The 71851-nt window shown below is 40.7% G+C and overlaps 2 protein-coding genes across 4 annotated transcripts in view; one reads left to right on the plus strand and one right to left on the minus strand.

Annotated features, from left to right (window-relative positions):
- Window positions 1-6341: 6341 nt before the first annotated feature.
- On the minus strand, window positions 6342-48559 carry FARSB (phenylalanyl-tRNA synthetase subunit beta). Of its 3 annotated transcripts, none has more exons than XM_052802818.1 (17): window positions 48442-48559; window positions 47135-47190; window positions 45795-45949; window positions 45182-45254; window positions 44580-44695; window positions 43983-44133; window positions 42633-42741; window positions 40182-40252; window positions 38779-38840; window positions 38641-38692; window positions 37060-37121; window positions 36438-36645; window positions 35929-36009; window positions 32855-32947; window positions 30574-30691; window positions 23106-23258; window positions 6342-7023 (listed from the first exon to the last, which is right to left on the minus strand). In XM_052802818.1, the coding sequence occupies exons 1-17, from the start codon at window positions 48497-48499 to the stop codon at window positions 6872-6874; spliced, it is 1770 nt and encodes a 589-aa protein (XP_052658778.1). In that variant the 5' UTR covers window positions 48500-48559; the 3' UTR covers window positions 6342-6871. The 3 variants fall into 3 exon arrangements, with proteins under 3 accessions (XP_052658778.1, XP_052658781.1, XP_052658780.1); XM_052802820.1 differs by lacking the exon at window positions 6342-7023 and adding an exon at window positions 16199-22511; XM_052802821.1 differs by lacking the exon at window positions 23106-23258.
- A 1119-nt stretch (window positions 48560-49678) lies between these two features.
- MOGAT1 (monoacylglycerol O-acyltransferase 1) overlaps window positions 49679-71851 on the plus strand; it is a 24670-nt gene continuing 2497 nt past the window's right edge. The window contains exons 1-6 of the mRNA XM_052802822.1: window positions 49679-49844; window positions 60188-60366; window positions 60788-60989; window positions 63642-63816; window positions 67373-67572; window positions 70678-71851. The exon at window positions 70678-71851 is cut by the window's right edge and continues 2497 nt beyond it. Of these exons, the coding sequence (XP_052658782.1) occupies window positions 49751-49844; window positions 60188-60366; window positions 60788-60989; window positions 63642-63816; window positions 67373-67572; window positions 70678-70832 (1005 nt within the window). The 5' untranslated portion in view covers window positions 49679-49750 and the 3' untranslated portion in view covers window positions 70833-71851. The remainder of the gene's footprint in view (window positions 49845-60187; window positions 60367-60787; window positions 60990-63641; window positions 63817-67372; window positions 67573-70677) is intronic.

Below are 71851 nucleotides of genomic sequence, written 5' to 3' on the forward strand. Positions count from 1 at the left end.
CTGCTGAAGCAGGACAGCAAGCCAAAGAAGGCCTTGCGTTTGGGGCATGGGGGACCGAGCAGCTGGTGGGGTGGGGGAAGAGACAACCAGCCAAGAACAAAGCACCATCCTTGGGGCATGCAGAGCTCTGTCTGTGCCCCGCTGTCCCCTGGGGACTGGGGGCGAAGGAAGAGTGGCTGAAGATGGGAAGGTGATGTGGAGGCAGAGGCTCTTCAAGTGCTGGCACCTTTGCGCTGTTGGGCTTTGGTGGAGCATCCTGCTGGTCAAGACGGCAGGTTTCTTCAGCAACAAGCATTGGCAGAGATCAGAGATGGTCATGCTTGGATACAGCTGAGTATTTCCCTAAAGAAATCTGATAATCGTTGTACTTGTCGCTTGTCATAGTGTCTTCTGATGGCACTGCCAGACCTGGTGAGTTCTGTGTGTATGGTCTTATGCACTGCAATTCCTCAAAAAAACCCAACAAACCAAACAAAAAAGTAAAACAGAAGAAAGAAAAAATCCAACACAAAACATTTTAAGTGATATGTAACAAATTTATCTTGGATATTGATAAGAAAGCCTCCACTAAAGAACCTTTGCCTACGTACAACCGAGCAGAATTGTTACCACAATCTTGAGGCTTGTGTTCAAACTGTTTAACTCTGATTTAGCTTCCCTGTCTAGGGGCTGGGACAAAGTCCTTCCTATCATGCAGGAGTGACAAGTAGTGTCCTTAAACTGCATTGTGGAAGGAGCTGAGTGGGGACTCCAGTGACTACAACGTGTGGCGATGATAAGATGCCATCATTTTCTGGTGCTGCACAGCATTACAGTTGGTCTTCCATGCATCTCGCAATACCGTGTGTACACTCGTGGAGTAGCAGTTGAGGAGTGTTCATAGGAGGGTCACTATAACTCAGGCTGCTTATTTTAAAAATATATATATCAGCTGTTGGACAACGAGCTGTTGAGAAATACAGTGGTGAATGTGGTCTGCTTGGCTAGAAAAATGTAACACGCTATGACCACGGAGCTTCAGGCATGGCCCCTGTGCCTTTCCTGGCAGAATATGCAGTGAAAGCCAGCTTTTTAACCATGTACGCTTGTCTTCTTGGCTTCAAGAAAAATTAACTTGAAGAATGTAGAGGTTCTTTGCCATCAATTGACTGCTTGGATAAATATAACCAAGTTCCAAAAACATAGCTGGGAGTTTTGGCTGAGACACGGGAGGCGTGCACGTGAAAGAGCCATGCAATTTTAAAACCACGTCGGTAGTCTCCAGAAGAAATGCAAGCAGAAACTTTAACCATTTTTAGATTTTCCCAGGCTGTGGATAAACTGTTCTAAATCAGGCTGTGTGGACTTTACATGTGCATGCAAATGGCTTCAATGAGTCAGCAGGGCACGTGCCCACTCACACATGCCCTTTGGTGAGCGCTGGATTCAGGCCACCAAAGCCATGGGGTCCAGTCCTTAGTGTCCCTCCCTCCCTCCCTCCCTCCCACCCACCCACCACAGAAGCGCTGCCATCGGGCTTTAAAACATCTTTAAAATACCTTCTGTTAAGAGTGCTTTATGATGTACAGCTGCATGGCAGAGCTGAAGCCCTGGGGAGGTGCCACATCACAGTGGATGGGACCAAAATTGGGGAAAAAACTTGGCAGCAAGCTGAGGGTTTAAGCTGTGGGGTTGAATCAGTCCCAAGAAAGGCACGGTTTGACAGGGACATTCATGCAGTTTTACATGTAAAATTTCTGTTCTGAATCACAGCTATTTTATGCTATGAAGATTTTATGAATTATATATAAATGCTTGGATTTATAAAGTATGTGCACAGGTATTTTTATCTTTTATAGTATTCACCTGCATGTAATTCATGCAATACATTCAAACTGTATTTGGTTCAAATTTTAAAATATACCTATTTTGCAAAATTTGGTGTTTCTCCATTCATTTTGTGTCCTCTATTGCTACTTGTAAATGATTGATGTAAGGGGAATGAGTTGCAGTTTAAAAAGCTTCTCAAATGCAACCACCCACCTCTCTTCCCAAGCTGGCCCGCTTGTGGCCCCTTGTCCCCTGTTCAGTCTAGCTGCGAGCTTTGGCTCCTCTGGGCTCAGCAGCAACATCCTGCTGCTTTTAAAACATAAAAGACGACTACTGATCTACTTACAACTATTTGTTATGTCCTTTGCAAATGGAAATGTGAGAGTTGCTGTGTCATTACTGATGGTGGACACGTGGGCACCTGGAATCTCCTTCACCTGCAATATCTACCTCTAATAGACTAAACAGTTAATTGGAAGCCAAATTTTATTTTAAATTAATATACACAATTATAGCACGATATCCCATAAACTGCAGATTATTTGTGTTCACTGAGGAGCCTAATGAGGTTTTGTTGTCAAGGATGTGTATTTGAAACCAGGTAGAGCCGTGTCCTCCTGTCAGCATCACATCCTGCCTGGAAGCGGTGTGCCTATGGCCCCCTGAGTGCCCACAGCTGATTGGGGTGAGCCCTGATTGCTGCAGCATCTCTGGGCTGCTGGGACCAGGCAAGGCTTTCAGCTGGGCTTCGTGTTGTGGCTGTGCTTGTGGGATGCTCACAGGACCGCAGCTGTTCCCACAGGCCCAGGCTTGAAGAGGCAAGTCCTCTGACAAGGTAAGACGCGTCACCCGTTCTGCTTCATTAACCTGCAGGTCCTCACTGCAAACCCATGTGTGTCTTTGTTGTCTTTGGAAATGCTCCCCACCTCTTCATCCCTGCTGTTCGGGTGTCTCTGCCTCTCCAGTGTGATGGTAGAAAATGAGGTTTTGTGGCCAGTTTGCCGGTTATGTTCGGTAGTCAGTAACACAAAGGCATCAGCTGGATCCTCTTGAATAGGCATGCTCGGTTTTTAGAGTGAAACGCTGCCTTTGATTTGGACAGGGTAGGAGATAACTTCCAGATATGGAGCATCAGCCATGGAGCCTGGGCTGTTGACTTCTCCTCAGTACTGTCCCATACATCCTGGTCCAGCGCTACAGCTCTCCATCCCGCGGCCTTCTTCAGCTGGAGGGGTGGTGCCAAGACAATCGTTTTCTAAATTTCCTTTGTTGTGCTGTGGAGAGGGATGTAGCAGGCATCTCACCCTCAGCTTAGTCTGCTCTGTCCTGCCTTGAGGCTGCCTCCTCCTGAGGTGCTCACTCTGCAAACCGCTTTCCGGGCGTGCGGTGCCGATCCAGGCTTCCTCCTGTTGCGGGGCATCTCTGTGTGCCGGTCCCCCAGCGCAGATCCAGCTACTCTGGCAGCAGCCGAATGTTACTGCACCCCTTGGCAGGGATTAAAAACCAAACCAGCAAACACTGAATTTGTCTGGTTTAATTTTCCAACAGGAACTTTGTCATGACCCCAGTCACCTAATCCATCCAGATTTCTATGTAAAACTGCAAGTAAGCTTGCGCCTTGCTTTTCTGGATACAGGTGATTTAACTTAGGGGATGGAAGAAAAGAAAATGGTCTCAGTTTCAGTTTTAACCCTTTGAATGTGTGCTGCAAGTGGAAGTTCGGAAACATGGGTACAACTCTGAACAGGGTGGAAGTGTGGCTCAGCAGTGGGTGGGATCTTGCGCATCCGCGTAAAGCGTGACCCTCGTTGGCTGCCGCTGAGCTCCTGCTCCTGTCGAGTGCGTTGCTTCCCCGCTGCCTGCACAGGACCACGCTGGCAGTCTGGCCGGCAGCGACGGCCGGCCTGCCGTCCCCACTGCCGCCCTCCCTCGCGCCGGGCTCAGTTTCGAGGTTGCCGGGCGGTCAGAGGTGTCGTGTGTGCCCGAGGCCGCGATCCTCGCGGCAGCCTCCTGGCAGCACCCATTGCTTTTGCTCGGCCTATTCCATACTCGCCTGCCAAACCCAGAATGATTTAAATTGCAAGCAAGCCCGCTACCAGCCCGGAGGTGGAAACGGTCCCAAGCGTTACCTTGACATAAATGCTCTTGCGCAACAGCAACAGTGACCTGCAAGCGCAGAGGCCTGCGGCTGGGAGCTGGAGCCAGGCTGCCTCAGGGGTACTGCTGTTTGGAAAAGCACCTTTGTGGGACCGAAGCAGAGCAAGAACAAACCCAGAAGTCAGTACTCGTGTCCGGCTGAATGGAACCGAGCAGTCACACAGACAGCACGTTAAAATGGCCTTTGACCTCTCTGTCACTGGCTCTCCAGCTTTTTGTGCTCCTGTTCAGATCCTGAGTGAGTGATGACCCAGTACCCACAGCCAGTAGGAGCAGGCCAAAAGTAACTCATGATTGGGGACCACTAGCAAAAAATCCAACTTCCAACTCTTCCTTAAAAAAAATCAAAGTTCAAAAGATGTTAAAAAATTGCCCAAAAGCCACCGCCGTCAGCAGGCAATGTTTCTTTTGCCAGAGATCACAGCTACAGCAAAGGATAAAAGCAAAATTCTAATGCTCGCGGCGGCTTTCTCTAGCATGAAGCTGTGTTAGACACCTTGATTATTGAATACAGCTATGAGCAAGCTGTAAATATCAGGTAACTGGGTTTGGGCTATGAAAGACAACGCCCTGCAATAAATACGCTAGACTTGTATGAAGTGTCCCACTCGTCAGGATTCACAGCTAATCCTGACCACAGCACTACAGCAAAGCTTGAATTTCAGAGCTACAGCAGCCTTTGCAAGGCTGCTGGCACCGCATCTAGCTGTGAGAGGGGTCGGTGGCTCTGAAGAGGCTTTTTAACCTTTCTCTCGATTCTCCTTCTCTACGTTTAGCAAGTAATGCTACTTCCCGGGACAGAGCTGATGTCCCGCTTGTGGAGCACTTAGCTACCAACACACGGGCAAATGGTATGAAAAAAGAAGTGATCCCTAAAAGCCTCACAACACATACCACTGCAGCTCAAGCCCTTAGTCCCAGCCTAATCTGGTCTTTACACTCAAAGGACAGTAAATTCACAGGAGAATTGGGACACCCAAAGAGTCAGAAAATCTTGTGTAGAGAGATATATTTAGTGCATGCAAATATGCCTGTACTCTGCTGAAATGCAAATCTGCCTTATTGTCGTCCTAAGCCCCATGCATGACACACTAATAAACAGGGGGGTTTAATACTTACCATCTGTGTTACAGATTGCTTCCCACACTGTGAGCTTGCTTGGTTACAGTTGTGTAGGCATCGTGGAGAGATATATCCCGTGAACGACAAGCTGGCTAATCCCTTGGGAGACTGTAAAATGTGAGCTGCAGTTTTCTCACTCTCCGTGGGCACTGGAGTCAGTCGTGCAACGTATGGCAATAGCTATATTCTCATTTCACGTCTGTCATGCAGAGATAATTAAAATCTACACTTCCCTCTGAGGGGAACTGTAGGGTTTCCAGATGGGTAACTGTAGTGCATTCTTCATACTGGATTAACACTTACACCAAAAAGCCTCGCCTGTTGCCCTCCCACCTGTTAAGATTACAGACAGGGCTACCATTGAAAAGCCATCGTGGGCCCAGTGATAGGGGTCTGCGCAGACACGTGGCTCAAAACTGTGAGCTTCAAAACCTCACCTTCACCATTGCATATCTCTCTTCTTGATGAGATAGTAATTGTAACACCCTTCTCCAGCATCACCCAGATGTCCACTCTTGGACAGGCCCCTTCTGGGATCAGGGGCTATCTGGCCCTAGCAACGGAAAACAAGCCACAGCGTATTGGCCTAATGCAAAATACTCGCTATTGTTAGCCTGTAACATTAGCAATGGTTATAATATTGCAAATAAGGGATAGCAAGCTTCATTAGTAAGCCAGTAAAGAGCCTGCTTCAGTGTATTGAGCTGGCCACCCACTCAGTGGCATTACACGAGAAAGGATGTATCTGGCATCGCCGTGCTGGATGGAGCTTCTCAGTTTCCCAGACAGCAGAGGCACAATGTGCCTGGCTGTAGCATAACTGCTGCCAGAAAGCCACCTAGAAGGAAAAACCTGACCTGTGAGAGGTTCTCATATATTGTCAGGAACAAAACTGCAAGGAAAGTAAAACCGAATACTGCGTGGTCCCTGCTGTGCAGCTGGGGTCCAGAAAGCCACTGGTGGGGCTATGTGAATGCGGTGGGACCATGCTAACTTCTGCAGACAAATATGCCAGCCTCAGTCGGACAAAGGCTTTGATATTTTTCAGCTCCTCATGCAAAAGACCACTGGCATATGTTCTAAAATGCATTTCCCCAATTTGGTTTGGAGCTTCAAAAACCACTAGGCTTACATCAACCATGAAAAAATTTAATTCCACCCCCTCCCCTTTCTGAATTTAGAATGATAAAGGATCAACAGTTATGTCTGGAGTAGGGAAGCAGATATGACACACATCTTGCTTACAAAATAGCTCTGGTTTTCATGAAACAAGTTTATTTTCCTCCCCCAGCCATTGATGAGCACATGACAACCGTACAGAATAAAAGCTCAACTCCTTAGTTCTGCTCACATTCACTCAACATTTGCTCTAATCAATTATCTTATTTCATGCAATAAGAAAAGAATGAGATTCCTGTTATGCAGCCATAATCAGTTACAGGATGAAGCTGTGTCTGTGGAACATTTCTGATTTTGAAAACTAATCATGTGCTCTGCCATTACATTTCTCTTGTAAAACACTGGGCTTTTACCCAACTGGTTTCTCCACCCCCCCTCTTAAAAATATTGAGTGCACGGTCTAGTCCGAGATGCCACATTCTTACCCCGCAGAAGCTAGCCAAATTGCACTGTAAGGAACATATCTACCCAGGGAGCCAGGCTCTGTTTTTCTAGTTTATTGGAACATAAAAGCATAAGCGGATGTCCCCCACAGAGGAAGACAAAAGAGCAGAGGGTGCTGCATGTCACAGTGGACGGCTGTAGGAGGATAAAAGTCCCATCTTCACACGAAGGGCTCAATATTGATCTCTAGGGCAGAGCATGGCATGGTGAGCTCAAACTTGGTGATAACATCGGGGTGTAGGACTCCAAGTTTCCCAATGCTTTGACCTTTGGCAAAGATCTCAGCGCAGCGACCAGGAAAGAAAGCAGAGCCTGTAAAGAATGTGAGAGAAAAATCAATATTTCTCTGGGCCAAAGAAGTCAATAGGCATTTCATATGGGGAACAAAGCTCTCAGTATTAAACCGTTCTCTGTGCTGAGATGCTAAGAAGGGGCTGTCACTTTCTTGCGTTAACAGTTGTCATGATTGATAATAGAATGAGGAAATGCTTTTAGTTAAAAATAAAATGTGTAGCTCAAAGCGTGGGCATTTTTCACACTCCAGTTGTTTTGACTAAGTTACTCCCGTAATAGAAGTTAGCACAGATAAGTCGACCCAGAGGGCTACCGAAATGAACTTTTGCAGGCTTTAGGCTATTTAACACCTGAATGTTTCCCACCTTACTCTGTTTAAGGAAATAAAGCTTGCTGTCATCCATGGGGTAAGTAGGCATGTCATGCTTGATTACATGTCACATAATTAGAAACAACCTACATTCCTCATCTGGAGAAGGGCTTTTAAGCAGTTTCATATACACTGTAAAACTGTGGAACAATGAACAACTTGAAGATTATCTTCCTCTTACCTCAAGCCAAGCCCCAAGTTTTAAATGTTATTTGGGTGTTTAAAGTAAAAACCAAGAAAAAAACCAAAGTAGTTGAATTGGCAATGACGAACTTGGAGGAGCTGTGCAGACTTTTTCATGGAAAGCCTTTCCTACCTGGGAACTTATCTATGCATGGTGGCTATACCAGCAATATCTTCAAGCTCGTCTGTAGCAGCTACGCTTGCATTTTTTTGTCTCTGTCCTGAGGTGAGTGGCATTTTGACCAGATAGCCCTTCAAAAGACAAAACCAAATGAAACCAGCAAGCTGCTCCTTCTGAAGCCACCTCTAGCAAGTGTGTGGAAGCAAGGCACAGTGCGCAGGACCTCCAGTGAGTAGTGCTGCAGATGACGCTGTGAACTCAAAGGAGGAAAGGGGAGAGGATGAAACAAGGCCACTGAATCCTACAGATCCTCCTATAGAAGGCTGCCTCTGCCATGTTTTTAATGTTACTGCCCTTGCAGAGAAGGGCCCTTTACTAGATTTCCACTCAGAAGCTAAACAAGTCAGCAGGGACAGCATCAGGGACCAGTCAGCTTCCTTGCCCTCACTCCTTGTTCTGCATCTTTATCTCAATAGGCTAAAATCCAAGAAAGCATCTTCTACAAGAAGAGCTGGTTATTGGGTATGCGTGGGGTTGCATCAGTGCAGATGAGAAACATCCCTGCTCTACTTGCTTCTGTGCCAGTTTGAATACAACAGCTGAGGAGCTGCTTCCAGTCCTGCTCCCTGCCTGCTCCTGACCGTGGCACTCAGCCCTTCAGCATCCTCTTCATCCTGCAAAAGGATTGCAAGAATTTCCTAATGCCAACTTACTCTCTGGGTGCTCCAAATGCTATTTAAGTTTCAGGATCAGCTCAGGACATTTTACTGCGTTTACAAAGAGCTATTTAAAAAAGGCAATAAGCAGCCAAATTAACCTCAAACCTCAGGAATATTTTCATGACACTGATCACTAGTGGTCAGGCCCAGAGATATATTCTTTGTTAGCTCCCCAATGGAAATAGTTCATTGAAGAAGTGTCTCCTATGAGGTTTGTAGTCATAATTTGCAGATACAAGAATAAGAACAGCAATTAGGTCTTTTTCTTGTCTAACATGCTGCAAGTGCAAATTAACTTAAATGTGTACTTCAATTTTGGCTGCCTTGTGAAATCTGATGGCAGTAGTAAATGATCACAGTAACATTACCTAAAGGCTGTTTTAAAAAAATATTCAGAACCACTATCTTTTAAATCATCCGGTTCCAGTCTTAGCTACTAGCACAAACCAACAACTTACACTGGATGTACAAAAGTGAAATTATCTAGCCCCTGGATGTTACTGGCACGTGACTCTAGCTAAACAGACACTTGCCACTGCCAAGCTGCACTATTCAAAACAAGTGTTAAAATAAAACTTGACAAAACAAATTTAGAAAAGAAACAAATGCCACACATACAGATCACTCTGCAGATTGTGGGTGAAAACCATAACCTAAAAATAAAGTACCCTTGTAGTTAGTGGCAAAGGCTTTCCTCTTTGTGAATAAAGCTGGTATTGTACCAAAGATGTGAGCAGCACACAGTGATGTTCTTTTAGAAACTTGACTGTAAGCTTCAACCGGCACAAGAGCAAGAACCAAGCAGAAGTTAATAACGTTGGCATAGTACCCTACTATAAAACTATAGGAAAAAAGAGCTTTGACAATATGGTTAGTTAAAAAACTGTGAGTCTGACCTGTCTGTTCTTCTGAGCTGCCCTGTGTGTAGCCTTGGGAAAGTTACTTTATCTTCTTGCACATCTAGACCCAATTATATGATGAGACTTAACTGTTTCTAAACTTCTTGTAGACATCCGGATGGGGGTCTAAAACAATACTGCACTCAGTCAGTCTATCAAAGGCAGTTTCAAAGATTTGTGCCATTTCCCATTGTGTGAAACAATTTTATGTTTTCAGGCGCAAGAAATGCTCTGCTATCCGGGCATCACCAATTGTCAGTCTCCCAGTCACAAGTTAGGCAGAAGATGGACAGGCAGTGGGGGTGACTTGAAGCCCTACCCGACCCTCACATCCACCACTAGTGACTTTCCCTAGAAGGTTAACTTCAGTACAAGTTCTCTTGCATTTAACTAAATCAAATGCATTTGTGATAAGCTTTGAAAACTGATGGCAATTCATGACTTTATATTAGAAACTATGAAATGGCTTAATGATTATGGCATAAAGTGAAGAGTTATGTTAGCTAGAATCTTAACACCAATAAAATTCACCCCTTCTTACCATGAGCTTACAGCACAGCTTCATAACACAAGTGAACTGAATCAGTGAATCACCACCACCAAAAGGGAGGTGGTGGCTCTCCACCTGGAGAGGGGAGGAGAGCGGGACAAGCTGTTATTTGGCTGAAACCTGTACAATGAAACTATACGCTCAGTGTGGCTCTGAATATGCTGTTCTAGGCTATGGGTTAGGCATTCAGCCATATATACCATCTCATATGCAGCAACTGATGCTGGACCATGATGTTATGTTTCTTTGTGCTTCCTTGCAGTGAAGAGGTAAATATATAATTAATATTAAGGGGGAACATTTAGCTCCCCAAAGTGCAGGAAGCAGGACCTTCAAATCACCCCTCCATTTCTAGTTTAGCCAACCCTGCAATGTTGGTTACTTCACAGTGCAGTGACTAGTGTGCCCGGTGCTTTGCAGACATGGCACTTGCAGGGTATAATTCTGTGACTGGAAGAGATCAGACAATAAGCAAATAAAAATGAAAGAACCTGTTAAAAGCTTTAGGGTCCCCATCTGTCCAGCTAATACTTGGCTCTTGCACCAAAGAAACACGAGCTGAGGAATAGGTTTACAGAGAGTTTATGAACTCCAGTTAATAATGAAACTATTATTATGATAACTGGCTGCACTACAGAATGCTTCAAAGTATATTCCTGCCTGCCAAAAGGGCCTCCAGACTGCATCCCACAGATGGGGAATCTAAGGCTTCCTCATCTTAGTGACTCTTCCTTTGACCATACACATGGTAAGGGAACAAGATTGGCTCACGCCTGAGATGGGGTGTTGTTGGTCCATGTATGTCTGCAAGGGCACCAGAATTTGGAGCAAGTGTAAATTTCAGATCAAAAAATTCAGACATTGAAAGGGAAGTACATAAAGAAAGAAAAAAATCAAAAGAAACATGAAAAATCTGAGCAGAAAGGGGGGAAAAGAGAAACAAGCATTTTGCAGTGGCGGGGAGTGCTTTGCCTGAGGGACCAGCCACGACTAGGAAAGGAGATCTGAGCTAGCAGAACCTCACTGTGCTGCAGACAAGTCATGGGTTGTGGGAGGACCAAAGCAACCCACAGAGCAGGACAGCAAACCAGAGGATTCATCCAAATAACCAGGAAACAAAGGTAAGGATTTCCCCCCCCCCCAATTTGTGTTTCTTGTATTATCAAGTAAATAGCAATGGTGGTTTAGATTTCTAGCAAAGCTTCTGTTATGGACTGGACTATCATGTCAACTCTTGAAGTATAAAACTTCAGAGTGAGAGTCAAGGCTGTATGAAAGACATGTGCTTATGCTACTTGCACATACGGGGAATCAGCAAAAAATGCACGCACTGTTATCTCGTTTGAATAAATCACACCGTAAGCTGAAGCCCAGTGCTCTTAAGCTTCAATAAAGTTTTAATGCCAAAAGGAGTCCAAAGGGTGCCTTCCCAGAAAAATTAGCAGCTGTGACCTGCAGCTTTTGAGCAGGAGTTCAAAGTTGACAATCGAGTTTGTCTTATCTGTGTATGTAATATCATCAAGAATGGTATGGGTGTGAAGAGCATGGTCTTCCTGAAGAAAGCCTTCACTAGTCAAGCAGTTACCAAGGCACACCTGGAGGCACCATTATCAGTAGGTGTGCTAGGAAGGGACTGCATTTGCTGCTGGTGCAATTATATTGGAAGGCTGCACTTGTAGGTCTGGTTGGTTGTACCATCAAGTATATCGAGAGCCAAAATTAATTTAAAAATTTTAGTTTACTATACTATCCATTTTAAGGATAACAGATTTATCACTCCTGATATAGTTAATCCTTTCTGCTCTGCGCACAAATAGTATTTCATAAACTTCACCTTGAAATCTAGTCAGAGATTGTATTGTCCTTGCTGATAGAGACATACAATGCCAGAGGAAGCCAGAAGGTCTAGCAATGGAAATCCACCTCTTAATATGTCAACATTATAATTGGTAGTTACGAGAAGGGGTGGGGTGAAATACAATATGCGTTCCTAAAGAAGAGATGCCAAAGCCAGCCATGTCTTATGTTGACATACTACACGCAAGAGAAAGACAAAAGCTGCTTCTCATGGCTGCAAGTAAGAATTTAATTTCCAATGTTCAGTGATGTAGAAATAATACCTTTAATTAAAGCTTCTGTAGCACGTCCTCAAAATCTGTAATTGCCTCTCTGTATTCAGGCAACAGGGCCACTTTGATTGCTTTGGGGTAATTCTTTGGCCAATAATCCAATAGAGCATGTAGTCTTTAGCACATTTTCTGGCTAATTGACCCTCAAAGAGCTGTGAGTTCCCTGCTCTCTTTGTTGTCAAACACCTTGCACAGTTTCTTTTCTCTACCTTACTCTCCCTCCTTTTCAAAAAGAAACAGATTAAAGTAGTATTATAGGCCTACAGTTGCATTAAGCCTTCAAACCTGCTCGTTTGTTCCTATAATTTGAAGAAACATCGGAAGCTGAAGCTTAAGAAGGTAATAGAGCAGAGCTTATCTGGCCTCCGAAGTCTTTCATCTTAATTCTCCATCCCCTTAGTCACTCCAGCTGCCCTTTCACTACCTCATCCTGACTCACCTGGTGAAGTATTTTACCTGTGCTACATGGGACAGAATTTAGTTTTGTGAAGCTATATGTTGCTTTCCTTTTAAGGATCAGGTTCTTCAAATTTTTGACTAATTCCTTGTTTTGGCAGATAATGCTTAAATGCAAAGTCACAGGACACTATCAGACCAGTCAGTATTTTAAAAGGCAGCTACGTTTTCTTGCCCATGTACACAGTGCAGTCAGGCTCCCAGAACTTTATGCAAAGCAACAGCGGCCTCAAAATCATATCCTGTCATGGGATGATTTACCTTCAGCTAATTTTTAAAATCACAGACATTCCAAATCTTGGGTGATTTCTGGAACATACTGAGAGACCAATTTCTCTTAAGTTGCACATTGTCAGCAGTTCTTCCCCCATATACTCTCATGCCCAGAAAAAACATACTTTGGGATTAGTGGGATATTTATTAACTTTAGTTTCCTGGTTTGTAAGTAAGTCCTGACTAAAGCTGTGCCAGAACAATCTCCACTCCCCAGATCACACCTAACTGTAACGACATGTCAGGAACTTCAAATGAATACAATCAAGTTTAAGGCAAGCACCTCAGATTTATTCCCCCCCCAAGAAAATAATTAATGCTTGAAAAGATGACAGAAGAAATATCTGTATGATATGAATGAATATGTCCTCCATCTAAAGGACTTCTTTCATTCTGATTTTTTCCTATGTTTTTTCAAAAGCCTCCACGTAGAGGGCATAGCAGAAGAGGGTAAAGGGACAATCAATTATTTACCTGGACTGGTACACTGGATATCCAAAAATAGAGTTGAATATTAGAGTCCTTGTGCAGACAGGGAGGCTAGGGAATATGGAGAATCATCCACAAATTTGCAGTGGTCAGTCAGTCATCTTCTCATGTTACAACTAAGTCAATGGATGCATTTTTATTAATTTGTATCTTAGGGAGGCTGTGAGAAAAACTAGTTCTATCTCATAAGAGCCCTTATATAAAACTCTACAACTGAATATATTCTATTCTGTATTTGATTATATTTAAGACTATTTAGGGATCAATGATATTGTTTACAAATACAAACCTACAATACACTGTAAGCAGTGTGGAAATAATCATAATACTGCTTGGGTCCAGAGTCAACTGTTGTTAGTCATGTTAAAGTGTGTTGCAGTGATGAACTGGGGACTGGTGTAGCTAGCAATCTTTCCTTCATTTGCCTTGAGAACAGAGACTGACACAGACTTTTAGGCTAGATTTATTTTTCATTCTTGCTGTAGAGCATCCCAGGAGCTTTAACAGAGGTGTTTGGTGTTGCTGGATGTCAGGAAGTGGTTCAGGAATGTAATAGGTTTGGTGCTCCTCTTTATTCACCTGTGTTATTCTCAGGATTACAGCAGTGTCAGACACTTAGGATTATTTGGGTAAAATCACTGTGTTCCTGCCTTTCCTAATGGAAGGTAATATTTGGGTGGCTGCTGAGGCTAGGGGAAGCAGACATTTTGGGTCACCAATCTGGATAACAGGATTTCAGGTATTTCAGTGCTGGAGTACCAGGGTAGCTGCTTAAATAATGTGTACAGAAAAACACAGGAAAGTAGGAAACCTAGAAATAAATTCTATCAAATTCTGTGGTTTTTTCTAGAAATCAGTATTTGTGTATAAAGCTCAATAAATTTGCATTTGTGTGGCAGTTGTGAGAAACAGCAATTCTACACTGGAGTTTAGCTCTGCTGTAGAGTTACCATTACATAGCTAATCTTTGCTTTTTAGGCCAGTTTTATCTGATTTATCCAGATTTATCTGAAATGTTATACTTTGACCTGTCTAAAAGTCACAAACCTAAGCTGATATTGTGTCACAGCTATTTATAAAACTAGAGAATTCCTAATCCCAAATAAAGAGCTTTTTTTTTTATGATGTCTTGCTATTTCACTTGAGTTAGAGAACACAAAGCTTTGAATATTAAAAAACTTAATTTCTTCCTGTTCCATGACTGTTTTTATCCATCTTTAAATATCTAAAGGAATAATTCATCCTTGCAAACATCAGAATCTGTCAGAAACTAGGAAACAATAAACCATATTCTTTATGGTAGGGGGTATAACATATTCTATGTGTGCACAGTAAGGCAGCAGATTTTAGCTTTTAGGCTCTGCTTTCATACAAGCATTAGAGAATAACAAGAACCAGCACTAAGTCAGTCTGCAAGTCTACTTTAATATGTCATATTTAGTTTGCATGTTGTTTATTCACTTCATGTCCTAGACCAAGCCATCCTCCCCTCCCAATGAGCTGACATTACTTGCTGAGATAAATAACAGCCACCTGATGTTATGCTTTCACAGCTACCACATTTCATGCCTTTCAGAAAATGACTTGACAAACTAGCATGGAGTAATATATAATTAAATGATGAATCTTAGGAGTCACTGGAACTGTTAATCACTTAGTTCTAGCAACTAAGATTTCTCTTGCAAACCAACGCCTTGTGCCTAAAGCACATGGCTGCACCATGAGGAACAGAAATGCTTGAACTGGCTGAGTGTGAGCCAGCCCAGGACCAGAAGCAATACTGGGTCTCCAACAAATGTGGCTATTCTGTTCCTGGACCTAAACAAGGAAGGTCTGTGCCCAGCACATGTACTGGATTGAGTCTGCACTAGCTCAGCATTTCTTTGCTTATCTACTGTTTTCTAATAATACATATACCACAAGCAAAGGTAAAGTCAATTCCTCCACCATGGGCAACAGAAATATTAATCTTGGGATCCTCCTGCATTCACGTTAATCTAAAAGTTTGAGCCAAAATCTTGCAAATTCCCATTTAAAATTTTATTGCATAAATAAATGTTAGAAAATGTTTGCAAGATTAAATTTGAAGCACTGCCCCTCAGCCTCCGTATCACAGTTCAAAAGTCAAACCAGATCAGAGAACTGCTTAACTACAAGCTATAAATTTGACATGATCACAATTGCTAGCATTAATATTGTAGTGAAAATGAAGGCATGCAGACACTTAGTTGGCCTCTAGCCATAGCAGGCTGTGCAGGAGGTGAAAACAGAATCGAAGGATGAAGCTGTGGCACTGGTCAAGTGTAGCACTTCACCAGAGAAGCTGGTGCAACCAGACCTGCACCCTGACCTTCACCACTTACTTAGATCACTGCCCCTGTTCACCGAGAAAGGAGATGTGCAATTTGCTGCTATTTGTGCTACTGGCTTGGATTAATCATTTCTTTTCTAGAGAAGGCTTTGCAAAATTGAAAATATAGTTTATGATTAAGAAATAATTTTCCATTTCAAAATGTAAGGAGACAGAAAAAATAGAAATTAGCTAGTTCTATATTATATAATGTAAACTGTGCCAGATGTTTAAAACTTGATGCAAGGAAGACTTTTATCTGTTAGACTTGTTATGATGTATGATTAAAAAAGATAGTTGTCTTTGTGGGGGTGGGGGGCAGAGTGGGGGGGAAGTATTAAACTCTGAAGAGGCCTCCCCAGTCAAGGAGCAGCAGAAGAGCAAAGACTTAATGTCAGGAAGAAACTAACACCTTGAGCTCAGGAACACAAATGCCAGTGATTTAGATGGTTCTGGGAGTTGACAAAAACTGGTAAAAAATGAAAAGTCTAACTGTCGGGAGAAATGCTACTACTTCTGGGAGCATCCCTAATCTGTCAGAATAAAATGCAATGGGAAGAAAAACATTGTAATCTTTGTTAGTTAGTGCTTGTAAAAAGAGGAAGGTAAGAGAAGATAGCTTGTGTCTCTTTACAAGTTGACTTGACAGCCCTCCCCAGAATATTTTTGCAGTTACCATAGATTTTTTTCTTCCCATTATTACGCTACAGGAAACATACTTCTAAATGAGTCAATTCAAAGGAGTTTCTCTTCTGAAATAATCTTCTGAATTTGAGAAACAAATATTTTCTTTGTTCTCTTATTGAACTCATTTCATATGTGGGGGAAAAGTGTGTCAAACGTCATCTGGTGATGAAAGTTTAAAAGACAAAGAAGTCTAAACCCATCAAACCTTTTATTAACCCATGCTGTGCTAAAATAATGTACTTTTCCTCTAACTGATACACCTTTTTTGAGGATAAGGGTTGTGCAAGCAGATTATACTTGAAGGGTATCGGAAATGAACATTCAAAAACTTTCAGAAGAGAGCTGAAATGACCATAGGAGTGGAAAAAGCCCTCCTCAAACTCACTTCTGATAGCCTCTTTTTTTCATAATAAAAATCAATTGTCTAACACAAAGCTAATAAAATGAGACTTATTTCCTGAACCAAACTATGGGTTTTGCCACAGACTCTTTGTGTGCCTGCCCTAACTGCATCACTTGCAACAGCAAGAGACCTCTGAGATGTCTAGTGCACGCATGATGTCAAATTTTGATAAACCAGGTTTACCTGGAGAAACCCCAAACACTGTAGACTCCCACTTTGGCTAATTAAATAACATAAGCAACTGTCCAGGTTCATATCTTTGCCAGGTACCTCCGTGGGTCTTAATCCAGTTACAACCAAATTTGAGGCATCAGCACTACTGTGGGAAGATACTTTATAAGACAGAAATAAACTTGGCCTAAGTTTGTAGGGATTCAGTTCCCATAAATCTGAAGGCCTGTATTTACAGGAAGGAAATAAAGAGCAGAGATAATAGACAATTAAAGGGACATTAAGTGAGCAGCCACACCCACTTTATTAGATAATTTAATTTTGAGTTGTTAGAACTGTAGTTCTTCACGTAACTAAGCTCCCTTGATGCTGCAGGAAAAATTGCTCAAGAGAAAAGGATGAGAAATTAATTTGAAATTCATTAGATCTCAAAGTAGTGGCCAACACTGGAAAAGCCACAAGAACTAGTGACAAACATCCAATTGCGCAAGATGCCTTATAATTAAGCTATTGTAATGATCAGTGCTGGAACTCCTGAAACCCCTTGGAGAATTTGGGTAATACATGTAAAAGGACTAAAATCAGTCAGATCTAAAAAACCTGTCCTTGCCTCTTAGTGTTGTTAATTCATGAAGCTGAATGGGAGGGGGTAGGGTAGAGTACTAAACAGAAAAATAGGAGTGGAAGATTGGGTGATCTTCAAGAACATTTATTTGATCAATGAGTAGTACTAGTTTCACAACAAAAACTGGGAACATTTTTGGCTAAAACACTATCCATATTTAGTGCTGAAGTGAAAGTGATCAAAAATCAGAAAAGCTACTTACAGACAAAAATGAGAGAAATGAATTGCACTACATAAAATGTGATTAATAACAGTGGCTGAAAATTCACCACAGAAACTGAATAAATTAGGAAAGATTAATGACTGGCAGCAACACAGACAGCATTAGAAAGATTTTTAAGGCTATTGGAAACAAATTGTAGGTAGAGTACTTTCATCTGCTAACAAGACTGGTTGAACTTTTTATGTGAGACACAAATATATAAGTTTTTAATAAATATTTCTTTTCATCTGGGGAAAAAAAAAGGTATTCTTGACTATAATAAGGTGTCTTCCAGTCCAATGAAAAGGTGAAGAATATGTTTGGTTGCGTCTGCCAGGACTAGGATGTTTCTGAGATGCTAGGAGTCTCAGGCACCAGAATTATGGTGCAATTCTCAAAGCAAATATCCTGCCTGCTGCTGTTAACTTACAGTAAGACACTGGGGATTCTGTAATACTAGAAAAAATGTTAATGTGGTGTCAGTATTCCAAGGTAGATGATCCAGATTGATCCTTGGTGAGAAAAAAATTATTTGGGAATTGGCAAATGTGAAATTCAGAGGACTTGAATACAGTCAGTTACCAGCTGATACGTTTTTATTGAAAATGGATGTTGTCAAACAAATCTGATTATCTACCAAACTGGTAATTTGAAACTATAAATGCAATTACAGGGATGAAATAGCACCTATAAAATATCTATTCTTGAATGCCACTTAAATGGATTAAGAATTGACTGGTATCTTCTAGTATGCCACAAATGATATTTGGAGGCTTCATAGTAAAATTGGCACATTTCCTTTAGTTATCTATGAGTAAATATACAATTATTGACATTCATGAACAATGCAATGGCTGCCAAGACAGGCAACTGAAAGGCCAAGATTGCCATTAAGAGAAATCAAGCTACAGTTCCTTAAAATAAAACAGGTATTAACAATGCCAAGTTCAACACGGGTTCTAAACATCTGTGTATATTACAGTCTCCCAATTTAAACTGATCACCAGAGATAGATGCCGGGGTTCAATTCTATACATGTAACTCAGAGTTAGTCCCAGACTTCCCTCCTCTTGTCTTGTGAATTGAGGTTCACAGTCTAAATCTTCTTTTAAAGTTGTTTGTTGCATAATTATTATTATCAAAGCAAATGTTTATTGATGTTCTTAGTTATGGAGGTAACTATTACATCTCTAATTTCACAGCTAAACCTTACCAAATGAGAAGCTATTACTATGATTTACTGTGGAATTAAAATTTTCTACACTTTACCACACCTTTCATTTAATTAAATAAGGGCAGTAAAAAGAAAGGAGTGCAATTTCTCCTTTTTTTTTTTTTTTGAAAGACAACTGTCAGTTACTGAAGGAAGCAAGACTTAGTATGCATTTATTAAGTACACATGTTGAACAAACAGGCTGACTTTCCAGCTTTACTAAGCTGTTGATTACCCTAAAAGAATGAATGGCATGAACATTTACTTAAAAACAAAGTTAAAAAAAAAAATCCCAGAGTTAGCTGAAATTCACAAGAATCAATAATGTACAAAAAAGTGGCTCATGTCACAAGCTCACACTATTCAGGGACTGTTTGTTTTCACATGAATGAATGCTACTTCATCAAATACCAATTTTGTCATGGAAGTTAGTGGGGCAAACAGTGAAGCAGTATCAATGCACGGATTTACCATTAACATTTTCTGTGAAACTGTCAAATTGCTTCATTTTCATAAAATCTGGATATTATCTTCCCTTTTCAAACAGCTTGTGTCCAATTAACTTCCATTTGCAAAGTACAGAGACTCTCAGAAGGTACTGCAAAACTAGGGTTTCTTTCCTGAAATAAGGGACAGGCATTCTAAATGTTACAATGTGAGTGAGGATAATTATACCTTACACTTCATACCACTCCTTTGAAGACTGTGATATAGGATCCACTGTCAGTACTTACTAAGCCTTTTTTTATTCTTTTTAGCTTAAGTAAGACTTTACTGTGGACCCAAATCCCATGATTAACATTACCTCCTGTGATGATGGTCTGGATTTCTGGAAGAAAATAGTTATCTCAGATGGTCATCCAGAAGTACGAAATGACCAAAATGTTGCAGAAAACATACCCATTCCTGCAGAGATTAAAACTTGAAACAAAGAATACCTTCCAATTTAATTTTCAGAATGCCTCTAGTTTTCAATTCAAGGGAACTGAAACCAATGAAAGTGAATTTAAAAATAAAAAAATTTATTAAATTACCTGACAATATATGACCAAATTTGTTGCTTCTTTCTACCCACACTTTTATAATTTTAAAAGTTTGATTTTATTTTGTTTACCTCCTAATCATACATATCCATACTGATCTTTAAATTTTATTAATGGTATGGAACTGGCTAAAATCTGAAGAGTTTTATGTGATAATCATACTCCTTTCTATCTATGTTTGATTATGGATGCCTATGCTATAAAACAAACGATGAAAAAACCAAAGTGCTTTTCTAGGCCAGTAATTATAGGATTCACTATGTATCAAAAAGTCCTTTCTGTGCATTTTAAGACAATGGAGAGCATTTCAGAGTTCTGTCTTTCAAACTTTATAATTTTGTATATTTAGTGGTAATACAAAAAAAAATGGTTCCATTAGTAACTTCAAGAAACTGAAAAGCATTGAGTGCCAAATGTATGTTGAAATCTTTGAATTCAGTCACTCAAACCCCTCTCCTTAAGGCTGCTCTAAACAGCTCTTCTCCATTTATTACTTAGCTCAGATTACACCAAAGCGTAGTGCAAAGGCCAGGGGAACATCACGATTTCACCCATATTTTCTAGCATCTGTAATTTTTTCACAGGTGTTGCTACAAAGGCAAACAGGCTCTGACCTTAAGGTCAAATCACAGGGCACTTAGGTGTTGGTAGAACAGAAGGAGCTTAAATAACCGTGATTTGCACATATGGACCAAACAGGACTTATAGTACAGGCATTTCATTTTTCAAAGTGAATTTGGAAAAGAGGCAAATATGTGCCAAATACATCTCTATTTATTCTTTATTGCTCATTTAAAACAACACTTTTTCACTGTATTGTTTTCCAGTAATCACTGGAACTATTTTAATCAGTTACACAAGGAATAAAAACAACTGGACTAAAACCCTACCTTTACACTATGTTGTTTACTAGTCTCAAGTTTTGCTTAAGATCACATACAGAAAAAGTACCTAGGATCTTTCTAAATCAGCGTTGTAGGATAAACCCATTTCTCGCTGTACAAATTTTAATTTGGCACAGGCAATAAAAAAAAGCATGCTCCATAAACATACATGTAAAAATCCATGCCATGGGTAATGTCCTGATTTAAAACCTCTGAAGTAACTTGCACTGTTCGTCTGAATTATTTCAGTATCCTGCAGTCTCTTAAGATGTTACAGGATATTTTTTTTTTCACTCAGCAATTGACCTTACTCCATCATCTGCTGACACTTTCTCTCTCACACAAGCTTAACTGACAGATTACAAAGCAAGTTTAAAAAAACCCAACAGAACAACAAAAAACCAAAACCAAACAAAATCCCCCAAACTACTTTGAATTCCAACCATCTCTGTCTGAAGTGAAGGTCTTTTAAGTAAGTTGGTGCAGTGACACTGCATTCACTATGGCACTAGAGTATCAGCCATTTGCATTGTTACCAAGGTTAAATTCCAATGTCAAGGGAACTGCAAGCAGTCTACATGCCATCCCAGGAGAGTTTCTGAATCACTGGTGAAACAGAAAGTAGTAGGTACTTTTTTCTTTGTCTATAGCCAAAAGCCACAAACTGCTTGTAATATATTGCATATGACAAGGCATAATCCGTCCTTTACACTAAATGCATTGTGGAGTAACGTCATGGGAATGTAGGGATTTTGAATGGGCATTACAAATCCCACAGCATCAGGAATACTAAACACTACTAGTATCTAGAAATAACTTCTTCACTGTGTTTGGATTATTTTTTGAGGTCTTTTTTCCAGTTTCTTGAAGCCAGCCATACATCATTGAAATGCTACCATACAAGATAGAAAAGACTTCCAAATACTGTCAGTAGTAAAGCAAACTCTTGATATGTCTATTCAAAAATGAGCTACAGAAGAATTTTGAAAAGGAATTTAATGGTTTGGTTTGACTTCAATGACAGCTAAGTACCCAACTGCCAGAGGCTCTTCCAACCCCCCCACTGCACCCCCCTTCCAAATAAGAAGCTTTGCTATTACTTGTTCTGTGCTTGGCAGAATTCCTCTGGTCAACCTGGGCATCCTATTAACAGTATTCTAATAAACCCTTTGAAAGTCTGCCTAAATAATACTGAGCAAAATAGTACTTTGTCAAAAAACAGGAGGAAAAAAAAAGCATCAATATATATGACACAAATGTGCATTAAAGTGCTAGGAGACCACTTAGTTGAAGTGTTGTGTTTGCCATCTTGGCAGGGCACTGCAAAACAGGGAGACATCTAACAATTTTTCATTAAAGTTCTGTGAATAGGCAAGCTCGGTCAGGCTGTCAGGGACTCTCTGTCAGTGCCACTTGTTCCAGTAAGTGCAGAATAGAGGCACTTCTTCAAGCTGAGTCAATTTGAGTCAGTGTCTCATATCTCTGAACACCAATGCATGACATAAGTAAATCATAGCTGCTATCCCTGCAGTCTTTCTTTTCTATACTGTATTTACTACACTGTTACTTTAGGTAGCATAATAGATTAGATGCTGATGCTTGCTCTCTTGCATCAACCTATGCTCTCTCAATGAAGTAATGGGGTCAACTTGCTTGCTTTCTCTCTTACATACATATGCACATACTCAGAGGAGATTTTGCACTTAAGGATGTTATTTTTAATTCATGTGCAGCTCACCCTGTAAGGAGAAGGAAGAGGGCTGTTATACAACTACTTGTCTAAGCAGCAGGTTCAGTATCAAAGACAGCAGGTCTTTGAATAAAAGATATATAAGGCATATATATCTTCCTATGAATATATAAATAAAAGGTACCTATGAATAAAAGCTGTAGATAAAGCTATAAACTAAAAGATCAGGTTGTCTTTTCCAGGCACTGTTGGCCAAAGAGAATACAGTGGATATCTGGCATACTCATCAATTCAGTGAATTCCTACTTACCCTTGCAATCAGCAGATTAATTCATTATGAACAGTCCATGAAGCTCATGGCATATGCTTTACTGTAAGTCTCCTTAAAAAGCTGTCAACTCACAATTTATGTAAAACTACTCAGAATAGCTCACAGAAAGACAGCAATCCCATTTTACAATCAGTGAATGCAGTTAATGCCTTTTCATTATCATTTCATCATACCGCAGTATGATAGCATATATAATAATATTAATCCTTAGTACCTACTGCTGAGAACAACCAAAAATTCACCTCAGATTGTAGGAGAACGTTTGAGCTCCAGAACAACCTCTGCTGTATGCTGCAGCTCTGTCTTCCTTACCTTCAGTTGCCTTGATTGTGTAGCCATTCTCTTCATTTGGTGGTACTTCAAGAAGCTGCATGACCCTGTCCAGCAAACCATGGATAATCTCAAACCCTGGGCTCTTATTGTAATAAACTGCACAGAAATGCCTGTAGTTTCTTGCACCTACATCTGAAGAAGAAGGAAACAATTATGTTATCTGGGAAACTCTATCACACTTTCAACCTTGCCTTTTGTATCAGTTTGCTGCTGCTGTACTATGAGGCACTTGTGGCTGAAAGGAGAAATGAGTATGTAAAATGGCTTCTCTGACACACCTGCCATATAATCTGAGGAAATAATGGGATTTCTTCAACCCACTGGACTCTCACAGTCAGAAATGTAAAGAAAGAAATGTAAAGAAAGAAGGCCCTGTGCCTTGGGCAGGAAATAGGGTTGTTACATACAAGCATCTTCTACACAGTGACAGGTACCAAGCATACAGTTAAGTGTTAAAGAAATTAAAAACAGACTAGCCAAAATGTAAATACTCAGTAAGCATCAAGAAACTTGTGATGCTGGTAGGAAAGCTAAATATTTATAGAACTCAGCTGCAGAATAACTACCAGTACAAAACAACTAGCCCACAACTTGAAATGAGTAATAACATTAGCATGATGATCTATGAAAAGATCTAAATTCACCTAGGTTTCCAAATCACAACTGATGCTTTTCATGATCATCTTGGACATCCCCACAACCAAGTGACTATGAAAAATGTGCTACACTGCACAAACTCAAGACTGTGACGCAAGTGTCTCCCACTTTGGACAGTTCCTTAAGTCAAAACCCTGCCTTCTCCCTGCTGTAAGTTTTCTTACATTATTGATTTAATCAAAATATGTTTTTCTTTTTTAAACTTTAAAAATGAGTATGTGGTAGCATGTTGTTATACTTGTACCTGTAGGCTACACCATTGCACTCTCTAGGACTACTGTGGCCTGCTTCAGAGCTTTACCAATTATGGGTTTCAACATTTTCACTTTTTGAGAGGAACAATCTAGGAATAGAGTAACAAGTCTATTGTCGCAGCTGCCGATTAGTAGCAGTGAAATTCAAAATACTGATTAATGTGGTACTCGTTTATTGCCTTCAGGTCTTTACCTTCTCAAGGTTAAAGTGCAAGCATGTGTTCAGCAAGGTTGGCGTATACAAGGGCAAAGTTTGCTGAAACCAGGGAAGGACTCTTTATGTGACTGTCTTCTTCTAGACATTCATATGCTTTGCCAGCATGTTAAGTATATAAATTGCATTTCAGTTTGGACCAGACCTGCACTTCTGAAGGAAATCTCCTGATCATCCCCACTTACTGTGCTTCTGTTCACACTGTAAAGCAACCCTGCAGCATATAAACCAGACTCCTTTCACCTGCAATTCTGTCAGGACACGTGTTCCAGAAGGGCACCTGAATAGCTTCAACCACTCAAGGGCTTTCAGCATACATCATCAGACTAGAGCTAGTCAAAAGGACAGCTTACATGCATATAGCATGGACTGCGAGTCATCAGCTGATCTCCTTCCGTACTGCACTGCTTTGTAATTGTATTGGGTCTGGCTGAGATGGAGTTAATACTCCCCATAGCAGCCCTCATAGCGCTGTGCTCTGCATCAGTAGCTAGAAAGGTGTTGATAACACACCAGTGTTTTGGCTACTGCTGAGCAGTGCTGGCACAGCATCAAGGCTGTCTCCCCAACATTTTTGCCCCCCCCTCAACGGCAGGCTGGGGCAGGGCAAGATCTTGGGAGGGGACATAACCAGGACAGCTGACCTAAACTAACCAAACAGATATTCCATACTATATGACGTCAGCTCAGATATAAAAGCTAAGTAAAGGGAGATGGAGGGGGGGCATTTTTGTCTTCCGGAGCAACCACTATGCGTACTGAAGCCCTGCTTCCCAGGAAGTGGCTAGACATCGCCTGCTGATGGGAAGTAGAGAATAATATCATTTGTTTTTCCTTGCTTTCGCACGCGACCTTTGCTTTCACTTTATTAAACTGTCCTTATCTTGACCCACGAGCCTTTTGTTATATTTTCTCCCCCCATCCAGCTGAGAAGGGGGAGTGATAGAGCAGCTTTGGTGGGCACCTGGCATCCAGCCAGGGTCAACCCACTACAGTAATATTGACACATAGTGCAACAAGTTACAGCCAGATTTTCACACATAGATTTCTTCCCTTTCTAGAGAGTCCTCTGGCTTCTGTAGTCTCCTAGTTGCTCATGTCTAGATGGACATTCTTATCTTTCTCTTCCACTTAACTGTGATTAGATATAGGGAGGAAATGTATTTACTGACAGCAATTGCATTCCCTTTAATACAAAAAAAACACAAACAAAAATGCTTCTAATCTATAAATACTTGTAACGTTTGAGGTGAAAGAGGGAGTAAGAACTTCTTCAGTGGTCAAGGAATGAGTAAAAAGAGCAAATCTGTCTGGTCTGCAGGTTAAGGTAGGGCAGCACCACGTGACATAGTTGTATGTGTAGGGATTTCATATTTCTTTCCAGAAACAACCCAAAAGAAAGGCACATGAAATCGGCTATATGCCAGGGTGAATTAGGTTCTTTACACAGTCAACCTGTGTTCATGCTGAGCATGTCAGGACCTCTGGTCATGAAACATCTCAGCTGGACTTAGTGTTCCCAGGAAAAAAGGCACTGCACTGCATACTGCTCATAGAAAGTGTGGTTAAAGATCCCTCTATGGTTAGTGACTTCATGGCAGTTACAGCTGCACCTGTAGTCTGAACTGTACTTCGACATAGTTCTGGATATAAGTATCAGAACTGAGCACCTCAGACCTCAAGAGTCAGTTCTTTTCTACAGGCATCAATTGTTTGCTGCTGCATTCAATACAAGAAATAAGGGACATCAAAATAACAGGAGCTAAGCTCAAAAGAAGAAAAGGAGTGGGTTCTTCAGGCAGCATGGAATTAAGTAGTGAAACTTCTTCACCACAGGATTTTGTGAATGCTAGAAGTTTACATGGCTCTGAGGACACAGAGGAAGTTCAGAGGAGATAAATTTATTACTTCTTACTATAGACAAAGAACCATGTTTGAGTTGGGAAATCCCTGAGCTACTCATGGCCGGAGAACAAGGGAGCACTCTGGAAGTATTATATATGTGTACCCAGTCTTGTGCTTCTCCCTTGTCAACCACTTTTAGCTAGTGTTACAGACAGATTATTGGGCTAAACGAGCCTTTGGTCTGACCCGCCATAGCTGATCTTTGTGCTTGATGTACAGTGAGCTTAAATACAAGCAGAAACTTTAGCACTCATTGAGTGTTCCCTGAACTGTTAATATCTACCACATAAGAAATTAGAGATTATTTCAAATTAAATTTACATCTAGTTTATTTCCTCCAACTAACCATTTAGTAATAAAATACCTGTCAAAAACTAAACGGAAAAAAATTTACCAAGTGACTAGAAACGCATGGATTAAAAAGGACTGCAAAATGCAGGAGCAAGAGCCTACACAAAAGATGAGAGCACAGCCTTTTTGAGCCAAGAGTCATTCAAAACTTCTAGGGCAGCAACTTGGCAATACAGCTGTAAGTTCTTTCATCAGTCACTGAAAGCTGAACTTACTGTGGCAGTAAGTCTGCATTTGTCACTCAAGATCTTTTTCCTGTCATTGTAATAATTTGCATTGTTAAATAATGCTGGAGAATCCAATCCTGAAGTTAAAATGGCAACACAGAAAAGTAAAGGCTACAGAGAAAATAGCAATAAATCCAACATCTGATTTCTGGTCTGCGCACGCTGGCTGTTCAGTCCCATCATATCTATCTCTGCTTCCTAGCTCTACTAAGATACTAATCAGTAATACAGTCATGAATGGTGGATAACTTATTTTCATGTTCTATTGAGCAACAGAAAAGAAGAAAATGTTTTTCCCTTCCCTAAAACAGCACGTTCTTTGGGCTAGACATTCAGTAGAATTATTTCCTTTTTTTTCTGTGAGTCATTATGCTAGCAGAATTTGTGACAACTATCTGAATTTTAATTTCATTATTATTCAGATAATCAATGGTGTCTTCAGATCACTATTCTTAACTAAATCATGAGAAATAAACATACAAAACAATTTTTATACCTAGTGTTTTCAACTGTAGAAATCCTTGGTAAAGGGAAGGATGCATTTTCAAGTATTCAAAAAAGCTGTGTTATAAAAGTTACTCCTTTACAAAGTTGTATTACAACACAAGAAGTTCATTCACTATAGGCGACAGGAAGAAGAAAAGAAAGTATTAGGAACTGTAGGCAAAAGCTGGTGGATGTTAGAAATGCTTCAGTTCTTTATAACTCACTTAAGAGATCTCTTGTGTCATGCCATGAAACATTTCTATTTTTTAAATGAGCCTGCCAAATATGTCAACCTAAATTATATATATATACACACACATATATATTTCTGAGACTTCAAAGCACTTCCTGGGGATGCTGCTGAAAAACAATCCAAAGGATGGGCAGCTGGTTAGGAATATGTGAGCCAAAAGAGTGCAGAGGAAGATAAAGCAGTGTTGTATGCTGCCCTCTTCCAGATTAGAGATGCTTCAGAAAAATGACTTGGTGAACTGAAAGGGGGCACCTGCTCATTTAAACTTGTATCTTAGCCTCACAAAAATCTAGAACTATTTTCTGCATATAACCAACACTTCCAGACAGTTTGGGAAAATGCTTCAAAATATGGCAGCAGCTCTACTCACAAATGTGTAAATTGTGCCGAAATGTGTGCTACCATAAGTTTGCCAGATTCTCCAAGATAACTGGTCAGAGGTGATTTTCTAACGGATTAATTTATTTTGTTGTGGTAAGGGAGAGAAAGGGTATTCTTCATTAGGACTGGTGGTATAAAGAGATGATTTATATGCCAAACTAGTGTAACTATCCTACCAGAAGTGACCATCTAGTGTTACAAGTTAACCACACAGATGCTGTGTAACATATTCAAAATAAGCACATTTCCTCCTGCCTTGAGAAGAAACTTTTCTGCTCAGATTTGGTTCCATTTATTTGTATTAAATCTGGCACATGTTTTGCTAATTTAGTACATCAAACCTTTCTGCCACATATGTCTGAAGAAAAATATGTTCGGTTCACCTTGGTAAGCATGAGTTCTGTGTAAGAAGGTATTTTATTAAAAACCAGTGTGTTTGAAAGAGCTAGGTTCATTCACACATGAATGACTACAAGATGCCATTTCAAATACAGTTAATGTCAGTACTCTTTGACCCATACTTTTTAAATTATTAATTGGAAATCCTGCATGCCAAAATCATGAAATAATAAAATTAAATTAGTCAGTCTGATGACATAAGCGTTCTGCAGGAAATCTCATTCCATATGTGAGAGGACAACCCCACATTTTTCAGTGGTTGCAGAGTTACCCGTTATTTCTTTCTCCCCGCCCCTTTCAAACTGTTTATCAGGCAAGTTTAATTTTGGAAGTAAATTTGGGAAGGACAGTAGTTGTACTAAACACAACATTAAAAACACTTTCAGATACTGTTTACAGTCTGCAAGTGCTCAACCCATGAGAGGGCTGCCCAAGAGCATAGGGCACAAACCTGCTGCCTCAGAAGTCTTTATTCATCATTATTTCATCTATTGCAATGATTCCCATCAAAATGAAGTACACTACAAAATCAGTCTTTATAAAACTGTTAAGCAGCCATCCACATAAATGAAAGCTTTCAAGAGCTACAATTAACACACACAAAATAAAAGTAACAATTTAACTTGCAAATTTTATAAATCAGAATAAACGCACTCCTTAGTCCAAGATAAATAGCCCCACTCTTGGTTCTGAAGAATGCTGATGCTATTCTGCCATCTGTACCATGTTTCTTGCATTCTAGCTAACTGCATGCCCAACAAGGAATGAGCTGCACCACCAAACTGTCTGTATTTAATAAAAAAAAGTCTACATGGTTTGCTAAAACTGCTTATTTTGCTTGGCAAGGCTTTTTTTCTTTTTTTTTTTTTTTTAAAAGTAATCTACAAATTAAATTCGTCACCAAAGCAATTTACTTGCCATTTTGTTTATGCTTTATATAAACCTTTGTTTTGCAGATCCCAGATACCTTAAACACAACCACTAAAATCTGAAACCAGGTAATGAAACAACGGAACCATTTCTGCTGCTGAATTTAAAGTAATGTCAGCCTTTTTCACTGAGGCAAAACTTCATTCAGAGCTGTAACTCAGTGTACATGCACTTTTCCCAAAAGCTGTAGCTTGTGCACTCCTTTTCCCCTAATACACCATATAGAAAGAAATGAATCAGTAATTTAAAAAAAAAAAAATTAACATTTTAAAATCCATTTTTACAGTTCATTTTACTTTGATACATTTTTCTAGATAAAAAAGATAATTTGAAATTTTGATCCTGTAAAGTGAAATCAGTGCAAAGAGGCCCCGAAACACAGGAAGGATTTCACTGAAGCTTTTGAAAAGTGAACTAGCTGCTTTGGCTGTTTCATGTAAAACAATTAAGGTCACAGAACAATTCAAAGGCAGCCATGCTTTCTTAGCATAGTTGGATGAAGTGGAAAGATAAGGAAAATCTTTTTATAGATGAGAGGAAATTTTATACTGTCGAGCTTTTTATTTAAGTATACATTTTTATACACAGATTTGCTCCATTCTGTACCCTGTATCTGTGCTACCAATCTATTTCTTCATATTGGTTGTCAGTTTTCCAGAAGATAATTTTGGAGAACAAATACAAGCAATCTGTTTAAAGAGGATGGAAAGATGGAAAACGGATTCATGTTGAGACACACTGACCCCAAAATTTTCCTCTGAATTACAGCTGTCCAGAATAGAATCTGTCTGCAAATACAACCTGCTATTCCCAGGCTCGAGACATACTGCTTTTCAGTTGGCACAGCACTGCACATCTTTGAGACTGCAGCAGTTTAAGCAGGCTCTAGTACTGTAATAGCAGCATGCCTTCGATATTTACTACTTTCCAAGGTTTGTGCCACTTGATAACATTACCAGCAGGTAGTTTCTCTCATGAGTTACACCCCTGATAAGAATACAAAGGAGCACTAAATTAAGAGCAAGTAAAAATTGGTGCATCGACATAAGCAATTTAGAGCAGGGTTTTTTGGTGCAAAATTGTCTTGCATTTATCCTTGCAGTCTTGCAGTATTCTTAACAGATTTTAAGGGATATTTAGATGCCTAAAAATATTTGCAATGTACCTACTTGCACTTTTGTGAGAGCATTTAAAATGGAACCATATCTCTAGCCACCCTAAAATGTAGCCTCTTATGCCAGTCTCTTAACTCTTGTGCTATACACATAAATAAACCTATGTAGTATGTAATGACTATTATGTTTTTGAAGAAATACAAATTTACTTACTATTACCATTTTGTATGTAAACATATTTCCATTATCAAAGATTTTGAGGAACCTTCTCTTACCTGTATTAGGATCTTTTACTACAATGTCAGAAATCTCAAAGAGTTTGAGAGGCAAGGGCATCTTTCGGTTAGCAGCAATAGTTTTCAGTAGCCCGGGAAGGAGGGTTGTACGTGCCACCTGCAGGACAAACATGGATGCTGCAAGTGAAATACCTTCCAAAATAGGTAACGTTAGGTTTCTTAATTTTTTGTTTTGCTCATTTGTAACAAGAGTTTAAAAGTAGTCAGGTGTAAATACTGCACTTATCTCTTCTGTTTACGCATCTTTGCTTTAGAATTATTAAACTTGAAAATGTACATTCTCTGCATGTTCTTTATACTGCATTTTCTGAAAGAGCATATATGTGAGCTTAAGAATATGTATCGTTTCACAGATGCTTGAGCTACAGCGCAGGGTAGAAAAATAAATAATATAGAAAGAAGTGCAAAAAAATTCCCATAAATTTAATCTTACTTATGCAAAAGGTATTAAGTGTTATTTTGGAAATATTAAGTGCTATCTGAAATATTATCTTGATACCTCCTGATATCAGTCAATGATATAGGCAGAACCTAAGTAACAGAAACAGATATATTCAGATTGCAGTTGTGGACAACATGAAATACATAGAAAATGTATGCAAAGAACCAAGTAAGAGGCAATCATATTACTGTTCTTACAGATACATTCACATATATTTCCTGTGTTCTCCATTCAAATACTTCCTTAGAAGTGCACCATTTAAAAATTTTTTTTTCTGACTGGAAGAGTCTGATTCAGTAAATCTAATGGAAAACGGATGGGAGTGACTCTCTGCTGCTTGACTGCAGGTAAAAAGTTACCATGTGCTCAGCCACAGTTACTTCTTATCATTGGTCATGCAGCATTTCTGTCTATTTACCTTTTCCTAACCAATAAAGAGTTCTAGCTGCACACCCAGCTGAAATAGGGTCCCTGGCATCATCCTGCCCTTGTCTTCCCAGCAGAGAATAGGGGATGGGGAAAAAGCTATCCTGAGAATGCCGTCACAGTTAACATCTAAAGCTGAAAGTTTATAGTGCATCACAAAGAGTAATCCTTCCCAATTTTCAGAGGCCTACAGATTTTAAAAGACTGAGGCTATTTTTGCCACAAGGAATGTTCAGCCAATAATATAACAGCTTAGCAGCATTGCTACTGCAAAGGCCTGCAGTCTTTGAAGAACAGGAATCTGAAATTGTACCTGGCTAGAGGGGCTGCCACTTTTTCTCTTTTTGTTCACACTCAGTATTGTTTGTTTGTTGTACACTCTGTATTGCTCAGTTGTAACCACCATGCCAAATGATATATATAAACAGGTGATAATAGCCTAAACAGATTACAACAGTGTCTTGCATGACTGCTTATTTATGGTACCAAATAGAACAGAAAATACATGAAGGTAACCCAAAATTCTGTTCTTCAGTCTCAAAGCAGCAGAAGACTGTTTTTAGCATTAGAGATACGATCCAGAAAGGTATTTTAGATGCTCAGAGAAATCAGACTTACTGAAGAAGATCTTGAGGGGAAAAAAATGACAAATCACAAAACACTAATACCCACAAACTGGTGAAACTTTTCTAAACCTTTCTAAAGAGTGTTTACCTTTGTATTTCTTAGGTTAGAAACAAAAAAAGCCTCTAAATTTACCTTCCCTGTAAAGTAAAGAAAGCATCTTTTTAAAAAAACAGTCTCTAAAAGAAATACAAAAACTATGGGTACACTTTCAGGTATTTTCATAATTGCTGACAATACTGTACTTGAGCTCTCACTCTCTGCTCTAGCGAAGATGAAATGAGCTAGAAATGGGTATTAAAATACTTAAAGAGCAAAACAGAATTTAAAAAAAAAAAAAAGGAAGAGGAGTAATAATAGTTAATAATTTTTAAAAAAACCTATCCAGAGCTCAGGAAGTTTAGAGGTTGCCAGGTCTAGTAGTTCCACTTATATTCAATGGCTTTTCTAAATGCAGGAGTTGATCAATCATCTGGGATTTTCTGTAATAAGACAGCTCAATTTTGCCACTTGCTGTCATACAGAGCATGGTATTTTACGTTATTGAAAAGCTAGTAGTATTTCACACGGAATAAGGTATTTCTCAGTGAAGGAGTAACAGAAGACGACGACTACCGAGTTTAGCACATAAATCTGCACATCCTCTTCAATGCAGGAAAAGTAGCTCTATAGTTTATAAATTTAATTTCCTGTTGGTTCCTTTCTCTCCTCTTTAAATATAGAATCTGTGACAGTGTTGCTCTCAAAATTTGACCAGAATTATCTCACCTGAAATTCTGCAGTTTTGGGGTTTGCTATGCGCACTGCTTTTGTTGCAGAGATATCCATGCCAAGTTTATCTGCAATGTCTTCTTGAGAACACTGAGAAGAAGAGACAAAAAACCAGCAAGGTCAAGTAGTTAAAAGACAGTAAGACAATGATAAAATTTGATATCAAGAATGAACAATGCAATTGTAGCACTTGCTCCAAGGCCCCATAATATTATGCTCTCATGTGCAACACCTACTTATAATAAAAACTAAGCCCCAGTCTTAAGACTAAGTAGGCAAACTGGTTTATCTACAAATGTTAATTACTAACAAAAATAAAGCTAGTTAAAAAAAAAAAAAAGCAAATGTTTGTTTAGGCTTCTGTCATGGATTGCTGTCATCTGTTTTAAAAACAGAGGCTCAGATTCTGCCCCCTGACTTGCAGTGGGTAAAGTATTTTATTCTGAAAATAGCACTTGTAAAGGGACTGGTACCTGAGCTTTCTCACAAAGAAAACAATCCCTTGGGGGGCTACTTACAGAAAGTAAAGTACTGTCTATGAAAAACAGGTCATATGGCCAAGCCTTCAATTTTCACAGCTGCATAAGATTCTCATAGTTCATTATTGTTTTCATTTTTTTTGAGTTGGAGTATTTTTAAAGCCCTTATTCTCAAGGTGTATTTTTAAGCTGGTCAGTAAAGCAATACACATGCACTTTATCAGGCTCAGATGATGTCTGTGCACATACAGCAACAGATGCTACTGATAAGATCCACACTACAGATTTCCAGAATTTATAGCTTTATTAATGTATTAAAGAAACCAATAGCAGACTGGGCATGTAATTGAGGATTTGCTAGTGTAGTGCAGTCTTCCAGAGGTGTTCCCTTTGCACTGGCAGCACTCCAAAAAGTGTGTTGATAGACCAAATGTGAGGAAAATGAGCAGATGATACCATCTGAAAAAGTGGATTATTGAATTAAAAAAAAAAAAAATCTCAAATGACTGCTGGCCTTAGGAAGAGAAAAATGTGTTAAAACAGTTAAACACAGTTTAACAGTTTAACAGTTAAACTATGGTATGTTACTGTGATTTAACTAAATGCATTTTGGCTACCTTGGAGCTCCTCATAGAAAGCAATGCTATTGTGTAAGAGTAAAATTTGGGGCTCAAACCAAGAAACAGATTGTATGCACAAATACATAAGCAGTGTTTGTCCTGTAACACTGGGCTACAGAATGTTGTAGCCTAAATGGCATGTCACAGTCATAGGCTTCACATTGGTCTTTTGATACCGTGTTGGTGACACAGCAGACTGTGGGTTTCATCATGCCACAGCAGAAATACAAATATGTAATGTGATACCATGATATACTGTGTGATCTAACAAAATTCTGCTGTTGCGGTTCATAAGGGTCCTCAGTTGTAGTGATGTAATATATTCAATGTTTTTAAGCATATTACCTATTCAGTGCTGAAAAAATTGAATTATATTTATTAATGAATAAGGAAAATCTATAAAAGCTTGACCATGTTATACATATTATTTCCCCAACATGAAACTACCACAGGTAGTCTGAGTATCTTTGTCAAATACTAGCAATGCAGGAAGTAATACTAGTTATTGTCCTGGTTACTTAATTGAGTTAATAACAAAATATTAAAACTGGAATATATTTTTCAGGCTTTAGAATTAGTCCAAATTTTGCTTTTGAAGCTCCATGAAATCTGAAGGTGTTAAAATTTTATTCAATCCATTTGGATTACTAACTTTGGTTGCAATACCTGAACTTCCCAAATGCGTGGAAGTGTTTTAGGAGCCTGCCTCACTGTATCTTAAAATCTTTGAGTAAGTTATCAAAAAATGATCTGTGATCAGATAGCTACCTCTTAAAAGGTTGTGTACTTTCAGGGATGTATACTTCTGGCCATCTAGCAAGTTTTAAGTTCAGGAAAAGGTTGAGAAATTCCGCAGAGGTTTTAATAGAATATGTGATGGTAGCTCCCCATATGCTAAAATGCCCACAAATTGCACTTTAAGGCAAAGGCTTTGAGCAGATCTTGCAACAGAAAGGATTTTCTAAAATGTATAGTGTATTTTCAGTAGCTGACTATGCCAGTCTCCACGTATGGACAGTTACCACATACATTTGGAGGGCACAGGGGTGTACTTAACTTTTTTTTTTTTTTAATAGTAGTAGATCAGGTTCTCTGATCCAGTTCACAACTATGGCAAAGGGGTATGAACAAGTGGCCATCACAAAGATGGCCTACTAAACATTTTATTTCAACAAAACAATGCTGCTGCAAAATTTCAGTATTAGAAATTATGCCAGCTGTTAGTACTGGAGTGGAACATGCTGCTGCAGAGTCCTAATTCTTGGTAAAAGACTACTGGCATGGCTGTAACAAATAATATGAATAATACCTGCAACCAGTAACAACAATTACTATTTTTTTATTTGTTCTTCCATGCAAAAAAAAAAAAAAACCCCAAACCAAAAGACCTGTTGTGAAATTTACAGAGGAATTTGTGTCCCCTTAGCATGCATTGTAACTTTTTTACAGGTATTCTTAAAATAAACTCTTTGCTGACTGCATAACTACATATCAGCTTGGTATCTAATGCAAGCAATCATGAGAAAATGACAATACTAAAAAGAGAAATAGAAACAGGGTAATCTCTAAACTGTAGTAATATCCACCAGAAAGTACTAAACTTCTATGTTTGTTTTCCAGATTATCAAACTATGATGAATTTCACATCTGGTGATCAAAATCTCAAGAAAGACTTGCTGTCTTATAATTTCATCCTATCAAGTTAAACTAAAAACAGTACTTCAGCAGCTATTTTTGCTTCTATACTTAGAACTATATGCCACATTAACAGTGACTCATTCAATTTCTCTGAGCTACAAACTCACAAAATACTGTAATTCCAAAGCACTAGCAAACAATCACCTGCCAAAACAGTAACGGATAATACTGGTACATTTATACAACAACATATCCTCAGACCATCCGCTGCAGTTTTGGCTGTATCACTGTTCCAACACGCAACTAAGAAAAATATGAAATCAATATAATATACCAGGGCAAAAGTCAGTGCTTCAGTGAATCCAGCAGCTGCCAAGTCCAGTCTCAGAAGTTCCGTGAGCTTATTGAGGGGGAGCTAAAATGAAACAAAAAAGTTTTCAACTTCCGTCTAAAAACGTTTTTCTGTTCTTTCCCGAGGTGATTCCGCATGTAATGTTACATTATGGTGAATTCACTAGGGAGGTACTATGCTTGTGTGCTTAAAATTTTTGAAAGCATCAACCAGCTGCCTTTAGGCTTGCCTGAGGATATGAATCTCCCAATTAGAGATTTAATACGGGCTCCCTGCTTAAACCCTGTCTTTTTTCAAGTACCAGCAACCACTGGTCTTGGACTTATTCAAATCAGTGGAGCATCTGTTTTGTATCCTATCCATGGTAAATACTTCTCAAGGCAAAGCATGTCAAAATATTTAATTCCTAGGTTCTGTTTTCCCCAAAGCCCTTCTGGCATGCACTAGTCATTTACCGACAACAGAGCATTTATTTGAAGGGGCAATCTTACTTGATTAGCTATGGTGTACGTTTTCGGAATAGTCATCTGAATGTTGTTATAACCATAAGCTATTGCTGCATCTTCGACGATATCACATGCATGGATAATGTCCGCTCTGGTAGGAGGGATTTCAATCTCTATATTGTTCCCATTCCCTGTGACGTGTGACTTCAAACACATCCTAGTCAGCAGCTTTGCAAGGCTTGATGGAGTTTCACTGAAACAAAACAAGAGAGTAGTAATTTATGGATCTTGCACTATATCGACTGGCTTTTTAAAGTAATCAATGTTTATCCTGCATTGCCGTATATCCTGAAGAATCTCCAAGTGCTTTATGGACTGTACATAGACTTAGCATTCAATCAGAACCAGCTCAGATTCTGACTCTTGAGATGGTAATTTTTCTTTATTTCGTAACGGTTGTGTGAGGCCATAAAGAATCATTCACTTTCCTTGAAAACAGCAGTCTTACAAAGTGGATCTAATTACCCAAGATAACTCCCGAATTCTTGATAAATTAAAAAAAAAAAATCACATAATGTAAACATTTTTAAAACAATGCAATAATCAATGTTTTCTAGTACGTTTTTCTTTATTAATGGAAACTATGTTTTCATTTGCAGTAACACACCTGATTCCTATTTTCTTGTTAATGAGCTCAGGTTTCACCTTCTCTTTTCGGTAAGCCAGTTCCTAAAAAGAAAGACAAAGCTTTTCAGCGTACAAAATGCCCGCCATTTCTACCTAAGAGGATTCAATTTTGACATCTTAGTAATCTAGCTTCTTCTAATTACGATACTGAAATGACATCCACAGAAGACAATTGTGGAGTATTAGGCTAAACTTAAAATATTAAGGTAACAGGATTCTTGAAAACATATTATAGCGTGTGATGCAAAAGCTGTTCTTGGTTAGAAGGCTGAATGCAGCATGAAATCCCTGTTATTGAAACTTCTGATAATTTCTGATACATGCAAGTAACAAAGTTGCTGAAAGTTTCTAGTCACCAGTTCATCCTAAGTCAAAGCCCTAAAGCAGTGAATGGTCATGCATGAGATCTCATGGTCTAGTACAGATCAAATGACTTTTAGGAGAAAAAGCAAACTTTCTGTTTCTGTATTGGCACAGAAATATCTACGGGTATTTTACTTAGAAAGTTTGCAACATATTTAAGAAAGTTATTTTGTATGGATTTACTTAGGTGTTTCTAAACTTCTGGATATACAAATCCTTAAAAACCTTAGCATCTAAAACTTTAGGGACTTTTTGCTCTATTTTATCTAGGGAGCTACGTTGGTTACTGAAGAGATTTCTGTTTTGTTGGATCTCTCTTCAAGATTCTAGGTCTTTCCTCTGTTAATTAAAGCTGACATGGCTAAAAGAAAAAGCTAAAATACACTAGAAAAACTCTTATTAAAATAAGTTTCTTTCCCTCTAAACAGTTTGTACTTGCTTGATACATCTGATTTTATGAACTCAACCAGACCTCTGTTTGTCTTCAGTTACTTTCAGGAAACAGGAGGAATTGCTTTCTTTATACTTATTAAGAGAACAAAAGAGTAAGATTCCACTACTGCAAAGAAGTCTGCCTGGGACTCTGAATGCAGGCAAACCTGCACTTGAAGTCAACATCCTGCCTTATAGACCTTTATTTAGTTGGGAGTCTATAAAGTGAAAGACTGAAAAATCCAGCATTACAAGGTTACTTTAACTGAAGGGCATTAAAGCTTCCAGATCTGATAAGTAAGTTACGCTGAGGCTGATTTCAGTTGTCCACTGGTTTAAGTCTGAAGGACCTCTTCCTGGCATTCATTTTTCCTGATTTGGAACACGTAGGTTTTAAAGGCTTTAGACACAGATTATGACCTTGGATTGCAATCTTTACTTGTTCCTGAAAAAGTTCATATCACATGAACTCTAAACCACAACAGTGGTTACCACTCGTAACTCTAAACCCTACCCTTCTTTTTGGAGTATCGGGCTATGTCAGTGAGACTGTATTTTTAGCGTTATCATAAATTATTTTTTGTGGGGCTAGAGAAGGCCCTGACTCACTAATATACAGATAGTGCCAAGCTGAGCTTTTACACTATACCTCAGAACCTGTGTATACTGCGTCTGCAGAAAAAGACGACAATGACACTCTTACCAGACTTTCTGTAAATAAAATCCTTTCCCCAAGGATACTGAGATATCATATCACTATGCTTACCGGATAGATGTGGGTCTTCCCATTAGGATAAACTACTTCTGCTGCTTCAACACTTAGAGAGAAAGAAAAACAGAAGTAAAAATATTTTTAACACAGGGCCTAAATGTAATGTCTCTCTGACTGGAGATTTATACTCACCTGAATGGCTTCTCACAATATTCACTAAACATCGTGACTATAATATCAAGAACAATTTTTGCCTACAAAATAAAGATAATAAGCACATTGAAATCTGTCATCTACTTGTGCTGAAGTAGACAAAATATCTTAACAAAACATGGGGAAAAAAATCTTGTCTTACAGTCTCTTCATTCTATTCTATTTAGTAACTTAACAACCAAAATCCTTGCAGTCTAGACCACTAGGTTTAATTTTAAAAAATGTTTTTCTTCTGCTGCAGAGACATTTATGCAAAAACTTGAAATCTTTGGTTTTCAAGGTTCTGAAGCATTTGTATATGTTTGCTAAACTCTTTTCTAAAGATACACAGGGTCTTTATTACCAGTTGGAACTGGGTCTTTCCAACCTTCAGTCTAATTAGTCATTTCACTGAAGTTCAAGTGAAAATGTAGAGGCTGAAGGACGGTGCATTGTTTAGTAATATATTACCAAATAACCTCATCTGCAAAATCTTTTGTTTTACAGTTAATATTTTAAGAGATTAGTATAACAGAACATAATCATAAGATTCAGATCAACTTCTTAATCTACAAGGGTTGGTTTTTTGATGCCTCACAGTATAATTTCCTTCATGTAAACAGAACAGCACTGTTTTTATTTTTACTATCAAGGCAAAGAGTAGCAAGAAGCAGTTATTTATTAGTATGCTTAGAAGCCACTCCCCAACGTGCAAATTTATTTGCGTTGTTAACATGTCATTGTGTAGTAGGGTAAGTTAAAAGTGGTTTTGCTCTTTAATTGTCAAGATACACACTTCAGGGAAACTATCAATGAATGCACAACCTATATGTAAGAACAGGCAATTATAACTGCTAGGCTTTCATGCTTTGGCTTTGAGTTACAGAATTTGCATATGGAAAGACTTCGATTTGACAATTATTTGCACAGCATCCCTGCTTGAAAAAGATAACTAAGAAGAAAAAATGTTGCCTTCATTCCCTCAGCCCAGACTTTAAGTAGGAGACAAAATGATTCTTTACAAAAAGTATTCTGGCAAAATAGGCAGTCTTAGTGAATTTCACTCTTTTTGAAGCCTTTCAGATTTAAAAAAAAATGCTCAACAACAAAAAAGCCCCTAATATGCTTAAATTACTTTCTCGTACAAACCGAACACTTAGTGTCAACGTAAAGACAGAGTAAAACCAAAATCCAATGGCAATACAACACTGTCTATAGAGCAAGCCTAAAACTGTGTTGAGGGAATTCCACATAGCCCTACAACTTATCCTGTCCTTTTGAAATGGGAGGTTGGCTCCATAAAGTAAATGCCTGGCTATTGTAGGTCTTTGTACTGGAGCCCTATCACCCAAAGGGAAAACAATGATATCACAGCATATCAAAAGCAGGAAAGATTAATTTACCTTTGTAATATCTGTGCCTGTACATTCAACAAACACATTTCTGGTGTTTACACTTATTTTTGTATGATCTCCTAAAACATGTGAAGACAAAAACATGTTAAGAAATGTTGTTATTTTTCTTGCAATGACACTGATACTGACTTCTTTTGTGATTCAGAAAGATCATTGTCATCTTCTGCAGCTTAAAAAGCCACTGTCTACTGCATCAACATTCACAATTCTTACCAGAATAGCAGCTCTTATTATTTTTAAATTTATGAATCAAAAAGAGGAAAAAGACAGACCAGACTCACTGACCAGGTTATGCTTTACATGGAAAGACACAAATCTACAGGTATCTCAGTATCCAGCTGAAGAAGCAAACTAGCATAATAGTGGCCATCTGCTGGTTGCAAAGCGGTTCTGCACTTCCAGAGCATCTTCTCTCCTGGCTTTAGTAAGACATTTGCATTTGATGTGTGATGTGCCTAAGAAAGTATCCTTGGATAGGAATGTATAAAATGGTTTTTAAAAAGTGATTTAGACTGATGAATATCCATAGCTACTTCTGTGAATAAGCAAGATCTCTTGACACCATCTGCTGATACACGATGAGTTTGTCTACATTAGTGACTCAGGTCCTAGTATGGGTTCCATCTAGGCATGAACTTGCTTTGTGTCTGTACTGGGAGTCATGAAGTGTGCACTCAAGCAGGTCACTGATGCACTCAAACCTGTTTCTCATCTGGAAGAAGCAAAGTAGAACATACACTTAGGGGCATCACCTGAAGTGTCTCTCTTGCAAATTGGATGCAAAGTCCCCCAGTAGTTGGTTCCCTACAAAAGTGGGGTTCTGTTAGTAAGCCACAAGCAATCTAGAGCAGCTGTACAGAAATCTGCCTTGTATTGCCTGTTAGGTATAGATGTGCAGTGCATACCTTTAATGAATTTCATTGCTGATAACCATGCAGCACGGACATACACAGTCCTAGAATTGTATGGGAATGTGCCAAATCCAACCTCTTTGTCCTTCTCGCCTTTCATTGCACCATTCACTAATGCAGAGGCACCCCACAGGAGGCAAAGGGAACCACACACTTGGATACAGATGGGCATTCTCGCTTCCTTTGTTTGACCCCGAGCGAGTCATTCAGATTCTGTGTTTTAGTTTCCTACCTGAGAAACTAGGTCACAGCTAGACTGAAAGGTCTTAAGACTGAGGGATGTTGTATGCCCTTCCCTTTGATGCTGTGCTGTACCTCTTTGCAGAAGGAATGTATTCAGCATTTCTGGACTCACTTCAAAGCAAATATAACCTTTCACTTAAGTGCTTGTAGATAATCCAAAAAACCAATACAGATGTTTACATTTCATTATCTGTTTAAAAAGTACCTTTACCCTGGAAACTTCTCTCAAATACTGTTCTTTATAATAGAGACAGGTATTAAATATAGCTCAACCTTTTAAATAGATAAAATGTAAACAATATGAAATGTTAATACATGGAACACTCCAAAGTTGGAATAAGCCTAACAAAGAAGAATCAGACACAGTGGTTGACACCACCTTCAGTTTAGAACAGTTGTTCTTACCAGTCCCTGCCACAGACTTTGAGCGGCCTTTTAAGATCTGGATTAGCTGTCTAAGATATGGATAAGGTCAATTAGGAAAAATACATCCAAAGAGATTACCCTGCAAATTTTATTGGTCACTGTAGGGAAAGTTACTGATTCTTGACCTAATTATATAGGTATACTGAAATATCTTTGTTAAAGAAGTAATTCTTGCCATGTCATTAATTGGCTTCAGTAAACATGGTTCTCAAAAGTCACCCATAGTTTCTTTTGCATTCAGAGGAAACCCATGTTAGAAACAATGCAAAAAAGTCTAGACCAATTTATTCTTCTTAAACCATTAAAGTCTTCTGGAATCACTTGTGTGATAGCAAAAGGATCCAAAAGAACTGGTTCACACTGCTGTTAAATACACTGGGCTTAAGACCTAGGTGAAAAGTTCCCTACCGTGACCACATAAAATTGAGTACAAAGCAGACTGTTATCTGACAGCAGTTACCAGTTTACCAAATAATTTCTTACATGCTTATTTTAGCTAAACGTCTGATGAACAATGTTTATGTATGCAAACAAAATGCTTTCCTAACAAAGATTCCTGACACAAAGAACTTTTCTTGAGTTCTAGAAGGGTATGAAAAGCTAAATGCAGAGGTTTGCAGTGGGACTTTTACATCCTCTTGGTGAGGATGAGAAAAGAAGAATACTAGCAGCCTAGGGAGGGAGCAAAAAATTTGGCTGCATTTAAGCTGAAAGAAGGGAAGAAGACTATATGAAATTATAAGTGAAACGATTTTAAGAAAACAGAATAATCCTTATTACACATCAATGTTTCTGTTAGACAATCTGACTAACACACAAAATAGCAGCGACAGTATGAACTAGTCATAAGTAATCTTACCATTGATGATTGGTGGCATGGACAGAACAACACCGTTGCTGTCATAAATGACAGGATAAAGTGGCTTGTTTTCAATTAGGTGTAAATAGTGCCGAAGGTGGCTGTCAGTCTGGAGAAACAAAGCACAACCTACATTTCACATCAGCTCACTAGTGAACTTCGATAGCGCCATAATCCTTTGCTGAGACATTAACGAGAATTTTGAAAGGGGGAAGGATTGGGCTTAGAGCTAGGTACTTCACTAGCAAAAGCTGTTTGCTCTCAGAAGCAAGAAAACTTTGAAATGAGAGAACTAGATTTCTGGCTTTCTTCAGAAGTGTTAAAAATTATCTCTTTAAGGATTCTCTCAAAGATGCATAGGCCATGCTGTCCAAATAATGCTCTTGTTCATCACCGCAGACCTTTCATAGCCAAACCCACGGGCACACATCCTTAGTTTATAGGAACTTTCCCTAGAAGTGATAAAAATTAGCACTACAATACTTTTAATTATAAATTGCTGAATACTGACACTTTTATGCTTAAACTTGATTCAAAATGTGTATCTGTTCCAATGACATAGGTATATGCTGTACCAAAAACATCATTTACTTTTAGTCTCTCTGATATCACTTGTTTCCTAGCTCTCTTACTCATCTTTAGTCAGAGATCTTTAAGAATTTATTTATCTCTATGACTGGTATCTGTGCTCCAGCATGGCTGTATATTGTAATGCTGGTGATAATAGCATCGTTTTCAAATGCTGACATTTAAAGTGGCTCATATAAACATTGTAAAATTAGACCTGATAGAATCTTTTCCTAACATTTACCTGGTCTCATCAGGATGCTGGGCCAAGAGCAGTGCCAGACTTAACTTGAGCCTTTTGCACAGCTACACGTGCCTAACATGTAGTTGGGTAAATAATTCAATATCTTCCCCAAGAAAATTGGCCAAACTAAAGTAACATTAACAAATCTGATATTATTTACCCCAAGATTTTATCAGCTTCGTACACTGAGTATCTTACCAGTGTAGATAGATAAATATACAAGCCTTTTACAGTATTATTAAAAACATCATGAAAAGCAGTCTTCGTGTTGATAAATCAAAGGGTTCATATCAAACCCACTATTCTAAGAGTTGTGTTTAGCCACAAAACACCATGATGTATCTTTCATGGGCAATAAAATATTACCATGTATTTCTCATGAATAAGCAAAATGTGGAATGTTCACTGGCTGAAGCTACAGAAGATAACTGTGTTTGATTTGTAAGAACAACTCTTAATAACAAGGATACGAGAGATGTTAACCCTTGGAAATTTATCTTCCTGCATTTAGTGCAACAAGTCTGAAAAATCCCACTTACCCTATACAGATCCATAATTTGTGAAGCTGTGTACTCCTGGGATTGATTCAAGGGCTTGAATTTAATTTCAGAAGGTGCTTTGGCTGTAAAAGTAAATGGACCAGAGATGGTGTCCAAGTCATGGGTACCTATTGCTACTAATGCTCTTCTCCTAGAAGGAAAGAAGGCAAAATAATGATTTTACTAGTAATACTTGGAGTTCTTTTGAGATAGTATATCATGATGCTCTATACACCTATGCATTCAGAGAACTTACCGAAAAAGTAGAAGGGCAATTTTCAGAAGCCTCAAAATTATTTTCACAAATAACATTTTAACGAACGTTAACAATGCAACAGTCAAAGGCAAATCTAATGGGCCTGTTGCGAAACGCTTCTTTCTCAAATGTTGTAGGAGCTCTAACAGCTATTTATGTTGAAAAATATTGAGAGCAGGCAGAAACAGGCAAGGAAATGAGAAGGATCGAGAGCTGCTACAAAAGATTTTTCCTTAGCATAAATATAAATATAATGTCTCTCTGCAATAGGGATATGCAGTCTTGACGTGATAAAATCATACATGTAGACACTATACACTGCTTTAAATTTAAGCACTAACCTGCAAATATTTTGGTGTAGTTTTTCTTGGAGGTCAATGAAACTATCATAACGTTCCTTGGTAAAATTTATATTACGAAGGACTGCAGCTACAGCATGAGGACGGACTTGGACAGTCTGCAATTTACAACAGCAACACATTACAAATTTCAAGTACACAGAACATACAAAACTAAAACTGATTAAATGTACACTTTTTTTCATAAAATCCTCTTTTGTAAAGTAGTATTCAAAAGGAAAATTCATGGGAAGACATCAGAATCTCAAAGGGGAAAAAAACCCAAACAAACCCACTCCAGGTCTGGTAGAGACAAGGAGGTTTCCAATATACTGTGTAATGGCCCAGAAGGTCAATGCAATGTGAGCATCTGAAACTTTGATTTGATCTGCTACTAGGTTCACCCAAAATAATTTGTGTATTGTTCCTGCTCATCCCCTTCCCTAAAAATAAATCACAATGAGTAGAGATATTTCAATTTCTTTAGCTCTTGTTCTGCAAATAAGATTTCCAGTCTCACTGCTCTTATAAAATTGGTACTGATACCTATCTTGCTGGTTCAGAAACTCTCAATAAATTTGCAAAGGTGCAGTAAACACTTTTACCTCTTCAGTGATAATCAGCCTCTGACCTTCACCCTGAGCTGGTATTATCTTTTCATACCTAGGGAGATTTATCCTAGAATAAAACCAGAAATAAGTCTGTAATTGAAAGAAAGAAAGTTCCCCAAATGCAAGAAACTTTAGAAATGTGGCAAAAATCACATGTAGAAAACTTTCTTAGTAACATTTATTGGCATGTAAATTAGCTAACTGTTTAAAACTTGTTTTCTATGGGATGGTAAACAGGTTACTGAACTAGAAAGGAAGGACTCAAGAAGATAAACTCATAGCAGAAATGTGAAATAAATTATTTGTTTTGGTATTTATTACAGAGGATCACAAGGAAGTTCCTCTGCAGGAGTTCTTTACAGAGGATGTCTCAAATCGAACAGCAGCTGAAAAATTTTTAGAACAGATCCAAACCCCAGTAACATTCTAGTCCAGTCTTTTAAAAATATACAATAGATCCTCTCCAGAGGAACATCTGACAAATCTGGTCTACACATAAGATCGTACTCAAAACCCAAGCAAGTGGCAAGTTTGTTTATTGACCAGAAATGGACTCATACTTAAACAAATAACAAATAACAAAAAAAATCTCAGAAATTTGCATTACCTTTCTTTAAAGACCTGCAGTCCTCGGACCAACCCTTCAAGGCAAAGAAGATCATAACGGTTGGCAGGAACATCAATTTTATAGAGAACAGTATCAGATGCACCCTTTGCCTTTTCTTCGCCTTTTTCTTTACTTATAATGTCTTTCTCAGATGTCTGAAATTAAGCAAAAATGTGTTTTTAACCTGAAATATCTTAGCATTGACAGGAGTATGATAGGGAGATAATATAATAGGGAAAATTGTATTAATTAAAAGTTTAACAGTGTAATTTGGATTTATACAGCAAATGGACACACCAAATACCAGAAATGACATAAAATCTAAACCTTTCTCAGATTCAGAGATTGTAATGCAGTATACCAAAAGAAAAATTCACTGTTAGAATTTCAATTCTGAAAAAAGAGATGACAGCAGCAAGAGTCGCCAGCCTAGCAGATCCCAGTAGAGAAAGGAGACCTTATTTTTGGCAATAGATTGGCAAATGACTTGTCTTATCAAGTCTATTCTGAAATGAATAACATTTGATGTTCAGATGTCTTTTGATAAACATCATTAAAAGATCAATTAATTAAAATTAAAAAGCAAAACCAAAACAGGTCTACTTGAACAAGATTTACATGGATACAGTTAACAGGGCTAGCAAATTTTCACAAGTACAGAATCTAAATTGAATCTTTAAATATAAACTAGTTACAACTTAGGTAACAATGTCCAGGACAAATATATTTTTGTGGATATTGCACAGAAGAATGCATACAAAACAAAGCCAAACAGATCTTGTAAAGTATGTTCAATATGTGGTCTGTGGCCATATTTAGCATAAGCTGCTAAATAAAATGGGGCCAGAGACTGAAGATCAAGTAGCACAGACTGCTGACCTCCAAGAAGTATAGGAATATGCCATCTTGGGGTCTCTTACTTCCAAGACGGTAATTTTTGTATGTCTGGGGTTTTTTTCAGATCCAAACCACCTGTGTTAATACAGTCTATTACAAAATTATTTTGTAACAAGAAGCTAAAGGTATGTGTTACATGTTCTGCCCTGTGGTATGGAGATATATGAGGATGTTTCAGGATGAAAAGCCTGCTGCAGTACTGCTGAAAGATTGTACAGGTAAAGGGGACCTTCAAGTCTTGTCCACGCTGTTTTTTGAGGATACCTGGGGCATGGTATCCTCCAAACCTTGCCTAGACATTTCCTTGGTACATGCTAAAGGGCATCGGCCAACACTCTACCAGGGAATATGCTGGAAATAATGCAGTACAAACTCTTACCAAATATAAATGCTGTCACTACACTACATCTACTGAAAAAGTAACAAATAAAAACGTTACTTACAATTTCATCAAGCTCCAAACCAAACTCAAAGCAAAGCTCATTAAATTCTTCATCAGCTGTGAAGAAAGAAGGTGAATTTTAGTTAATAAGCAGACCTGGGTTTGTTTTGAATGTTTTCAAACAAGATAACAAATGCTATTTTTAAAAAAGGGGTAAAAGTAATTTAAAGAATTTTCTTATATTTGCATCTCAGTAGCAGTTTCTTCAGTACAGATTGCGTTTATTGACATGTTATTCTCACAGTCACAGCGAGGGCTTCTGAGCCTCGGCGCCTAGCTTTGCTACCAGCTCCTCTGCCAAGTTTGTCAGAGTAACTCTGGCCTGAACGGATAATGAAAACAGGCGGGAGTAACTGGACAGCTTCTGCCAACAGCTACGTTTTTTAATCAGTCAGCTTGTCATACAGAGGTTGCATCAACTGCGTTATGACATGTGAGTAACACAACCCTGATGTGAAAATGGAGATTTGCACCCATGGGTCTTAAGAGCCTACGAACGCCAGTGTGGGCTAGATAAACTGCTGCATGTCCCCAAGCGCCCTTTCAGCCAAACAAACAGTTCTTAAGCCACATTTCTAAGGAGCCAGGGAAGAAGGACTCAGTGAAAACACGGTATTAAGTGTTTGCTTTGCCTGCTCCCACCTCTTCCCTCTCCTTTTTGATTTAACCGGTTCCTGAAACAGACAGGGAAACTCCAACTAGAAACCGCGATTTGGAAAGGCATGGTTCTGATTTCCTGGGTGATTTGGACTCAAACAGCATGTATCTGGGCAAAAGGCTGAAGGGTCCAGGGAGAATACACGGCTTTGTCTGGCACGCCGTGGGCTTGCGAAGAGCCGGCGGCTGGGGAGCGCCCCTGATACGGCCACCCCTGCCGCTCTGAAGCCCGGGCTTTCCCCGAGGGCTGGCTCAGCTCCGTGGGCACGGAATAAGCAAGGAGCGAAGGGGTGCTGCCGGTGGACGGCTGAACTGCCCCATCTCCGCCGCCCGCCAGGGGTTTGCCCGGGGCGGGCAGCCGGCGGAAGGCGCCGCGGCCGATCGCAGCCCAGCGGCCGCGGTGACCGGAGGGAGCCGCCCGGCAGGGCCGCGGACGCCTCCTGGAGCACAACCGGAGGATCCCCGGGACGCTTCAGCCAGGATGCGCTGCGGGCGGCTGCACCACGCCGCCTCAGCCTCGGCCGCCGCCCGCTGCCCCGCGGGCACGGGCCGCCCCGCGGGCACGGGCTGCCCCGGCCGGCCGGCAGCCCGGGAGGCGGCGTGAGGCGAGCCGCGGCCCCGCGCAGCCCCCGGCCCGCCCGCGCCACTCACTGTAGCTCCTGCCCAGCGCCTGGAAGAGCAGGTCCCGCTTCACGCTGACGGTCGGCATGGCGGCACCCGGCTTCCCCGCCCCGCGCCTGCGCCACCGCCCGCCAGGCCCCCGCCGCCCCGCGCCGCGCCTTCCGCCGCGCTGCCTGAAGGCCGCCCGCCCTTCCTCCGGCCCGCGCCCGCCGGCCCCCTCGCTCCCCGGCGCGACGGCGCGGAGGTAGCCCGGCCGGGCGCCCTCGGAGCGGGTCGGCCGGACTCCTGCGCCCAGGGAGGAGGCGGGCAGCGCGCCGAGCGCCGGCAGCGCGGCGGGCAGCTACGGCGGTCACATCAGCCCTGCTGGCCGGGAGCCGCCGCGCCCGTCAGCGGCGTCCTCTGGCGTGAGGCGGCCGGTGCAAGCGGCGTGAGGGGTCGCCCGGCCGCGGCGGGACCAGCGAGCTGCGGCGTTCCCGCTGTCCCGAGCGGGGCGTGGGCGCGACCGGGACAGCGGTTTTGCAAGTTTTGGGGTGGGTTTTTTTGATGCTGGTTTTTTTTTTTGTCGATGCCTGTCACTGACGCCCCGGGTTAAGCGCCGGGGGTGGAAGGAGGTTGTGCACGTGCTGGCTTAATTAGAAACGAAAGCGTTAAACCCAAATACTACAGGAGCCTTAAGTTCTTGGTCAGCTTCCATAAACTCCTTAATTGTAAGAGCTTTAAGCGCGGGGGTGCGCCTGGGGGGGGGGCCCGCTGGGGGTGAGGCGGGAGCGGCGTTGGCCGCGCTGAGGAGAAAAACGCGCCAACGCTCCCCATCCCGCGTAGCTCGGGCGGTTCCGCCTGAGGAGGGCTCCCCTCGCGCAACTTGGCTCCTCGGGCTCGCGGCTCAGACTAATAAAGCCGCGGGCGCCTCCGCCCCCGTTGCCCGGTGTCGTTTATTTGAGCGGGGGGCAGGCGCGGCGCCGGGGCGTCGGACGTTTCTGTGACAAGGGCGGGCGAGGGCGGGTAGCGGCGTTCACCTGGCCGGCGTCCTCGGCGGAGCTCGGCCCGCTCCTGCTTCGGGATCTGGTTTCCTGCGGCCGGGGCGGGTTGCGCCGGGGCGGCCGCCTCCCCGTCCCCGCCTGCCGGGGCCGCGCCAGGGGCCCGCAGCCGCGCCGAGGCCGTGGGCAGCGCCGGCGGCGGGCGGGGGCGCGTCCCTGTGCCGCAAGCCGGGGCCGCCGCTGCCGGCGGCAGAGCGGCGCGGCGGCGGGCAGGTGCGGCGGGCTGGGGCTGGGGCCGGAGCCGGAGCCGGAGCCGGAGCCGGCGGGTCCGTGCTTCCCCGCGCTGCTCTCCCACCGTCAGCATGAAGGTCGAGTTTGCCCCCATCAACATCCCCCTAAAGAGGAGGATCCAGACAATCGCCGTGCTGCAGTGGATCTTCTCCTTCCTCCTGCTGGGTAACAGCCTTCCTCCTTGCTGCCCTTGCCCCAGAGAGAAAAGGGAAAGAATCGGCTTTTTCCTTAACCAGCGTCACCCGTGGGCATCGGCCTGTGTCACTCCACGTGGGAGGAAAGGTGCCCAGGTTGCGAGCGGCTCCCTGGCTGTTCCTGGGCGGGCGAGAGCATCACACTTCTGGGCTTGGGCCTTCTCTTCCCTGGAAGCTCTGGATGGCTTTTTCTCTTTTGGGGGATCTATTTCTTTCTATGGGTTCTTTTTCAAATATGATCTTAAAAAGCTAGTGACTGCGTCTTCTTATTGAGACGCCCGCTAGGTTTCTGACCACTAACAACTTTTTGCTGAACGTGAGCATAAAGGCTGGTACATGAGTAATGCTGTTTTCATTACCAATTTTGTAAAGTAACTATATACTGCAGTTCAATAAAATTCTCATTTAACTAGGTGACGAAAATTAATAAGGATTGACAGTGAACTAGCTTAAATGCAGCCACTTCCTTATGTTTATGAAAAGTGTCTGTACATGCTTTAAGAAAGTGTTCTTAACAATTTTACTTGGTAAACTTTTTCCTCTGATTATTCCTCTGTAGTGAATTTTCCTAATTTCTTAATAGACTCCTATCACTAAACACCTGTTCACAGCAGCAGATCTTATTCTCATGGGTAGTTATGTTGAACTTGATAAAATGAGTCACTTGATAAGGTAAGCTAAGCCTTAACTCTCTGGGACCAGATCAATGGAAGCGATTATTGAACAGTCAGAGTGGAACAAAACTGTTCCGAGGTGTAGAGCAACTGACTACTTGTGCATTACTGGAAACGTTGGAACGCTTTACAATCATCTATGCTTTAGGACTTAACAAGGAGGAAAGGAATGTGCGCATATCTTCCTTGTATATCTTGCAAATACAGTATCATTCAGATGGTGGTCTGATGTCTTTCAGACAATTTTTTAGGTTGTTAGCCCACACCTGAAAGATTTGGGTGTGTGGGGGAAGCATGGAGAGTGTGAAGCACCTTCGCAGATTTATCCCTAGCACTTGGCTGTTTTGTTACCTCCAAATTATATGTGGTTGGACTATAAACAGTTCATGTTTGTGGCTATGTTGTAAATAGCCTGTGCTTTTAATTTTCTGTTATTGAGTTAGATCTTGGCATATGCCATTATTCCAGTCTAATGATAATGCAGCTGTTCAGTGGCAATGGAAGGAAACAATTTTTTTATCCTAGCCTGGTTGGTAACAATGCTGCTGCAGAAAATCACATCCTTCTGTGCTTACTAGAAGTGATTGGGCTGCAGAAAATCCACTCTTGCTGGAGTTCAGTGGGAGAAGTAGGCAGCTGTCTTCTGCAGCTGGCACTGCCTGGGAATAAATGTCAAGGAAAATCAAGAAGGAACTGGTCTTACGGCTGGTTACGTTGAATATAGTGAGTGTACATGATCGTGAAAAAAATCTGTTTGCAAGAGTGCTTGAATTTTCGTAGACAAATTGATTCTAATAATAATCATCTGCTTGTGCTTTCATGGGGATGTTTATCTTTAGAGCTATCCAAGGTCACCTTGTCATTTTGTAGGCATACCCTTTCAGTCACAGGACAGTCGGAGCGATCTGGCCAAAAAGTTTCACTTAACACCAGGAAAATTCAGATGGCTGAATCCTAAATGACTTAAAGAAGTTAAAAATGGATTGGTTTCTGACATTCTGGATTGCCATTATGTCTGGATTTTTCAGCCTTTTTTTGGTCTGCTGAGCAAAGTATGGAAACGTCGTTTGTTTGTAAGCTCTTTAGCTCTGAAGTGACACTTTGAAATTAGGCAGGGCATGCCCCAGTGCAAGTGAAATATTGTTGTCAGTTCATCACAGGATAGGCTGGAGGCGTAGGTGTTGTTTGGGAGTTGGTATATGGCTGGAACTAGTTTATACCAAGCAAGATCTTCTGTAGATTCAGTCTTTCTTAGGTAGAAATATCTGCAAGTGAAAACATGAACAGATAACGCCATATGATAACTAATGATTCATTATTATAGATATAGGGATTTAGTTTAGAGCAGTGAATAAATAGGGTACTGGCTCAGTTCCTAAAGTTGTCCATCTAGGTATATGGTGAGATGCCATAGCTTAATAAAATGGACCAATTGGACTAACAGATAAAGTAAGATAACTCTAAAAATCAGTGCCCTGAAAGACAAAAGCTGAATTGGGTAATGATATCCTTTAAATCTGGGAAGTGACATGTGAAAACATGATTTGGCACACAGAGTAAGCCATAAGGGGAAACGTGAGTCTATTACAACTTAGAATCCATAATGTGACTTGGATAGAAGAGTCTGAAAATCAAGCATTGGTTTTATCTTCCTGGCTGAGATCCTTAAGAGTAGCTGAATTTAATGTAAAAAGGACATTGTGGTGGTCTTTGCCCATTGCTCTCCAGGCTTGCTTTGTCGTATTGCGGTGTGGTTTTCTGAGACTGTGGAATTCACGATTGAAAATGCCCTCTTGCTTGCGTGACTAGAGGCTACTCACAAGTTGGCCTGAAATATATATATATATGCAATAGTTGTTGTAGACTGTGAATCTCACCGCCACTTGTAGAAGGACCGAATCAGTCAACGAATACTGAAAAAATAGCTGCAGTAGCATGGTGCAAACAAGAAGATTCTGCTTCTTCGGACAGCATGCTGGCATGGGCTGGGTCTGCACTCAGATACATTGCTTTTTCTGTAGAGGGTAGGCAGAATAAACATGCCTCTGCCTCAAAAAAAGCTGTACAGATGTGCACAGAATTTCATTACATACAAAAGGAACCTCTTTAAAATTCTGGGTGTAAGTTCCTGTGCTTCCCTGCTCTGTTCTGCAAGCTGCCAAAGTTTGCCCTCAAGCAGAAAAGACAAGTTTTCATTGTAGCAGTGGTTCTTCTGCGAGTTATCCAGGGGTATGACAGCAGAAGCAAAAATAAGTTCTGAAACACTGTGATCTGTATCTAAGAGCTTCTGGATTAGACAAGAGAAATGCCCATCTAACAGTTTCCCACCGTGTGCCAGCTGAAACCGCCATATAGTTTCCCATCTCATGTGCTCTAAGTGCAGCAGGCTAAAATAGTTCAAGTAAAGTCCCATGAAAAAGGCAAGTGCTGGCTTCCTTCTTTTAAAAGAAGAGTGGTATCGGCCTGGAGTCTAGAAGACTAAAGCTATGAAAACTGAAAAACAGGAAATGCTAAAATGATGCTGTTTCTTGCCATATTAAGCAGAAATCCAAAACAGCTTTAGGCTGAAGCATAATTTCAAGTCATTAGCATTTTGCTGCTGAAACAGCACATATATGAAGTTTTGCAATTTCAGAGTACCTACTTTGGAAAAAAAGCTGAAACAGAAAATATTGGTAGATGTAGTTTTATGCCTGTAATTACTGTTATTAGAGGTTCAGCAGCTTGGCCGGGGGCTGACAGTCCGGGGGCAGGTCTGGCCCTGTTCCAGGCTCGTGCAGCACCCACATTGTGTCTGCCCATGAAGCTGTGTGCTGATAACCTGCCTGTGATCTCTCTGTGCCCTTGTTCCAGGCCAACCCCAGGCAGAAAGTCACCTGGAGAAATGTAATCTCCAAGCTTGAAAGTGCTGCTAGACCGACTGGAGGCAAGAGCAAAGAGGTTCCATCACTCCCATTTTTGTACTGTAGGTTTTATGGTACATATACCCCAAAGAAATTGGGACTGTCAATGAATGCAACAGGTGTCACTGGTGTTTAGCATGACATCTTTGTTGTCTTTTTCTTAAGAACTTTGAATTAATTTTGCTGCAGTTAGTAGTATGTCTGATATGCCCCTGTTAGAAACCACTGTAGGTTTTCTGTTTCTCGCACAGTAATTGAGCAGCGATTTACCCTTGGTATGTAAGCATGCTGCAGGGGTGAGCTGCGTGCCTCGGTACTGCACATCTGTGAGTGCAGTTCAGTTTGTATCGGGAGGTGATCAGTACCTAGGCAGGAGGTAGATCAAAGGGCTCATTTTAAGCCAAAACAACTTAAACAAGGAAAAATTAATGAGATTCAGTTTAAGTCCTGCTTTGCAGGTGCTTTAGCCTTTTGTTTTTCTTCCTCTCTAATCTGCGCAAATCAAAGGACAACGTTTTGGAGAAAATAAAGCTAGAAGGTGAGTTGGTGAGCCTCTCCCCTGCCAGCTTCTGTGCATTTGATGTGAAAAGGGACAGTGGAATTTGAGCATGTACAAAATCAAATGCAGAACTAGGTAACTTGGGTGGAGTGATGGTGTCTTGGTGCAGACAATGAGAGATGGAAATGAGAGAGAGTTTAACCCTATGACAAGGATACCAGGATTTTGTTTTGAGGCAAGGTAGTGGTGGGGGAGAATGATGCATCTTCTATGGTTCACTTTCTAGGTCCAGCAGTGGCGTGCTGGTCGTCTTAGTGGGGACCTAGGAAGGGACTGTTGTGCGTGCACCCCTGTGTTTATTTGCAAAATACTTAATAATACAAAATCAGTACATAATAAAAGGTATACTTTAATGTGCGTGAAGCCACAAAATAATATGCTAAAGACATTGGTGTGTATTAAAGTACATCCTGTTCTCTGGTGATTAAACTCCTGTGCATGTAGCATGTAGGGTGAAGCACTCTGTTAATTGAACTTGGCTGGAGACAGTTTTGAGTTGTGGATCTGGCTTCCCCAAAATAATAGAAATGATGAAATATTTGCCACAGAGTGAGATATTGCTGCCGGAGTAATAAGTGACTCAAGTGTTGAGAAAGCAGGTGTCAGTGTAATGTGCTAAAGCAAAAAATAACCTTTTCCCCAAATATGTCACGATGTTTTGTTATCTGGTGCTGATTTAATTCATCAGCTGTAGCTGGCTAACTAAAACGGTCTCATTCTTCCTCAAAGCCATTTTTAAAAAACATTCTTTTGATACCTAAGAAAACTCAGCTAAGCTCTATGAGCCTTTCCTAGCAAGCTGGCTGGGATCGCTACTTGTTTTTGTCAGTCTGTATTCATCTATCCATGAAGCTTATTGCTGGCCCATGGGCAGGGACTGATGTGTGATCACAGAGAATAACAGGGTACTTACAGATGCTTGACTGACTAGTTTTTCTAGGAATGCTACCTCTGTTACGTACATCTTAGGGAGGGAATTTAACCATGTCTCCGTGTATATTTGTTTGTATCTCTCAAGAGTAAGAAGAGAAAAATGGCTGTGCTGTGTCAGGCCAGAGGCCCTGGCTTGGCAGCCTATATGTGAACGTAACTGGGTGTGGACGCCTAAGGAGAAATAAAAGAAACAGGAAATATGTAGCCTAAATTTGGCATGCTGTCTCAGGATTTGGTAATTAGTAACTTGGGGATTTACTGCATCCAGACCACCCTATCTACAAGTCAATAGTGCCTAATGCTCCGTATCTCTAGTTTATCAATATTTGCCAATGGAAGGTCTGCTTGCTTGGGAACCAGAACCAAATTCCAGAGTAAACAAGCCTTTAAACCAGCCTCCAAACCTTGGCATCTGAGGGTTTGTATTTGTTATTGTAGTAGTGTTGAAATGCAGCTCCTTTGATAGGAGTGCTCAAATATCCTTGTGACTGGGGCTCCCAGTTGTGACCAATAAACTGACATAGGACCTCCTCTACAGGAGACTGATATGTATTCAACAAATGCTGACCTCCTTACCACCTCAGTCCTGAAGATGGCTACCAAATTCCTGTGGGCTTCAACAGTTTTCCAGTTAGTTTAAATAAATTCCTAGCTTATTCTTTGCTGGGGAGTCCATATCTGTCATGGGTGAGAAGTGGTAGTAAGTTCCTCTGCTTCTGGTGGAAATCTGTATATTGACAGAATAGCACAGACTAGTAGGGTCTAAACAGGATAGTTCTAACATTATGACTTCATTTTTTAAAAAGAGACTTTCTACATAAAAGCTGCAGAGCAGTACTCTGCAGAGGCATGAACTTGCTTACTGTTGCCTTGGCAGGTTGCCTCCTCTTAGGTGTTGCCTGTTGTCTCAGGTGTTCCTTTGGTGGGACACTTGGAGTCCATTTGCTGTATGTGTTACATTTCATTTAAGTTTCTATCCCTTTCTTTACGATTTATAAATAATTTAGAAAGCATTTCCAGAAATTAAGGCTGATTTTAATTTTTTTTCCTTTTCTTCTAATGAAAGAATCCACTAAGCAGGGGAAAATCTTTTTTTTAGTGCTAAAATCAACTTATCAGTGGTACCTTGAGGGATAATAGAGAGGAGCAAATGTTCGTTAGGGACGAAAACATCGCTGTGCAATTCTCCTTGTGTGTTGCCTCCAATGTTCTGTTCCTCAGGCACCCAGCTCAGAGGCATTGCTGCACTGAAGACTACAGGTGAGGAAAGGACTCTTCTGTTGTAGGTACATCGCTGTGGTTGTTGAAGAATATGCCATCTTTCATTTTTTTTCCCCCGTGCCAACAGATGTAAGAAATGAGCTTTTCAGCTTGCTTTGTGTATTGTTATGCACATGCACTCATAAAGCCCAGAGAAGTATAAATATTAAAAATAGCATTTCTACCTGTGTATTCACTAGAAAGCCAGTGTGATAAAGATGTTCTGATTATCATGTCCTTTGTGTGATGAGGTTCAAATTGCTGAACTCTGAAAGTCTCCAGCTCATTTAAGACATAGCAGCACAACATGCTTAGAGAAAGCTTTGCTAAGAGCATGTGGGAAACAGCAGGAACTGGCTCATAGTTCAGACCTGAGTTGTCGAGCAGTCTGGAGGTCTCAGTGCAGACTGGTTTGCATGGCTTTATGGGGTATTATGGAGAGCCTGTAGTGCTGGCTGGATTGAGACGAGCACCCTGGCCGCCTAGGATACACTGCACTGGCCAGACGTGATCTGTGACTGCTCTGAGGGTAATGGGAGGCTTTTCTTCTAGTGGAGAGTCTTAGATTTGGTGGCCCTCACAATAGATATTATTCAAACATTTTTGACTGCTTAGTAACTGCAGATGCATTTGGCGCTTCCAATTGCTGGGATCACCTGTATTTCCTCACGTAGTGTGCTGTTTTCCTACTTCCTACCTCTGTGGTATTTAACTATTTTATGAATTTGGTGCCCAGAGCTGCAAACTCAGAGCCTATTTATTGAGTAAAGCATCAGGTGTTGAAACATAATTGGGCAGGATGGCTGCCTGTGCTGCTAGCTAACTTTATGTATAATATTTTTCATCGATTTCTTGCAACAGGTGATTATCTGCATGTGGTAAATGGGGAAATGGAGGAAAAGAGACTCACCAATGTTAGCTGGCAAACAGGATGTTCAGAGTCCCATGGCAGGGATTTGTCTTTCAATCCATATTTCCTTTTTCCCCCACTGTTCCAATACACCACAGAAATATTTTCAAAGCTTTAATTCAAGTTGAAGCAAAAAATTATGCTTACAGTGTAGACTGGAACTACATCTAAGAAGGCAATGATATAGTAAAGTGACAAATTCCAAGTTATTCACACTTTGCCTGGAATTTTTTTATGAATTTAGGTAAAGTGGTTGTCATTTATTTACTCGCTGTCTTCTCTGAAGGAGAAAAATCTGGGCTTGTGTTTATAGGTTCGTTGGTTTTGAGTCATCAGTGTTTAACTCATCTTGCAGGCTGTGAATGCGTTGAAATAATGAGGAGGTATGGTAAAAGGAATTTGCTTTGCATGTCTCATTGTGAATGCAATAATAAATCGGCTTTGTCCTACAAGATGCTGAGCTCCCCTTAGGAAGTGCTGACAGCATACTTACCTCCCCATAACTTACATGCACACAAGAACGTGTTCTAGCTAAAGCAAAGCAGTGAGCTTGTTGATCTTGTGTATGTTTCCCTGCATAGTATTAAATACTGCTATCTGGCACTTCTCACTGCTGATTTAATTAGCTCTCACAGCAAGGATGCTTTGATCCAAAGCACCTTTCAGCCATTTGGCTAGGAAACTGATAGTAAAACACCATGTGATTCTGCACTGAGCCAAAAGTCCTTCTGAAAGGGAGGGTAGGAAATATAAATACTTAGCAACTTTTGCGTAACAACTTGAAATTAACTGATTTATGGCAATTAAAAAACCTTCTCATTCAAACTTGGACCGTGAACCTTGGCATCCTGTCCAGATTAGCATTCCTAGAAATGTCTATAGTTTCAGGATCTCTTCTTCAAAGAGCAGGTAATGACTTTTCCTCAAAATATTCCTGTGCCCTATCTTAAGTGTTGCTGGTGTGGGATTCCCAGTGAGTTCTCCCTCCGAAGCAGTGGAATGAGTGTCATCTTTCACCTGTGTTACTCGTCCTGCAATAACGATGTTCCCTAGAACTCATTGTTGCAGCTTTGGGGAGTTTTCCACATTGACTTTGGAAGTCTGTGGGCCTCAGTTAGCTGTGGTATTTTTCTAGGGCTCTTACTGAAGTGTTTCTCTGTGCAAGGCCGTGGTTGCCTGTTTAAGCAGGAAGAAATGAGCTTCTGTACTGATGGTACTGAAGAATGGACTATCCTTCAAAAAAGTAGATTTGATCCTGCTTCTGGTTTTGTTTATGGTTGTTCCCTTCTCTCTTCCTCGGAGCAAATGCAATTCCTTATTTTTCTGCTCCTTCCCTGCCAGAAATGGGAATGTTCATCCCTTTCTTTCCTACTTAATCTAACCAGCACCTTTGCTTGCTCTGTCTGCTACTGGATTCTCCAGTAGTTCTCAGTTATGCCATGACAATGTATCAATTTCTGCTCTTAAGGCACAGTCAAACTAGGCAGAAGGGCAAGTTGGCTGAAGTTCAGAAAAAATAAGTATTCAGGTTGGAGGAAACACAAGAGCTCCCATAGACCAAGTTAAGCTCTCAATTTCAGCAGCTTGAAACCTGCTTGGTATAGGGAATCTGCTCTGAGTTTTCAATGCCCAAATAATCTCTCTCTTGAATCAAGCTGATCTTAACTAGGATGAATGGTTTTTACTGTTGGTCCATCTGCTTATTTCAAAGTTATCTGTTCTGGTAATATTTACGTTGTGTTAGCCAAATTATTGCCTGATGTACTTCTGTTATTTACTTACGTATTTAGCTCAATGTGTTTCACTGGTGTAACTCCTTTTAGGAGGTAACAGGATATTGCCCTCATGAAAGCCAGTCAATTGTGGGACATATGAAATACCACAGAAAAACACCTGTTTCATAGAACTCTGCCTCTTGAGACTTCCAGTGAGGTCTGGGTCCTGTTTTGCTTGCCAGCGGATAAACACATGATGTTAAAGCTCTGGCTCCCTTGCAAACCTGGAATTCAGCATCTGCTGGATTACTCTGATCTGTGAGCCTGATGCATTTTGTTCACAAGACGTCATAGCGAGCAGGCTGCTGCAGGGTGTACTGCAGGGTGTACTACAGTGTGGAGAGCAGCAGGTACCGCTGTACTGCGCTTCAGCCGACTCCATCCATAGCTGCTTGAGTTGCAGCGAGAGTGCAAAATTCTGCAAGTCCTAGAAAGATCAAGTTTCCATAGGGAGTTTCTCTGAATAATTATTTCAGGGTTGAGCCCCAAAGTAACACATTGTGTTTAATCAAACAACTTTTTCTGGCTCTGAATTGTGTATAATACACTTCCTATGTAACATCTTACTACAGTAACAATACAATTCTTATTAGCCTGGGTCTGAAAGTATCAGGACTTAATGTGTTCCCATAGCAATGGTGAGCTTCCACTTACAGTGACATGTTTAGAGGCTGAAGTGAACCTCTTAATGGTTTTGGTCTTGTCTAGTGCATCTTCTTGGCCAGTCACAGAGCACTTTTCACAGGGAGTAGAACTACCATCCCTATTTTATAGGTAGAGAAGTTAAGAAACACAAAGGGAAAATGATTGCCTGACACCACTCTCATTAGAAAAGAGATCTTGCTGTGCCCCCCTTTCCCCTCTTTCCTTCCTCAGCTCTCCTCCCTTCTCGCTCACTGGAGCGTCACATCTCTGTTAGCTCTTGTTGTCTCCTTTTATTCTGCCTTAGGTAAACCAGATGCTCTCTACCAAACATTAGTGTTCACTGTCACCACAGGGAGAAGACAGCTGTGTTGGTCCTCAGCTCATGCTTTTGTTTTATTAAAGTAAACCAGCATCATCTTAGGCTTATGCATCCAGTTGTGCAGTAGAGTAAGAAATACAGACCGAGGTGATACACCCTTGTAGGTGTTTCACTCTCAGTGTAACAACATTCACACAATGTGGAATAAGCTAACTTCAATTTGTATGCGTTTTGAGTAGCACCTGTAATAACAATATCAGGGCTGGGAATTCAAGGTCTTAAAAGGAGACAGGTGTGATTAATGCTTGCTATGGTTTCCTTTTTTGTTTCTCGTAGCAGAGTTCTGCTGTGGATTCTTTGTGATCCTGATCCTGGGCAACTTCTGGTTCCTCGCTGTTCTGTACCTGCTGTGGCTCTACCTTGACTGGGAAACACCATGCACAGGGGGCAGACGGTCCCAGTGGGTCAGAAACTGGACTGTTTGGAAGTACTTTAGGGAATACTTTCCCATTCATGTGAGTAAAGGGTTTCTCACAGAACTGTAAACATTGGAACAGAGACAGCTTGAATAGCTATGAGCGTGGACAAATGTCTAAGGCTCGTCTTTTGTAAAATTCTAATACTTCCTCCAGGGTGAACTTCTTAAAGCATGGGAAGTCTGAGATTTAGTGACAAAAAGGGGCAGGGGCTGATTTTCTACTTGGACTCTTGTGTCACAAGATAATGCCTCAGCACAGTAAATGCTAGACCCGGTATCTTAAGACACATCTATTTAAACTTTGTTCAGCTGTGAAACGGGACAGTAGTTTAAAGTGCTCAGAAGGACATGAATTGTCATCAGTTCTGTGTCCTGTCAATGTGCAATCTCCATACTTGTTTTTTGAGAATCCTTCTGAGGTAAGTATTATAATGTCCCCCACTGTCTCTATTTTTCAGCTTATAAAAACTTCAGATCTGAATCCAAATCACAACTACTTACTTGGCTTTCACCCTCATGGGGTCCTCGTAGCTGGAGCCTTTGGAAACTTTTGCACCGGTCCAAGTTTCAAAAATTTATTTCCTGGGCTTACTCCATATCTTCATATCATGCCCATCTGGTTTGGCTGTCCTTTCTTCAGAGAATACATAATGAGTGCTGGTAGGTAAAAGATGTAAAAGCAGAACATCTCAGCTGTTGCTCTGTATTATAGCTTCTGCTTCAAATGTAGGGTCTATTCCTGTGCCTATAAATGGTAAGTACTTTCACTTCAGAAAGATCAGCGTTGGTGCTAAATTAAACCTCTGTTTTATGATGAACTGTTGTTGCAAAACAATTTGTAAGGTTTTATTAATAGTTTTGTTAAACTATATCACTGAGCTTTTTTTCTTTCTGAAAAAAAATTGCTGTTTTTCCCTTGACCTACGAGACAGCAGTACTGAGTACCAGTTATTTATGAGAAGAACATATTAATTTATAATGTTATTTAGTCATTGCACAGACACTTGTAAAACAAATTGAGGATAATCTCTTACCTGAAGGGCTTAAAGTCCTACTCATTACAAATATCTTTCTAGTCAGAAGTTAACTACCTACTTCTGACTGAGGTCCTATGTTGCAAATTTGTGTAATTTTAGTAGAGATATAAACTCTAAAGATGGAACCTTTTTTCTCTGTTCTGAGTAGCACTTGTCATAAAGAGGTGATATTCATGACTGGTACTGCAGTAATAAAAGATAAAAATAACAAGCAATAAAGTTTGGGGAACAGAAGAATGTATAATGAAATCAGGACTAGTGTTCCCCCCCAGTGGTTTAATACAGGAGTTATTGTACTTAAATTCATTAAACTAGAGCATTTAAGTAAGTATGGTCTGGTGCACAAGACTAGGTTTGGGAGGCAGATCTAGCTCTTATTCCTGACTGCACCACAGATGCTGTGATCTCAGATAAGCTATTCAACTGCTCCATTTGTAGAAACATGCCTAGCATGTTGTTCAGGTTAATATCAGAATTGCATATCCATGTATACTCAACATGCCAGAGAATGCCTTTCCATGCAAATATTATTTCTGAGGGGATTCTTTCAGGCTTGTAAAGTGAAGGAATTGGCAGTGGTGGAAGATGACAGTTTTAAACACTGCCTAGCCTGGAAGTCACGTTTACATGTTTTTGGCATCTTGACCCATAGGAACAAATATTTACCTGCTAGATGAGAAACAACTTGAGTAAAAAGCATGCTAAAGAATAGTCAGCATTGTAGCTCATTTTTCACAGGTATGTAGCTGATAAACCAGAGGGGACCTTTGGTATAATGCAGGTTATCAGTCAAATCATAAAACACTTGCAAAATCTTCCATCTACTGAAAGCCATGCTCCTAGCACATTGCTTCATCTCCTAGTCTTTTGCTTCCTGTTTCCGAAGCCTGCCAGGCTGCAGTTGTCGTCATCGGGAAGAGCAGTTGCAGCACTACTGAGCTGCTGAGTGGTGAGCGGGGAACAGTGCCCTGCATGTGGGCTGACATCTCTGCTTCAGTGGGGAGATAGATTTGTCCTGGGGAAAGACAGTGGCTCTTGCTTTCTCTTCCAGAGAAGATGCATGCCGATGGGTGAACAAGCATCACTCAAATTATTTGTGAGTCTCGGGTCAGCTGCGTTTGTCAGAGTAACAGTGACTGTGAAGACATACACGGCAAATGGAAGTAGCTTTTTACTGAGGTCTGAACTTGCTGCAGTAGGAAGCAATTCCTCGTGGTGGCCAGCTGTCAAAACTAGATCACAATCATCTTGCCTTTCTTGTGAGATTTTCATAATCCATGTTGTAATGTCCCTAACAGGAAAAAAAGCAGACGGGTAACAGGAGATGAAGTCTTTGCTTAGCATCCAAAAGAGCACGCTTTGATACCAGCCCTGTAAAAACCACCAACAACGCAGACTAGATTTGATCTCTAAATTGTCATTTAGAACGTATTAATGCAACATAATGTAATTAAATGTGGCTTGTGGGTAAATGGGACCACTGTCAGCCTTTGAAGTAAAACTTAGGGCACAAAGGAACTCTGGAGGGATCGGGTGCATATCTGTTAGGGGATTTTCCAAAGCGCCAAGGTCAGGCCAAGGCCTAAGTCGATGTTAAAGGCTTGTACAGCAGTGTGCCTTTGGTTAGAAGTATTAGGAGTACCAGGAAAGCTTAATATATTCTGCTATTTTAGCCTAAATAGATTGATGAGTGCCAGGTCCTGGTTACCAGAGAATGAGCTGATGTAGTCATTGGGAATGGTACACGTGAGCCTTTTCTGCTTCTTTGCTGCTGTCATGCCATTGCCTTAGATGGTGCTGCTGCTTTATAGCTTTGAAAAGAAAGAAGGGGATCAGCTTGGCACTGTAGATCCATGTTTGAGTTCACAAGTCCTCTATTCATTCTGTTAAACCCTCTGTGCCTGTGTTTATGTGCACCTGCTGTATGGCTTTAGCTGCTGCCTCTCAACAGTATCTGCTGCCATTCAACTCTTCCGTTCTCGGGCACAGAATCTCACTGAGGGGGAGTTAAGCTGGCAGAAGAGCACACTCTTCCCTGAAGATCTCAAAACTCCTGTGATAGGCAAACAGCATTTAGCTCATCAGTGTGAAATCAAAGGACTTACCTAAGACCAAATCAGTTGCAGAGTGAGGGTGTTGAAACCAAATCTTTGAACTCTGTCCTATGCTGTAATCATTTTGAAACATCATTTAGATATTTAAAAATATTTCTTAAATTCCACTGTACTTATACATGAAGATCCAGTGGTCACTCTTAAAATGTTTGTTCCTGCAGGAATGGTTTCTGCATCCAAGGAGAGTGTCTCGTACGTGCTGAATAATGAAGGAGGTGGCCACGCATCCATCATTGTGATTGGAGGAGCAGAGGAATCTCTGAATGCACATCCTGGAAGTTTAACTTTGAACATCCTCAAGAGGAAGGGCTTTATTAAAATGGCCTTGAAACATGGGTAGGTTTCCCATCTGGGCTGCTGTAGTAAGCATGCTTTGAATACAGATTGATTCTTAAATATAGTTCATATTATATAGTAAACTCATAGAATTAGAATTTGAAAGAGTTACTTGCCTAAGAACGTGCAGATGTCTGGCATAGGAGCCAGTCTGTCCACCCAGATCCAATCTGGGAGTGTTGCAAACTTCCTTTGACTTTCATAATTTATAAGGAGTAGGTGTTATTAGCATATCTTGGTGTTTTGTTTCAGTTGTTTTTTGCACTAGCAAAGAGTAAGAATTATGAAACAATATTAGTAAACCTTGGCTGTTACTGCTGAGTGGAGCAGACATTCTGTTTTCTGTTCTGTAAATTTAAGTTATATTAAGTTAGAATTTTCTTATCATTTTAAGCAAACAAAAAAAAAAAGAGAGAAAGCTATGCCCTGTTTTATTAAATCTCTGAAAACTGTGGTCTAGGAAGACTCGTTTTCACCTTTATTCTAAATACTTTCTTTTGAAGATTGTTATTTGCAAAAGTAAGTTTCTGGGAATTTTTGATGAATATATCAAGAAAAACTAGCTTACTTTTTACTATCAGCCATCAGTGTGTAACTAAACAGAGATGGTATTAATATCTTTTGAGATATTTACATAGTATAAGCTATTGCGTTTGTTCTGGACTGGTCTAGATGTCTTTTATACTAGAAATATTGGAACCAATGACTTGTTCCTACTAAGCTTTCTGAACAGTTCCCAGGATTATATATTGACATGCGAAGCAATGAGAAAAAAATATTTGTCTTGAGAAATTTGTAACAGTTTTTTAAGCTATTAACTGGAAAAAAGGTGGTCTCTGAGAAGAAGCACTCTGTTTTCACACAGGATGCTAAGGTCCATTTTTCCTAGAAACTATTCTGTATCAAAATTCCAAGAGGCTTTCTTATACATATCACTAGGAGTCTCATAAAGGACCTGTTCTCCAACAGAAAGTAACATTTTGGTCTAATTTGTACCCAGAAACAGCACTTGCTTATTTAAATTAGGACTTCAGTGCCTAAATGAGTCTTCACTCAATTTCTGCTCAACTGCTGATTGATCCAGTGGGATCCTAAACACTATTAGTAGCTTTTTATTTTTTAACCGTAAAGTTTAGAAGAATATTTAGGTGCCTTTTTTTTGAGCATGTCCATAGATGTCTGATCTGTCAGATCAAAGGTTGGTGTTTATTTCTCATCTAAACTGATTTGGATTGAGAAACCAGATACACCTGTGCCTCTCATGGCCTTGATTTCAAAAGCATCCCCAACACACAACAAGAAGATCAGGACACAAAACACAGGAATAGCCACTTCTTTCCTTATGAAGTCCTTTGTTTCAAATGATGGTCCTCCTCTTTAAGAAAGAGGCTTAGTTGTCTGGAGCACTCCACTAGGGTGATAATGCCTGTCTCTGCCCGAGTGACTTGAAACCTACACCTCACACATGGTCACCTTAACCACCAGGCTGCAAGTCATTCTGGATCTGAGCACTGGCAAGAAAAACCACTTCTATGTGAAGTGTAGGAATCCTGACTTCATTTCTATACAGTAGGACTGTGGGACAGTAGGACAGTATGACTCTAGCCATTACAGCTCTTGCAGCACTGTCAGCAGTCCTGAGCTCTTGTCCAAAGACTCTGCATCCAGTAATTGCTTCTGGTTTTAACATTTGGTTTCTAACAATTAACAAAATGTGACATGAGCTTCCAACTCAGGCGGAAATGAAAGGGCAAGAGAGGCTTGCAGGAGGCGGATGAGAAGAACCACCTGCTATCAGTGCCTGCATATGCTTCTGGTGCTTTTGATCTACAGCATCAAATACTAAGAGAGGAAGGGGCAATGCGGAGCCCTGTGCTCTCTGGCCCTGGCTCCTGTACTGCCAGCACAGAGAAGCTGTGGTTCCTCAGCTAGGAACTTGTCAATTGTGGTCTGAACATGTCAGCAGAAGTCCTCTACACTTCTGGAAAAGACATTTTGGTCCGAGATAGTACAGATATCTGATATGAAGTGAAGAAATCCTAAAGACATGATACAAATGATGAATCAGCTAACTTATCTTTAGTTTCACAATCGTAAGTTACTTATTTCTCTGTCTGAACCTCCTACAGAGCATCTTGCAAAAGCCTTTACCAGATTAAAACAAATCCCACAGTCTCAGGGTGCTATTGCACCACAAGATGTTCCTGTTTGTCTTAGTATTGTAGTAAAAAGTAGAGTATTTACACAGCCACGGTATGTACCAGGCTTTCTGGTATTTCCTTTACAGATGGCTGAGTGATATATGCTCTATTTGAGAAAGAACCATTGAGCAGACACCAGTCAGAATAGTGAGTGGGAATGATAGTCTTTGGGGATCCTCAGGCTTGTGAAGCTGTAGAAGCAGTTGTTTTTTCCATACAGGTGGGCTTTGATTGTCCACAGTACTTTCTAGCCAGCTCTGTCCTTAGTGCATCCTCCTCAGGCATTCAGAGCTCTACAGTAATTCATTCCAACAATATTATAGCTAGGAATGCTGCTATTTTACAGTAAGGTTTTTCTCAAAGATAGTGTGGGCTGAATGGAGCCAAGGTATAGAAGCTAAGACTTAAGTAAAGCAAATAAAATACCTCTGTATCCTTCAGAGACTGCTTAGGATTACCCTGCTCTTTTTTCTTTAAAGTGTGTAGAATACTATTTAGTGAAACTAAGCGTTAATCAAAAAGCATATTGCAGTCACAGTTTTAAATATAGTGGCATTTTTGCCAGTTGGAGACAACTGCACTGATTCCATTAGCCTAAGTAGTTTGTCCAGGAGCTAGTCAGTGCCCTTCCTCCCAAGCCGATTCATGAACTGAATAAGAATTCATTAGGCTGTGCTGGAGCCAAAGTGAGTTAGTGTAATTTCTGTGGGTAGGATTTGACCTCTGGTAATAATAGATTAAGGCTAGGGTTTTCGAAGAAGTCTGGAGGAAGCAGGATTTCACTGGGAATTGGACAGCAGAGGAATTTGGCATTGTACTCATGTCTGTAAGGATGTCTGGTTTTTATCACGGTTTTTGTGCTGAAATCAAGTGCATGCATTACTCCGGTCAAAAGGGAGAGGAAAGCCAAGATCTGGTTTTGACACCGCCCACCTGGGAGCATTATAAGGTTAGCAATGAGGCTTCTTTGCTTGCCAAGGGAGAAAATGCAGTGGAACAAGGGTGGACTTGCTGAAATAGTGGTGGATAAGATCATAATCATAGTTTTGATAGATACAATTATTCCTTTTTATGATTATGAGCAGTCATAAAAAGTTGCGATGGGTAGCAACCAGCTTAATACTGCCCAAAAGCTAGTTGTCAGTTATATGCCAATCACTTTTTTTTTTTTTTGCAAACCCAAAAAACTCAAAGCAGCTGCATATTAGAAGAGTTGAATGCCTGTTGCTGATGAAGCCTAGAGCTGCCAAAGCTTTCTGTGCTGGTTATTGTGAAACCGTTTCCATGCTGCTGATGTGAACCGCAGTGCAAGTGCAGGCTGATGTGGGATTCTCAGTGTGTTCATTGTTTTACAGTGCTCATCTGGTCCCAGTGTTTTCCTTTGGTGAAAATGAACTATTCAAGCAAGTTGCAAACCCCAAAGGTTCATGGCTCAGAAATGTACAGGAGAAGTTGCAAAAGATAATGGGCTTTGCTCTACCGCTATTTCATGCTAGAGGAGTATTTCAATACAGTTTTGGCTTAATACCTTACAGGCAACCTATTCATACTGTTGGTAAGTTCCCTGTGCCTTTTCTAATGCTTTTGCAAATGTTTAAAAATGCGTAAGTGTGCTACTAATATCTGTGTAAATTTATAAATCTGTTCTAACAGAAACAATTGGTTACCATGCATCTAAAGCAAATATGTGAAGTTTAAAATTTTTTTTTTTAAATGCCTGTCCTCTCCCAATTAAATGAGGGGATTCTTTTCTCCCATTCCCCTTTCTGTCCCAGGCCAAATCTTACTCTTCATTTGCAGTGATTCACAGGCTTCTATCCTCAGCAATCTTCAAGGAAACCCAAGGGGCTGTCCAGTCTCTACCAGAGGGCTGCAACAGCTCTGGATTCTGGATGCTGCAGTTATTTTGCAAGATGCCTAGCACCTTAATTTCTTAGTCCTGCAAAGAAGCAGCAGCTGGGTATTTCAGCTGATGCACAGCTGTGACAGCGGTGCTCCAGAGCAAGGCTACTGGAAGGAGCTGGTGCAGTCCTGACCCAGTGCTCATCGGGACAGGGGAGAGATGGAGGAGGGAAGGGAGAGGGTGCCTTGCAGCAGCTCTACAGTAGCCCTTCAGTACGCTGCTGCTTAGATGGCATTGCAGCTCCCTAGGGTGTTTCCTTCCCTTTTGTTTTTTTTTCCCCATGGAAAGATCTGTTCATGTTTAATTGAGGGCATGCATGCCATGTTGACAGGCAGTTTGGAAAAGAGTTTTTTCCCCAAAAGCTTTCATCCCTGGTCATCTACTCTCACTGGAGTGTAGGACTGAATGTCTTTTGATTTTTAATGGCTTTAACTAGTGCTATTGACAGCCACAACCTTAAAAAAAGTTGTGCTGGACATCACGCGAAGGGAATAGCTGGCTGTCTATACATTTTAGATAAATAATTTTTAGATAGGTTCTGAGCTGACTGGACTAACGAAGCCTATTTCTACAGAAAAGTAAATTGAGCTTTTCTGGTATTCCACAAGGGACATTTAAGAAGGCCCTCCCTTTAATGGAGGGATGATTTGATTTTAGTACAGATCAAATAAAAATGTTTAAGACAAAAATGTAGCTCTTTTTATGTTAAATTTCATGCAGCTCTGTATCTTATCAGTGCATATAGTTAAATGTTTTAGAAAAGATTGGATTTTTAAAGCCCACATTGTGCACAGGCAGGCTAAAAATGTCACTTATTTTAAAGCCAAAAAGTTTTCAAAGCATTGGAATGAAAGCAACGTATTTTCCTGCAGTTTTTCCTTGGGCTGATGACATCGAGACTGTTCTGAAGCTTAAAATGTCTTTTACTTGGAGGCAAATCTTCATCATTGTAATATTTACTGCAAGGACAGAGGTGGCTAAAGCACAGGAGTGCTTCAAATCAGCAAGACCAGAGTCTTGCAATAGAATTTGCTGTATGATCTCAAGAAATCCCTTACCTTTGGTGTCTCTGTTTCCTCATGTTTGGAAACTATCACCATGTCTCTGCATTCTTGGAGGGGGTCTCAGTATGGCTCAATATGGCTTTGAAAGTGTTAGCTCAGCCCCTGAAAGCTGCAGAGTCATGTTGAGCTCCAACTGAGCTGGTTAGCCGTGTTGACAACGTGGCCGGGTATCGACAAGTTTCCTCCTGGTTCAGAAGCCATGGTTCCTAAAGCAACAAGGTGCAATTCAGCAAAACCAAGGTCTGTGAAGTCTGAGTGTTTTGGGCTTGACAAGTGAAGTACTTTTGTTTTTCCTGAAAATTGTTACTGCTTTTCAGAAATAGAATCAACTCTAAAATATCCAAGTAAGTAGGTTGCTTAAAGCTGCGCAGAAAATTAAAAAGATGAGTACGGTTTCCAATTCCACAAGAAATCTCCACTTTTAGGAGAAGAGACTGCTGCAGAAGGGCTTGGGGGTTGTTTGGTGTTTCCAGTCATGCTTCTGGAAATCTTGTATTGGATGTATATTGATTTCACTCCACCTAAGGTATTGCTCAATCCAGGGCTGGGTTCCCACCCCTAGCCATGTAAAGTCTGAATTTCAGCACTGTGTAGGGCCTGAGAGCTGTTGGCAGCTGAAGCTGCAGCAGGAGCATGCAGAATCAGCCCCTTTGTGGTTCTGGCTAGACTTCCCTTCCCTTTATCCAACACCATCCAATTTGAAGTGGCCATATCTGTTGAAAGGGATTTTCAGGCGTCTCTGTAAAAGCTCATGGGGGTTGTTTTTAACTCTCTGCTTTTCTACAGACTTCCTTTGTAGTCTTGGTCAGGTCTATTAAGCTCTCAGTGCCTCCAGTGCAAGAACAGCTGTCAAAATCTGTGGTGACTGAACACCACAAGGAGGACTGAGATCATGGGAAGCTTCTCTTAGTGTATCACAGGCTTTTTAGCCATAGCTTTTTGCAGAGGAGGAGGCTGCCTTCTGGACTTCTGTGGAATTACCTCCCATGCTCTCGCTCTCGCTCCAACAGAGCAGGTAGCAGGCTTTGCACAGTGCCTGGAGAACATTTCAGTTGGAATGATGTTCGTGGGCAGTGGATGGTTCAGAGACACCTTACAGGTTTGGGGGTTTTATGTGCTACCACTCCCAAGGCTGAGGTAGCCAACAACACTTCTGGCACTGGTGCAGCGATACTCATTTTGAATAAATCAGAAAATACCTGTATTTCCTTCAGTCCTGTTCATGTGGCTGTGTGGTTGAGGGCACCACTGTCCTCTTAGGCATGTCCCTCACATTGGATACCTTTAGTAATCAGAACAGAAGATGGTGAGAAGGTACATTTTTTTAAATGCTGTTTTGAACTTGGGGTATACTACCCCAATGGCAAGACAGCACATAGCCTATGGAATTCTATGTTGAAGTGTAAAATGCTCCTTCAAGTTAGAGCTTAACCCCCTTCTCATTTGCTCTTTTGCTGCCAAACTGAAATGATGGGGTTTTTAAATTCATTTTATCTGAACTTGAGCAGAAGGAAGGAACCAGACCCAGGGCTCAGGTTTGTGAAAGGCAGGATCAGGCCCTAGGGCAAGAGAATTGTGCTGTGATTCTGCCACCTCGTTGGGAGGTGTGGTGGAGCTGTTACAGGAGGGAAAGCAGTTCCACTTAAAAAGAGATATCAATGAAGCTAATGCCGCTGTTGTGTTTGATTTACAGTGGGAAGCCCTATCCCTGTAAAACGGAACTTGAACCCCACCACTGAAGAGATTGAACAGCTACATGCATTGTACTTACAGAAACTAAGAAAATTATTCGAAGAACACAAAAGAAATTATGGGATCCCTGAGCATAAATCTCTCATTTTTGAGTAGCAAATTACAATTTGTAATTCCAAATCTCATGGAAAAAAACCAGTGTATGCTGAAAGATGTCTTTCTTGCAATCTGTATTTTGCAATCTGCAATTATCCTTGTGTAAGGAATAATTTTAAGAAGGGATTATTAGATGATTTATTATCTTACTCTTGGGGGGGGGGGAATCCTTAGGGTGTGAGCCTCGAAGCCAGTGCTGTTTTGAGTTGCCCTTTTATGTTCATCCGTACCTGAAGTGCTAGTGAGAGGCTCCACACAGATGTTCTTACCACCGTGGTACCTAACCCCAGCATGCGATCACAAGCAGGAAGAGTGTAAACCCAGAGAAGTCTTTGATTAGAAGTTGAGAGACTTACCAGCATGTATCAAACATGACATCAGGTTATTCTCTGAATACCGGAAAACCCTGCTGCTCTTTCATAGAAATGGAGGTGTATGTTTTCAGCAGATGGCTATTATAAGCCATTTACATGTGAATTCAAGAATAAATAGGAGCTTTCTGCCCTGAATAGGATATCGGCAAAAGTGGTTTGTCCAAGTTATCGAGCAGAGCAAACCCTCTGTAGGAGAACAGTGTGTTGAGTCCTCTGTGTGCATGTATATGCTGGGTGGTGGAAAGTACTGAATAATGTGACTTTTTTGGACAAGCTGTGCTTTGGATCATCAGTTTGGAGGATGAAGCAGCTTTGTTTGGTAGTTCCAGCCTCGGAGGACGTGGCAGGCACAGGACAGGAGAAGTGTACCAAGGAAGCTAGTATGGGAATCATGTGAACTTTACAACTTGTGCAAATTAAAAATGATCATATGTCAAGCACTTCCACAGAAGGAAGGGGAGGTCTGTTCGTTCAGTCTAGTTCTGAAACTTCACCAAGGAGACGTACTTGATATATGCCTTTTCTTCCCCACTAACAGATGTGGGGAAGTATGTGGAAAGCTGTGCTGCAGTGTGACACAGCTGTAATTGCCAAGGCAGTGTGGGCACAGCTCTAGGGTGCAGCAGGTTAAGAGGGTGCTTTGTA

This window comes from Harpia harpyja, chromosome 12 (genome assembly GCF_026419915.1).
Source record: "Harpia harpyja isolate bHarHar1 chromosome 12, bHarHar1 primary haplotype, whole genome shotgun sequence".
Lineage (NCBI taxonomy): Eukaryota > Metazoa > Chordata > Aves > Accipitriformes > Accipitridae > Harpia > Harpia harpyja.

What these genes read in the sequence shown, in the direction of transcription:
- FARSB (XM_052802818.1), bottom strand. Translation starts at nt 48,499, where the DNA reads ATGCCGACCGTCAGCGTGAAGCGGGACCTGCTCTTCCAGGCGCTGGGC. An exon ending in CAGGCACAGATATTACAAAG is followed by an intron (nt 38,841 to 40,181) that starts GTAAATTAATCT and finishes TTTATTTTGTAG; the next exon opens with GCAAAAATTGTTCTTGATAT. An exon ending in AGTAAAAGATCCTAATACAG is followed by an intron (nt 23,259 to 30,573) that starts GTAAGAGAAGGT and finishes CTTCTTCTTCAG; the next exon opens with ATGTAGGTGCAAGAAACTAC.